General features: G+C 35.1%; 2 protein-coding genes across 2 annotated transcripts; both read right to left on the bottom strand.

The window, feature by feature from the left end:
* Positions 1–18,760: 18,760 nt before the first annotated feature.
* On the bottom strand, positions 18,761–20,211 carry LOC143543870 (germin-like protein 5-1). The gene is made up of 2 exons (XM_077036091.1): positions 20,094–20,211; positions 18,761–19,299 (listed from the first exon to the last, which is right to left on the bottom strand). The coding sequence occupies exons 1-2, from the start codon at positions 20,209–20,211 to the stop codon at positions 18,761–18,763; spliced, it is 657 nt and encodes a 218-aa protein (XP_076892206.1).
* Positions 20,212–35,913: 15,702 nt separating this feature from the next.
* Positions 35,914–36,828, bottom strand: LOC143543871 (germin-like protein 5-1). Its single transcript, XM_077036092.1, has 2 exons — positions 36,585–36,828; positions 35,914–36,460 (listed from the first exon to the last, which is right to left on the bottom strand). The coding sequence occupies exons 1-2, from the start codon at positions 36,700–36,702 to the stop codon at positions 35,922–35,924; spliced, it is 657 nt and encodes a 218-aa protein (XP_076892207.1). The 5' UTR covers positions 36,703–36,828; the 3' UTR covers positions 35,914–35,921.
* Positions 36,829–56,289: the final 19,461 nt, after the last annotated feature.

Here is a 56,289-nt window from a genome sequence, read left to right on the forward strand (position 1 = left end):
AAAATAAGTTTTAAATTCTGGAAAAATTCCAGGAAGTTATGAGGATGATAGATATCATCCCAGAAAAATTTGGGATTTTTCTAAAGTGTTTTGGTATTTTTGACATATTTAGTGTTTTAATAAGATTTAAAAATAGATAAATAAATGTAAATATAGGAAAATAAATCTGGAAAAATTCCAGAAAGTTATGAGGATGATAGAGATCATCCCAGAAAAATTTGGGATTTTTCTAAAGTGTTTTGGTATTTTTGATATATTTAGTATTTTAATGTGATTTAAAAATAGATAAATAAATGTAAATATAAGAAAATAAATCTGGAAAATTTTTACAAAAATTCCTTACTGTCAAATTAAGTTTTGTGCAAAATTTCAAGACCCGAGGCTAATCGGGTAATTATTTGTGCTAAAAAGAACATAAAAACAAGTTTTTAAAGCTTAAAACGTGTAAACCGGCAAAGTTCGCATAAGCGAGCTGACTGGTACATGAAAACTCTAAAAATGGACTATTTCATAAATCTAAGTAAATTAAGTAAAAATAAATCATCCGAAAATAATTCGGATGATTTGGGTAATTTTACCCGATTTTACCGTTTCCGGCACCGAAATACCGGAAACGGGCCCCACGGCCAAACGGGGTGTCAAACCGAGCTATAATTTCATCACCTTAACTAAATTGACTGTCAAACTCTAAGCAATGTCACAATCTGAGTCCTTAGAAGTGTCACGGGGTTAACATTGTCCCCGAATCGAGTACAGTACTGGGTTAACAATGTTCCCAGATGTACCGATTGATACGTATTTAAGTTATGGGAATTATATAGTAACGACTAGATATTATATTACAGATCCAGGCACGTAGCTGTTCCTTATATTACTCACCGTCTCACAAAAATGTGAGTTTTCACGAGCCCCTTTTTAATGAATTGTTTTAATTATATTTTCCCGGGGCGGAAAACATGTCTTATTTAAAGTATTTAAGTACATACCGATCGTATGGAAATACTTGTACATTTATATATATATGGACTGATGCACAGAATATATAAAATGTTTATCATGTGTTATTGTTCTGGGGTAACATAGTTCCCAGGGGTTATTATTGTTCTGGGGTAACATAGTTCCCAGGGGTTATTATTGTTCCGGGGTAACATAGTTCCCAGGGGTTATTATTATTCTGGGGTAACATAGTTCCCAGGGGTTATTATTGTTCTGGGGTAACATAGTTCCCAGGGGTTATTATTGTTCTGGGGTAACATAGTTCCCAGGGGTTATTATTATTCTGGGGTAACATAGTTCCCAGGGGTTATTATTGTTCTGGGGTAACATAGTTCCCAGGGGTTATTATTGTTCTGGGGTAACGTAGTTCCCAGGGGTTATCATTGTTCTGGGGTAACATAGTTCCCAGAAAGTTAAATGGAAATGTCCTGGGGTAACATAGTTCCCAGCATGATTATATTGTTAATAAATGATTATTAAAACGATTTGTCAGTGTTTATTTAAATTAGTGAAACTCACCAACTATTCGTAGTTGACCCGTTTTCTTTACATGTTTTCTAGGTATGCCCAAGTTGGAATGATTGATATGTGCTTAACTATCTGTGCTACCTGTTGGAAGCTTGCTGCTCTATGTTTGTAATGAATATATATTAATGTCTTATTGGTAATATATGTGTGTGACACCTAGACAGTAACGCAACTCGCAACAATGTAATATGTTATAAATTAATGTAGTGGTATTTTCTTTATAAGCAATGCTGTTGATATCAGATGTGTCTGTTGCATCCCGTGTACGTTTCCGCTGCGGTTACGGGGTGTTACAGTCAATCCGTTGTTGTTCACCGTTTAAGATTTATTATATGTATTAGAATCGTGATTTCGTGTTCTGCAATAACCCCAACATTAATCGAATCCATAGTTGACGGATTGATCGCTTGAATTGTTTAGGTTTTTATGTTCTTATTGATTGTTAAACCTGCAGTTAATAAATTATCAGTTTGGTGTTTAAACAAAGTGACACACTAGCTCAGTTGGCTAGGGTGTATGCGTTAAGTGTTTGCTTCGACTGGGGGCGCAGGTTCGAGCCACCCCCAGCCCGTATTTTTGGTCTTTATTTTTTTAGCTTGTATATCATTATATGATTAATAATTTAAATTATATTATAAATATCATAAAATCGCAAATAATCAATAGTTTCTACTAAACCGACTTGTTAACTAGTTCTTTTTCCGAATCTTGGATAAAACCCTATATATATATATAGTTATTAAAAATTGTTAAAGGGTTTCAATATAAATTATATATTTAAATTTCATCTCGTTAATTAACATATTAAAATAAGTCAAGTATTTTATAAAAGACTTTGGGTTTGTAAAAATTGTCAGTTATAATTTTTATTTACAAGAAATCTCTATTAATATATATATATATATATATATATATAGAAAAGGGTTAAAATAAAAAATACATAGTTTTGTAGAAGAGTAGGAATAACACAAAATTTACAGTTAAGAAACTATGTAGCATAAATCCTTAATCCTAGGAAACTATTTGATAGTTTAAAAACTACCAATCTCAACCATTATATCATAAATCCAATTGCCTAGATTGATTCTTACTCTTCCTAGGAAACTATTTCTTTTTATTATAACCCACCCCTATATATATATATATATATATATATATATTAAGCGCATTGTTAGATTTAAATAAACAAACCTCTTTATATAAACTAAAAAGTTTTATAAATAATTATTTTAAGTATTTTTGTGTAATTGAGTCATGACATTTACGATAAAGCTTTTATAATAAATAAATAGCCTTTGTAAGTTTTCACTCAATCATCAAATTTCAAACATTTATTTAGTTTTAGACTCTTTATCCAATTCGTATTTATTCCACGACTATTGTTACTTAAAATTTCTTGTTGATAACTTCCGAAGAGCATAAATCATGTTTACTACCGTTCTTACCGCGTTCGTTTTATCTCTTGCTTATTTCTCAGGTGAGTAATCACTCCCCTATTTTACTTGTTTTCAAATGTTTTGGGGACACTTGCGTACCATTTATCAAATTATTTATCTTATTATTTCTCAAACGTAAACTGTGATCTTTGTGTTGTGTATCAATTAAATGACTGTTTGTTACTTGCTATTTGCTTACTTGCTTACTTGAATCGCATTCAGAGAGGTCCAACATAATCTCATTATAGTATGATCATACGACCGTCGTAGTGGCCGGAGCCCGATCGCATTGGCAATGGTTTCACCGACACTCATTACTTGCTTCATATTTTCATTGTTTATACTCACAGATAACAGTTTTGCTTATTTTTACTCTATTATTTATATCATTATATTATCATTTTGTTTTTGTCAAAACTGGTAAATCTACTCACTCAACATGTGTTGTTGACAAATATATATATTTTGTACGCATTTGCAGGTTATAGACTGGATTGCTTATCGAACTGAAGCTCACGTAGAGATGATCTTAGGATGTTAAACATAAACAAGAATAGTTGGTTTTGTATTTTAGTTTTCTCTATTTTTGTTGTACTTAAATGTTCGTTGACAATTAATAAATTAATTAGATATTGTCGCTTTACAATTGCATGATAGTACCTTGCGAGCTATGGCAAATCAGTTCACGCCCCGGCATTTCCGCCATAGGTTGGGGTGTGACAATAACTATAGGCAAGCCTCGGATATTGAGAAAGATCTAATGTAAAGATTGAGGGATTGTCAAATAGTAATCACGATCTGAAAGCTGAACTTTCAGGAAAGTTAATCATTATTGATCAACAGTGTCAAGAAACTCCTAAATCGAGAACAAAAATTACTGAACTTGAAAATGAAGTACTTGAGTTGAAAAACAAGCTAGGAAAGTTTAGAAATTCCTCATTTATGTTGAATGAAATAATTATAATAGAAGTACCTGGTAAACAGAAAGGTTCTAAAACTGGTTTAGTAGAGATCATTATGCATATCTCTTCATTTATTTGTCATGGAATAACATGGCTTAGGAATAAGGTGTTATTCCCACAAATAATTACCAAAGTAAGCTTGTATCACATGTTTACTAATTAATTGTTAAACCAAGTTAATAGGAGTTTTAACCAAGATTATACACCTTTATCCTTGATCATCTCTATAAAAAAATATAAAAACCCAAAAATATTGTTTTTAATTTATGCTTTTAAATTTCTTTTAAAACTTACTTATCAAACCAAAACTACAATGATTTTTTTACTTTCAGTTAAAATAAATAAAACGATTAAGTAGTAAAAATCAAACAAGTGTGTCTGTGAATCAATACTTGGTTCTTACCTATACTATACTGCATATACGATAGCTACAATTACCTATTTATGTGTGGTTTAGTTAAGATAAAAATCATTTTTTATAAATTTAAAACTCGACATTGTGTGAAACAAATCATATGAAAAACTAACAACTTTTCATACTATCACGCAACACATCATCCGCTATATGTGAAGCACCCCTTAATTCATCTTTTCTGGCAAGAAGTTCTTCCAGGCAATTGTGTGGGAGGTGGGGGCACTATACCCTTTATGTCAAAGTGTAAAAATCGCCCCTTTGTCGTCGTGAACACTCCCCCCCCCCCCCCGGATTTTGGGGCGATGTGGGGGTGGGCAACATGCATTTCTCGCCCAAAATAGATTTGAGAATAATAATATTTTATTATTATGTGTGAGATATATACATATATATATATATAATGTGATGAAGCAATATTGGGCTACAAACCACCACACTTAAAATGAAAATTACCCCCTTGGTGACGTGGCAATTTTACACATCAGTCTACGTCATTCCTTTATTTATTGTAATATTTTTGTTAATTATTATTCTATTTTCCATTATTCATTACTAGTATCACTATTTTTATTTATCTAGTTATTAGTATAAGTACTATTGTTATTTATATAGGTATTGGATTATTTCAGAAGTTTTTTTTACAGCGAGAAGTGCGAGAAGTGAATGTGTAACTCCATTAATCCCTAATTTCATTCTCTTTCTTATGTGTAGGTGTGTTGTGTATGTGCATATGTATGTGTGTAGGTACGTATGTTTGTATACATGTACGTAAGTTTGTATATGTATATCTATGTTTGTATGTGTGTATGTACATAGGTTTGAATGTGTCTCGGTACATTTATATGTTTGCAGGTAGGTTTGAATGTGTAATTAAGACATAAATACAACCAACCTACATATATTTATGTAACATCATATGAAATGGAGTGAAATTATGGATTAATGGAGTTATACATTCACTTCTCGCACTTCTCGCTATAATATCACTTCTCGCAAGATCCATCCCCATTACTACTATTACCTATTTATTTATTTATTTATTGTATTTATGTCTTTTTCTTCGCTATCTATAGGTCTAGTGTTTAAACTTGGTGTTTTTTATTCGGTTTTATGCACGCAGTTTTCGAGCCGGGGGTCTTTCTAGAAGCAGTCACTTTATTATTTAGGATGGATGTACGATTTGCCTAGATCCCACCCTCCCATATCCTACTAATAGCTTTGCTATTTGTAAGATTTTAACTAGGCATGTTGTTGTCGTTGTATTTAATGCCAAAAATGACTGACGATTGTGTGGAGCAATATATTTATTTGATGAAGAAGTTTTGGTTTAGTATTATGTACAAAAGGTTTGCAATCATCATTGACTTTACTTTACTTTTTTGGACTACTAACCTTGATCTTATCAAAATTAAGTTTTGAATCTTTGAAAGAATTTTTCTTATAATCAACACAACCACTCTTAAGAAAATTATCACTAACCCTTGTGCCAGTCTTAATAAAGGAAGACTATTCGGATTTATGACTTGAAATAGAAACATTCTCATATTGAGGTGAATCGTAATCATTTATAGTATAGGAATCGGGAAAAGTGTTAAAGTTATTACATACCCAGAGTTTGATGTTTCTTAACATTATTACATTCAAAGTTTATAGCATAACAAGAGGAAACATTATATCTATTGTAGGGGTATGGTACTAAAACCCGGTTCTACGACCCTAAATCTATTATGTTTGGCCTATTTTATCGCATGGACTAATACAATGTTATTGGGCCGAGGGGGTTTTGTGGAGGTAACCCTAACTGGGCTAGGCCCATTAGGGTACCATGATGGTGGCCATGAGACTCTATATAAGGAGGTCTCCACCTCCTTATCATGAGTGATGCTCAGTAAGAGCCACCACCACTTTTTGTGTCTGTGAACAAGAAATCCTCAGGATATCTTAGCAGTCGCCTCCACACCCCCGAAACCATTCGCAGGTCTCGACATTGCAGGTCGCCGGCGCAGCCGAAGAAGAAGAAGAAGATCAAGACGTGGTTCGTTTCATCTCGAAAATCCGTGGAAACATCGTCATGGATCAGGTAAGATTCATTTCGTGTTTCGACATTGGCGCCATCCGTGGGACCGTAACGAACTGCCCTTCGATCTTCATCTCGGCTGTCAGATCTCTCCCAAGAAAAACACAGATTTGGAAGTTTACAGAAAAAGGCTTCAAAGCTTGTTCTATTAAAGCTCAAAAAGATCCATAGATCTAAAAAGAGACTTCCAGATCTGGGCAAGAAGGAAAATCCGTGATTCGAATGATCAGATCTCCGAATCTGTGAATCTGTGATTCAGGATCTCCGAATCTGTGATGGTTTTAAATCTGCTCCGGGCTTCAGATCTGTCCAGATCTGATTTACAGATATAGGTCTAGATTACAGACCTGGATTTTAGGTCTAAAGTTGCAGATCTGACTCTTAAATTGCAGATCCAGAAGTTACTAGACTTCCGCCGCCATGTACGCACACCCGGGGGTTCTCACTCCGCAGCCGTGCATGTGCCGCCGCGGAAACCACCATCTGGGTTTTGCGCAAGAGACCTCCGCCATGCACACGCACTTGCGAGTCACCACTCTATCGTCGTGCATGCGCGCATCAGGCTACGCGCCAAAACTTCAAGGTTGGGAATCCTCCTAATATCCCATATGGCTACGCGCCAAACTTCAAGGTTGGGAATCCTCCTAATATCCCATATGGCTACGCGCCAAACTTCAAGGTTGGGAATCCTCCTAATATCCCATATGGCTACGCGCCAAACTGCAAGGTTGGGAATCCTCCTAATATCCCATATGGCTACGCGCCAAGGTTGGGAATCCTCCTAATATCCCATATGGCTACGCGCCAAACTTCAAGGTTGGGAATCCTCCTAATATCCCATATGGCTACGCGCCAAGGTTGGGAATCCTCCTAATATCCCATATGGCTACGCGCCAAACTTCAAGGTTGGGAATCTTCCTAATATCCCATTTGGCTACGCGCCAAACTGCAAGGTTGGGAATCCTCCTAATATCCCATATGGCTACGCGCCAAGGTTGGGAATCCTCCTAATATCCCATATGGCTACGCGCCAAGGTTGGGAATCCTCCTAATATCCCATATGGCTACGCGCCAAACTTAGGGGTTGGGAATCCTCATACCATATGTTCACGCATCACATATGCTCACGCATATTACACATGCTTACGCATCACATGCTCGCACATGTCACAGTCTACACGCACGCGCACGCAACATCTGCGCGTGGCGCATAACACAAAACCAAAGTCTACGCGCACGTGCATGCAACATCTGCACGTGGCGCGTGACATAAAGTAGCTCGTAAGTCGCCTCACGCGCAGGCTTTATTATTCACACAGCTCATAAGACGCCTCGCGCGCAAGCTGTTATTATTCTTACAGCCCGTAAGTCGCCTCACGCGCAGGCTTTATTATTCACAGCTCATAAGACGCCTCGCGCGCAAGCTGTTATTATTCTTACAGCCCGTAAGTCGCCTCACGCGCAGGCTTTATTATTCACAGCTCATAAGACGCCTCGCGCGCAAGCTGTTATTATTCTTACAGCCCGTAAGTCGCCTCACGCGCAGGCTTTATTATTCACAGCTCATAAGACGCCTCGCGCGCAAGCTGTTATTATTCTTACAGCCCGTAAGTCGCCTCACGCGCAGGCTTTATTATTCACAGCTCATAAGACGCCTCTCGCGCAAGCTGTTATTATTCTTACAGCCCGTAAGTCGCCTCACGCGCAGGCTTTATTTTTCACACAGCTCATAAGACGCCTCGCGCGCAAGCTGTTATTATTCTTACAGCCCGTAAGTCGCCTCACGCGCAGGCTTTATTATTCACAGCTCATAAGACGCCTCGCGCGTAAGCTGTTATTATTCTTACAGCCCGTAAGTCGCCTCACGCGCCAGCTCAATTATTATTCTTATAGCTCATAAGACGCCCCTCGCGCGCAAGCTTTATTACTTTCACAGCTCGTAAGTCGCCTCACGCGCCAGCTCAATTATTGTTCTTAACTCGTAAGTCGCCTTTCGCGCGCAGGCATTATTATTCTCAAAGCTCGTAAGACGCCTCTCGCGCGCAGGCTTTTATTATTCTTAGCTCGTAAGACGCCTCATGCGCAAGCTTTTTTATGCTACAGCTCGTAAGACGCCCCTCGCGCGCAGGCTTTATTATTCTCAGCTCGTAAGTGGCTTCTCGCGCCAGCTTCATTATTATTTTAGCTCGTAAGTCGCCTCTCGCGCCAGCTTCATTATTATTTTAGCTCGTAAGTCGCCTCTCGCGCTAGCTTCATTATTATTTTAGCTCGTAGGTCGCCTCTCGCGCCAGCTTCATTATTATTTTAGCTCGTAAGTCGCTTCTCGCGCTAGCTTCATTATTATTTTAGCTCGTAAGTCGTTTCTCGCGCTAGCTTCATTATTATTTTAGCTCGTAAGTCGCTTCCGGCGCTAGCTTCATTATTATTACAGCTCATAAGTCGCCATGCGCGCAAGCTTCATTATTATTATAGCTCGTAAGTCGCCTCGCGCGCAGGCTTTTATTACAACATGTCGCCATCATGAAGAAAACCTCTCAAAACTCAAAAGACAATAAAGACAAGGCCAAAGAAAAGGGGAAAAAAAATCGCCTCACACCTTATAAAGTCCAGCGCTCCACCTAGACGCTTGCGCGCCCAGGAGCAACACTGGACTTGGGGGGCTTGTAGGGGTATGGTACTAAAACCCGGTTCTACGACCCTAAATCTATTATGTTTGGCCTATTTTATCGCATGGACTAATACAATGTTATTGGGCCGAGGGGGTTTTGTGGAGGTAACCCTAACTGGGCTAGGCCCATTAGGGTACCATGATGGTGGCCATGAGACTCTATATAAGGAGGTCTCCACCTCCTTATCATGAGTGATGCTCAGTAAGAGCCACCACCACTTTTTGTGTCTGTGAACAAGAAATCCTCAGGATATCTTAGCAGTCGCCTCCACACCCCCGAAACCATTCGCAGGTCTCGACATTGCAGGTCGCCGGCGCAGCCGAAGAAGAAGAAGAAGATCAAGACGTGGTTCGTTTCATCTCGAAAATCCGTGGAAACATCGTCATGGATCAGGTAAGATTCATTTCGTGTTTCGACATCTATCATTAGTCTTCTTAATGTACTTAGAGGTTGTATAACCTGTTTTGGCAAAATGAATCAATATTAGCATTCATAAACTACCAATAAGCTCCAAGGAACTATCTACCATATATGCAATGGGTCAGCCCGTGGTTTGTAGCATATACCATACTCCATGTCGTCATCATTAATTTTGTGTATAACTGTGATTGAATGGTGGAGTTAAACAGATTAAGATCCAATCCCTGATTTGTATTTAACGAGTATCAAAGATTTAACAACACCATCAAATGCGTTAAAGGAATGCTGAAGTGTTTCCATTTCTGCATTGGGTTCATCAACTCTTTGTTTAAAATTACCATGTGACATCTTAATGCCAATAAAATCCATTTTCATTCAACAAAACTTTCATTTCCAGCTTCTAATTTTCTGTTAAAAATATCGTCAAGTTTTATAATTTCAATTTTGAAGTAATACAAGTTATCCGTCTCTCTACACAATTGGGCATTTTCTTTTCTATAACCATTAACCTTTTTGAAACATATAGGAGAGAAAATATAATGATTTTACTCAGACATAGCCTTGAGAGTAGCTTAAAAGTAGTTTTTCCATTGTTATCAACATCTTCACTTGCATCATCCTTTAACATCGGGCTTGAACTAGAACCACTAGCAGCTTTCTTGACTTGATCTTCAACAATAGCCATGTTTCCCGAATTGAGTGGCTTGGTGAGTCTCGAGGTTGTTCTTCCTAGCTATAACCACATCCACCTTGAGTTGTCATAGTCTTGCTTCCAGAACCTCCAACTCCATTATCTTTCCTCAAAGCATTATCCTCTTCTTCAGTTACATCAACAATCCATATATCATTAGGCTTCTTTGGCTTGTTGCAATCATGTGCATAGTGACCAGGCTCATCACAGTTATGGCATCTTAATTCTAACTTGTTGAATCCAATGTGATCATTCTTCCCATGCTTTTTCTCGAACGCATTTTTTTCATACTTGTGAACGTAGTTCTTGGTACGTTGGACAACCATTGCCATCTTATATTTGATATCTATAGCTTCCAAGTCTTCTTGGTTTATGTTGGGAAGATCGTCATTATGAAATGAAAGAGGCATGAGTTTACCTCTAAGAGGTTCTTCATGACAGGAGAGGGAAACTGAATACAAGGCAAGGTGATTTTCGTTGACAGTTTCATATTGACCTTGGCATTTTAAAGCTTGATTTACTATTTCATTAACTTGTGCTTGAGTCACACCTTGAGTGAGCTTGATTGAGAAACCATAGCAGCTGATGCTGTAGGAGAAGTAGAAACTTGATTAGCTTGAACGTGTGTGGGACCAAGTGAATACCCATAAGGAATGTAGACCTTTTTCTTTGCCTTAGAAATCATTGTAGAACCACCTAAAGTACTGGTTGCAAGCCCAACTTGATTAACTAATGAGATATGATTAGTCATCTTTTGTCTATCATCCATTTCATATGGGTAGGTTGTTACAATCAAGATAGACAGCGGTACAATACTTAAATATTTGGTTCTCATGATTGTGGTAAAATTCGTGATCCATGACTAAGGAAGTGCATTGCTAAGTTTGCTGTTGATCTTGCCATCAACTTTAACAATCTTCGCATTCTTGATCTTGATAAGTAATCTCTCATATCTGGTAATGATTGATTGGATTGTTGCACCTTGGGTGTGATTAAAGGTGTAAAGCTAAGTGTTTAATAGATCTTTCTTGGATCTCTCATTTCCTCGTTTCATCAAAACTCTCGATCAATTTGTCATACAATTCCTTTGTTGTCTTACATCCCATGAAGCTCTGGGACATATTTGTATTCAAACATATTGTCTAAAAACCAAAAGCTATTTCATCTTCCAGTAGCATCTTATAATCCAAGTTTGTCAAGACACAGAGAGACTTTGGAACCGTTATCCCTTCAAGAGTTGTGATTGTGGATTTATGGACCCTCTTCACATGATCTTAGCAAACCAGCATAATTAGTTATACAAAATTGAGACCATTTGCACTTCTAGTTGTTAAAATCTTCAAGGAGCTTAGGTGGTCTAAGTCCTGAACCAATTTCTTGATCTTGATAAGCAAAAGACTGATATTGCTCTGAAGCAAAGGAATTGCTGGTTGTGTAAGCCAATGCATTATGGTTACTTATTTGATTGTAAGGACTAATGATGAATGTGACTGAAAGTTTCTAAGTGTGGCGAAAATTGGCTTGGAATCACAAAAACATCTTGGAATTGAAAAGCACAAGGGAATTGCAAACAATAGGGCTCACAAACTATGAGCGAATCACAAAATCATCAGGAATCGCAAACAACGTTGGGATATTTTAAATTTGACATGGCTACAATACTGCGATATAAATATATTTGCGATTGTTCTACTTGCAATTCTAATTAACGCTGCGAATGTTAAAATATGCGATTCTCAGATTTTGCAATAGCTAAAGTATGCGATTTTTGCTAAGAGTGTGATTGCTACGGTAATTTGAATCTAAAAAAAACTAAAATCTTATTCATATCCGATGAACATCATTTTTTGTGATTTGTACCTTTTGTTTGAAACCAGTTCTTTAAAACAACCACAAAACAAAATCTAAAAAAAATATGGAAAGGAGTGTAATGTTGTGTCTAAGAGAGATTCATTCTCAAGGCATCCAAAATCACATGTACCAAGTGTGGACCATCGAAATGGATCTAACATTGTGTAGTTCGGATCAATCCATGCACGGGGAGGGCGAAATCAACTCGTACACTCGGATATCGAATCATGGCCTTGGAACTTGGAACAAATGCCAAAGTGTGTGTAGGAGAAAAATATATATACATGACAATAGTTAAGGCTATAGGGTTTAGGCATTGTTTTTTTATACCCTAGGCCCATGATCATTCATATAAGGCCCGCAAAGGGTGCCCTCTCGAAAGAACCGAATATCATATTTGCTTGCTTTGCAATTGGTGGCCTTGCAATCATGACTGAATCGCAAACTGAATTTTACAAATAAAAAAAAGTTTACTTATCCTTGTGAGTTCAAGAGTGTTATAGGTTGCTAAAGGTGCGATTTAGACCCTTTCCACGAGTTCACAACAGGTTTTGAGCTCAAGTTCTATGTTTCTAGTTTTTACATATTCGATATACCACTAGGTCATAACTGGTTCGTTCTAGGCTCGATGAACACTCTAAATATTAAGAGTCTAAGCCGTCAATGCGAGATCTAGCTTTATGGTACCTTTAAGAGAAAAATCTACATTTCAAGGGTTTTCCAGAAATTCTTACCTTTATCGACCCCAAAATGACGTTTTTGATGATATGGCCTTCACGTTTCCCTTTATTCTTATATAGATCTATGTTTTGGTGAACCAGATCCTGAATCCAACACGAAAATGATAATTCAAGATTGGAGGGGCTTAAGTGTGTGTTTTTTTGGTGTAATTTGGTTTAGGAAATTAAGGTTTTTGGTTTAAGAAGTATTTATACTCCATATTTATGAACCCTAAACCCACTTTTAATTACTTATTTACTTAATTAAATAAATTAAAGATAAAAATATTCATTTATTATTTCCCTTAAGAATACGGATGTTACACTACTCTTGTTATGAAAATGAGTAATCACTATAAAAACACAACCTCCCACAACTGAATATACAAAACAAGGTGATTTCATTGAAGTTTGGTCCTTGTGAATTTTGTAGGTATTTTAGCATAAAGAAATGGAGTTTTTTTTTTACCAAAAAAGGGGAGGAGAGAACATTATTTACAAAAATGTGATTTGAAAAGTATTTACTAAAATAGGTTTTTCTACAAACTTATTTTTCTCACTCCTAATTTAATGAATAAATAATATCTATAAAAAGTTTATATATAAATAGATAGGTAAAAAATGAAAATATAAAAATAAAAATTTTATTTTTTTTTATATAGTTTAAATCAAGATTATTAAAAAAAATGTTTTTCGAAATTGTGTTTAATATTCATGCTATTTATTTATTTATAAATCCAATTTAAAATAAAACTCTTATATTTATACAAAACGATTTACTGGGTGGTTTCATCAAAGTTTGGTCATTGTGAATTTTATAGGTATTTTAGCATAAAGAAATGATGCATAACAAAATATTAAGAGTTAAAACACTTAACATGGATATGGATGTAGGATAAGAGGGACTAGGGTAGAGCAAAATCGGTACCGGTACCGGTATTGAAATCGGTACTGATTTGGTACCGTCGGTACCGAATCGGTACCAAAGTTTTAAGATTTGGGATCGGTACGGTACGGGTACTGGTATAATCCCGATACCGTCCCGGTACCGAACCGAATATTTCGATACCGGTAACGGTACCAAGAATTTGAGATTTTTGGGATCGAGATTTTCAGTACCGGTAGGGTACCATGCTCATCCCTAAGAGGGGCCAGTGTCTCAGTCACCGCTGTTTGTTCATTTCGTTGTGTAAATTTTAGCGATTCTATCCGAGAGTGTTTATAGGTATTGAGGCCCCTCACCCTTCAAGTACTTCAGTTGCCCTATGACTTAGCCCAAGCATCACCACTGACTCTTAAGATAGCCACGGGGATCGGGCTCGTTTAGATCTTTATTATTTATCAATGCACACCGGGCTTGGGCTCGGGCTCGTTTAGACCTTTATTATTTATCTACGCACATCAGGCTTGGGCTAGGGCCCGATTTTTTAAGCGAGCTAACACACAAATCACCATCAAATCAAGCAAATCCACACAAATCACTTCAAACTGTCCAAATCCAGACAAATAAGTTCATATTAACCAATAATTTAACCAAATTAGCAAATCCAAGTGAATATACACATAGTAATTGACTTCCGGTGAAAACAAAAGTGTGGTGTTGTGGAGGCGTCATTATGGGGTTTGTGCTCTGGCGACGATGTTAGTTCTATGCAATGACCCACCGATAGTGCGACGCTTCGATGAAGCTAGCATGCGGTGGTGACTGCGTGGATTAAAATTTGGTGAAGCAATGATCGTTGCGTGCAAAAATCGCCCGCGATTTGGAGAAAAATTGAAGTTTTGGGGGTAGTTGAAAGTGAGGCTGGAAGGAGTGCGATTTAAATTTTTGGATTTTAGCGGTGACATATCGCCAATAAAGAGTGTTGCTAAGAAAAAAAGGGATAAAGACCATGAAAACTTTGTTTATATTTTATATATATGTTAGTTATCAAAGTAGTTACAGGTAAGAGTGTCAAAAAATTAAAAATTCGAATATCCGAATTTCAGATATCCTAATTTTCACTTTCAGATATTGATAGTGTTCTGAAAACTTTTGGATATTTTGGATATCTGGTATCCGAAAACTCTAAGTTTAGTTTTTTAATAATTTATTATATATAAACGTCAGACCAAAATCCATTCTTCAGATCATTGTAATTCGTGACCGCGTCTCGTCGGTAGAGGTTGAATTTCGGTACTGGGCTCTAAACATGATACCGTGTTTTTCCGGTGGTAGTTGAATTCTAGTCGCTATCAAACCACATGCCCGCCATTCTTCAAACACAGGGTACCTACTTCGTACACCGATCTTCAAAACAGGGTACCGCCTTCTGATTCGTTAATAAACCTTAGACTTACCATGATGTGACTTGTTGGAGCCGGTGGATTATGTTTTATTCGTTATCAAAATTCGAATATCAGATTAATTATCAAAATGTGTTTTATTTGTTTTCTAGTAATTTAATTGGAAACATGGATTCTTGAAATGTTGATTTAATTTCAATTTTTTTTTTATATATTCGGATATCTGAACTTATCCGAAATTCGAATATTCCAAATTTCGGATATCGAACTTTGAACACCCCTGGTTATGAATATGATTTTAGATAATCTTAATTTTTCCATAAGGAATTGGAATATAGTAAGTCCCGAGCTCGTTCTTATATATCGAGGATCATCGAAATAAGAAAAAATACTGTTTCTACGGAGAATATCATTTTTGAATATTTCAATTGCTATACCAAAGAAGGTATTAGTTGGTTCCCGCCTTCTAAAATCGAGTCGAGTGGGATGATGACTCAATTTCTTCTCCTCTTTGCCAATAAATCAGAATTCCCTTTCAGAATGCCCGGATATCTGAGATTACAACGACTAGCACGTGTCGTATGATTCAGTTATGAATAATAAGGAATCATATCTCTTTTTTCACTAGAGTAAAAAAGCCAAAATCGACCATGTGGTTTGGTAGTTTTTGGGACTTCCGTCCAACAAATTTTTTTTTATATATTTTTTTGCAACTGAACCACTGAATTTCCCAGTTGTTGCCAATATCGTCAAAATCGCTAACTATGCTAGTTTTTTAACTTTAAGTCAAGGGGTATTTTAATCTTTCTATTTTTCTTTTTTATTTAATTCATCTTTTAATTCTTTTATCCTTAAATTGTTTTAGTAATAAAAATATAATAATAATAATAATAACACAGGTCCAATCAACACCCTTTTCCACCTCTTCTCCATTTCTTTCATCTCCCTCACCTTCTTCTACCAATGTTTTCACACCACATCTCTTCAACAAATCCTAACCCTTAATTTCATAACCAAACCATTTGAAAGCATCAAACATACATTCCCCTACTCGTATTAAATATCAGAAGCCTACCCGATAAACACCACAAGAACATCGTTCCTTCCGATCCTCAAGGGAAGTTATTCTAGCAACATGGTTCATGTGTTTTAAAGCTGGCTCCATGGTGGCATGTAAGCCACTCGCCTTGGAAGCTTCGTCTGTATCATTTAGATTCAAACTCTAATTATTGATCAACTGATCGATTACAGATAAGATCTAAGGGTAGGTTACTCTAAACAACCACAACACATGTGTTTTAGTGTTGGTTTTGTAACAGAGAAGAACGATTTCAACCCTTAGCCAGAGAAGATCGGTGGGGGTGAGTGAAAATAGTATGTGGAAGGAATTGGCCAAGGATCGGGTTTTGTGTTGCGGCCGGCAGAAAACGGGCGTGGTTGGGTAGTGGGTTTTGACGGTCCCACTCACAATATAACATTTATAATATATATAAAATTTAAAGAAGTTTAAAGTGACAAATATAAACTTAAGTTAACGAGAAATATAAATAGTGTTAGTGATTTGGATTATACTGGCAATATATGGGAAACCTCAATAACTCAGTTATGAAAAATAAATTTTTTGACCGAAAATCGTAAAACGATTAAACCTTATGAACGATTTCGGCACTTTACAGTTTTTATTAAGATTGATAAAAATTGTTTTTATCTTTCTTTATCTAATTATAACAAGTGTTACACCCGAAGTTTTGTGCCAGGACAGGTCAATAAAACACAGGTTCTCGTAAAACCCAAGTGTCGAGGTGGTCAGTCGGTGCGAATTCGGTCTGTTTTGGTTACGTGCGTTATGGTAAAAAAAATAAAAGAATATACATACATACATACATATATACATATATATTGAGGTGAACCAATGGGGTTGCGTCAGTCAGTTAAACTCGGGCGTTGGTAAAACCCGAGTGTTATTGATCCCGACCGTTCAGGCAGTGTGTCAACGCAAATTTGGTCGGTCTCCATAGAGTTTGTTACGGTACCGAAACTAAAATAAAAATAAATTTGCATTCGATCGGTTGTCGTGACGTCGTTACAAACTAAAACAAAATATAGTGAATATATACAAATTCGGTCGGTTTCCATCACATTCATTATATTACTGAAACTAAAAAAACAAAACTGACATTTGGTCGATATACATTATGTTAGTTATTGTAAGATAACTAGGAAAAAGACAAAAAAAAAGTGCCACCAACCACTAAGGTGTCGCCAAGTGATCAAATAGGAACCATTACGACACCAAAGTTGTCTTTTATACAATATAATAATAATTCCCCATAAAGAATTTTAAGATTATCTAAAATCATGTCCACAATTAAATAGACAATTAACACTAGTAATTAATATAAACTAACAGATAAACTATATGCAGTTGTCACAAACTTGTAGCAAAGTTACTACCATTGCAACAATTTTGCGACAAAACTTGGTTTTAGAATTTTATTTTGTATATTATTGTTGTCACAAAAATGTAGCAAAGTGCAACCATTGCAACAATTTTGCCACAAAATTCAGTTTTTAATTTTTATTTTGTATATTCTTCAGAAGGTTTATTTAATAAGAAAAATCAGTATTTGTCGGGAAACTATCTGAAAAGTAGCTACACATGCTACGATTTGTGACAAGAATTATTTTCAGGATTGTTTTTGATTTTATTTGTGGTCGAATATTTGTCGCAAATTAAGATTTGTGGATAAATTGTTGGAAATGATTGTCTCAAAAGTAGCCATGTTCTAATGTTGAGCACCGTGAAAACTTTGTTACTCTTTTATATTTGTTAGTTATCCTATTAGCCTATTATCTATGTAGTCATGGACATGATTTTACATCAATTAATTTTTTTTTGTAGGGAATTGTAATCAAATAAAAGATATCTGTTTGTTGTTCTACAGTTAACCATTTGATTTACAAATTTTAATTTGCATTGTCTACTAGATTAATTCGGATGTTTTTTATTTTTAATAGTGTAAGTGCACTCGTGCTGAATTTAACAAATTCAATTAGCCGGAAGAGTAAGTTTTGACAAACTTACTTAAGTTCACACTTTGATTATCTTAGACACGTGTTATAACTCCGAGATATGCTAAATGTGGTTTGAAGATCCTAAGCTAAATTGTGGTTCGAAGCAAACATGCGGTTAATATGAAAACCATAAAGGAGTCATGATTTCAAAGAAAGATATGAAGAAGAGTTAATATTAGTATTCTAGCGCATAATGACGTACTTATTAAATGAAATGTCCGTAATGAAAGTGATACAAATTACAAAAGTTCAAGAGTAGTAAACTTGAAACAACGTGGGAGCCCTACAACGCAAGAACCAATAATATCTTTGTCCCACAAACCTTTATTGAGTAAAAAAAACAAATGAAAGTTTTTTTTTTAATCAAAGAACTATAATTTATTAACATCTAACATAATCTAAGTTAAATCTGGATAATGGGTAAGCGAGTAACAAGCTGCGCCGCTATCCCCTTTTGGATCGAAAGTTTAAAAACACATAGATTGTAATCAGTACTAATAAGCTGTGCCGCTATCTAGATTGAAAACACATAGTTTGAAAATACATAGATCGAAAGTTTGAAAACACAAGCTGCGCCGCTATCTTGATAATGAAAGTTTGAAAACACATAGATTGTAATCGGTACTAATACGATTTTAGTTCTTTGGAGCAAGTCTAGATTTAATTTTTTCCACCTCTTTGGTTCCAACTTGGAATGTTTTAGTCAACACAACATTTTCTATCGTTGGAGACGAAGCAAACACCGCGTTTGCCACCCTTTGGGTTCCTGGCAATTGGCTGTTGAAGCCAGCAATAACGGCGGCAAGAACTTTACCGTTGTTTATTTGGAAGTGAATCAAGCCTCTAGGGAATGTGAAGATTTCACCTTTCGTGATGGTCTTAGAAAAGAGCTTATTATCGGTGGTGATAAATCCAACATCCAATTCGCCTTCAAGCACAAACACAATCTCAGTTGCTCTTGGGTGGGTGTGTGGTGGGTTTAGACCGCCTGGTGCATAATCAATGCGAGCCATGGACACGCCTAGGGTGTTTAGCCCCGTGATTTGTTGGACGGAGGCCGGTGTAACGGTTGCACCAAAGGTGTTGTTTGTGAGCCCTGGCTTCGCTAATCCGGCATAGAAGAAATCATCCGCGGATATGTTGCTTTTGCAAGCAAATCCATTTAACTTTACACCTGTCTTATGCAAATTAGTATGTCAAAGTTTAAATTTATTTTCGAATCGCGTGACATATAAAATGAAAATTTTCTTTCTTGAGCAAACCAATGATTATATAAATCATATTGAGAGAGAATATACTTCAATCGATCTAAATAATACAACTATTATCTTATTTGGGTCACAGATTCATATAAAATTAAGAAAACGTACATGCCATCACTTATTATTTACTATTATTTTTATTGATTCACCATCTTGCCACCGGAGAAAATACGTTACTAATGGCGGAGATTAATCCCAACCTCAGTAAATGTTAACTTACAGTCTTAACTATAAATGGTTTTTCTTTAGCAAACGCATACGTATTTCCGCGTCATCAAAAAGCTAACGGGCAAGGTTATTTTTCAAGTAGTATGGGATTGCTGGAGAAAAATATGTTCAAAGTTTGACTCCCTGTAATTATTTTCTAAGTTAGAATCAGTCCAGGTCAATAAATAAAAATTAAGATTATTAACGAAAAATAAGCAAGATTGGATTTTAAAATTCGAACTTTGACAGATTGCTATTTATGGTAATGAAAGATAAGTACATTGACGTTGCATTCCAAATCTCATCACTGTTCTACCCAATGCTCATGCATCGATTGTCTGACGAATAATTTAGTCAAATATTGTATCGACAAAGGAACACGGATATGTTGATTTTCTATGATAGCTAGCAATCTTAAGAAATATCAGTTGATGTAAAGAACCATAATATCGTAAGTTTGTATCGGTCGAATGATTCATAATATTAACTTCTTAAGTACCTGAAGCAAGATCTGCAACACAGACATCTTGAACCAATTCTGGATCCGCATAAACCAAGGAAACCAGGGATATGACCATCATCATGCCAATCATTAATCCATAATCACTAGTAGCCATAGTATATCTTGATCACTCAATAATTTGTATAAACACTTATACAATAAGCCCTTTGCAGTTGTAATGGAAAGGTATATGATGGGTGAGCAATATACAGATTGGTAGTTTGTTCCTTTCATTTTTACTTAAAAGTTTTGTCTTGCTTTCATGGGCTTCATATATTTTATGTTACAACTTACAAGACAAGCGAGTGCCTAGTGCTAACTTCCTTGTTCAGCTGAAGGTTTTCAAATTATTATTTTTTTATTTCATTTTTTTCTTTTTAGTTTGGAAAGGGAAATTTTAGTTTACATATTGAAAAAAATCTATAGAACTTTTATTAAAAATATGATATACATTATCAACTATGAAATTATAAAACCACTTCTCCCAATTATACAAATTAAATTACAAAACCATTAAAATAAAATCAACTCAATGTACGCATAAACTTCTATTTAATTGTGGTTTGCTGCCTCATATACTTAGATTAAAGATTGGATATTTAATGACATTGATACGGAATATCGATCCATCACGTGGTTTATGTAATGGCACAAGTGTTTGATTTTACATGTTTTTTCTTCATGTTTTTTCATCATACTAAGTTAATTATTTTTGTATATAAAATTAGGAAATTGTATGGACGAAACGTAGAAAAAAGTTTGAATCTTTGGTATGCATACTAACTACATATAACATTATTACTTTGTTAAAATATATATAAGAGACTAAAATTATTTTTATTTTTTCAGTATCTACACCTACTATAGAAGATGTAGCAATGCAGGTAGCCAACAAAAAAAGAATATCAGCCAACACCAAATATATCAACGAAACATGGGCATCAACCTCTTTGTGAATCTTTAGATAACATGTTCGCCAATGATAAATGACGATTGAAAAATCAAGATGAGATAATTATAATATGGGGCGTATGAATAAAATTTATTATTTTTATTTTAATTTATTATTGCACTGTCATTATAGTTTACTGAATTAAACAATAATATTTATGTCAATTTATTTTTTTATTTCGCATGTGTAATAGTTATGAATAAGATATATAATAATGATGCTACTGACTTGAAACAGTAAAAACAGTTATATAATATAGTTTTGTAAAATATTAAACGAATAACAAAACTAACTAAAGTACAATTATACAATATCTCACGAGTTGACTTATGAACCAACATAAACGACTACAACTTTGCAAATTGCCGTCGCCGTTGCATCGCGCAGACACTCTAATAGTATGTGTGTGTATATATATATATATATATATACCTTTTAATTTATTAGTATTTTTGTCATCATATTTATCAAACTATTGGTTTTTCTTTTGTCTCGTTTTCAGTAACCTGAAGTTATGGTAAAAATGTTAATTAATATACCCAATTTACAATATGTCGTTTTTGGAATTGTTTAAAAAATCTCATTTAAAATGCTAACTAATATTATTACTTACGCTTCTACTTACGCTTCGCGGCGGGGCATAAGTTGTGAAAATTAACGCAAGTTACAAACTATTAACATAGCAAATTAGTGCCTTTCAACATTAGTTGGTAACTGATATAAACATGTTATCGAAAGTGGCTTCATAAACTCTCTTTCAAATCAAATTGTTCCAGTGCTGAGATATGATTCAAACTGCCCATTTCTTTTGTTGTTATTGCACCAACTTTTGCAAAATATAAACTTCTCTAGTTCCTACAATCATATATTACATAACATTAAAACAATAGCTATAAGAAGAGTCATCACTCCCCAAGTAAATGCCAAAATATTTGTCTTATAAGTTATAGCTTTTGTAATTTCAAAAACATCTTTTATTTGACCTGTTTTGTAAACGGGAATCAGTTTGATAGCTACGGTAACCTCATAAAAAGCAGAGGTGCACATACCTGCGGAACCGCTTTCACTCGGTCAAACAAAAATTCAACCGTTTTGTGATTGATTTCTGTTCGGGTTGAAACCGGTTGATGATAAGATTTTTACCGCTTTTCGACCGGGTTTGACTTGTTTTTAATTCGGCTAACCAGTTCCGGTTCTGAGAATTAGAAACCGAACCCGAACCTTCGGTTGTGAGAATTAGAAACCGAACCCGAACTTGTGCCTTTATCACTTCCAAACCAGCTCAGGTCTTAGGTTTGGTACGGTAACCAACCGGATTCAGTGTGCACTTCTAATACAACAACCATACGTAGATATTAACATATTGCTTTTGAAACCTAAACATCTATTACTTAAGATATACTGCAGTTAAATAAGATATTCCATCCTTCAAAAACAATAGAATAACAACTTTTTCAACTTTTTGCCATTTATCAAGGCTGCATGCATAATGTTAAGTAACTAAGTTTATAATACCAATTTTGTGTTAATAATACAAATTTTGTATTATAGTATTTATTTTCTTCCAAACTTCAAACATTAAAGCAGGCCCCTTTAAATATTTGTTAGTTAATACTATTAATAAATTACTGAAGATATAAAGAATAAAATTGACTAACAAAGTGTTGGATTTAATGGTCGGTTCGGGTCAAATCAATGCGGACCAACCCGAATGTGACCCGGTAAGAGTTACACCGAGATTAATGAACACCGAACCCGCTTAAGTTATTAACCGGGCTGGACACGATTGAACTGGGTTTTTAGTTGGTGATTAGGCCTTGAAGCCCATTGGGTTTTGCTATGGGTTAAACCCTAACCCACATAATATATAATAACATCTTATTGTTATTATTTATCTAATCAAGAGTTAAACCAAAACCCTAATCACCTTTACAACCACCAGCCGCCACTCCCTGCTGCCGGAACAGCGCCGCCGTCAAAATCCCATCTCCGCCGGAATCGCGTCGCCATCGGAACCAGGCCATCACCGGAACACCACCGCAGCCGCCGCTGTTTTGTCTCGTTGTTCTGCCGCTACTGTTCGCCAAACACTGCCGCCTGCCGCCGCCACCTGCTGTCACCGGTTGCCGGAAATTGGTGTCGGGTCTCGTACAACTTCTAGCTTGGTTCTTTAGATCTTGGTGTCTCACCCGGTTTCGATAACCGAGGTATAAAGCTTTTATCTTAATCTATGGTTTGGTTTATTTTTATTATCGTGCTCGTATATGTTGTAACCGGATCCGAGTTCGGGTTTTCGGTTCGTATAATCATTAATTGTCCGCTGCGTTTTTACTCATTAAATTATTAATATGATTAATAATTACTAACGAAAATAATACACTAAAACGGGTTAAAATAATTTGACCGTTTTCGTTCCGAACCACCGTTGAAACCTAACACAAAGTCCACTAATATTTTCTATAGGAATGAAAAGGCCAATATCTCAAAAAGGTTGACGATATTGAGTGTGGCGTACCTTCAACTGGCTTCAACAACTTGACAATATCGTGAGAAATGCACTTTGTAATGGTTTTTATGTGGTATATGATATGCATGCAAGGAAATACATGATGAATAATAGACTTCTTAATGCAACAATATCCTCTGTGTAATTTTCCAACTAAAAGCTTGCTTAAAACAGTTTAACTTGGATGGTTTCGGAAACTCCTTGTCACATAAACGACCTGGAATCAGATAATATCAACATACAAAAAAAACTGGACCAATTGGCTGTAATCATGTTATTTTTTTTTCAAATGAAAGTTTACTTGAAGTGATTTGAGGCTCAGAACTGTTTACCGTCATAGAAATACAACTACACCAACATGGCTACAAAAAGAGGTTGCAATTAATTGGAGAACCCAATTGCCATCCTACAGATATGCCACGCCATGTTGGGTAGAAAGTCATATACAATTTTCAGTTAGATTAAATGCAGTTCAGTCATCACATCCTCTGTTCCAAAACGCCCGTTACGGCAGGCACCATCAAATGACCACACGTAAAAACCTAAAATATAGTCAGCAAACACATCCGTCGATACCAAATGACAACCTCAAGTAGCATATCAGGTGTAGGCCAGCCACAGTGATGTCCATCTACGATGGATAAAACACCAACAATGATCGATGTTGACCAATTTGTAAATCATTTTTAAAACCCTAAAAGCTAAAACTTAATAATCACGTCAAATTATGAGGAGACTACCATCGTAATGGGCCAATACAGAAATAAGAGAGCCAGGCCCAAAGGGTTTATAAATGGATCTCCGGGACAAGAAAAAGGGCAGGCCCAACAATAGCCCAGTCAAAGTAGCCCACAAGCAAACATATGATGAACAAGATTAGAAAAGGCCCAAGGAAGGAGAACAACTTGCAGAAGCAGAACAACCACCTGCTGAAACAGAACAAAATGCTGATCCACCAAATAACGCAGTCCAATTTAAATCTTAGCATTACAAGGACTTTACAAAATATGCACGAGGGTTCTAAAATCTCTTTGACAATGGATGAGGGTACAAAATCTTTTGTTGGGACCTCAGCAACACCTTTTGCAACTGAGTGTGGAATTGTTGTTCGCAATTTCTGTCCAATGAATTATCATGCATGGGACTCAATACAAGAAGAAGCGATAAATCTGATGTATGAGAAATTAGAAGTAAATTGTATATATTTTTACATTTAATTATTGAGAAGCTGTTATGATGTTATATAGTATCATTAATATCATTAACAATATATTCTTTGAAGGGGAAATTCTAGTTGTTGAGATCAAATAAGGTTTTCATGGAGTATGTGAATGCTCGCCTCCAAACCCATTGGAAACGCACCCGATGTAATTGGAGTTGGCACTGCAAGAAAAATGGAGGAAGAACCAATCCCGAGTTGGCAAGATCGAAAAGGAAATCTGATTGTCGTGAAGAAGCTTGGAAGCATATGTGTTGTCACACCCCGACTTAGGGCCTAGGTGTGTGACCACAAGTTGGTACATGTTTTGTAAATATATCAGAGTTTATGGATTAATTTTAGCGGAAGACTTTAGGTTGAATATGATACTAATTTACATTGAAAATTACTCGAGAATTAAATACCCGAGTATCAGTTTACAAAACATATGTGTCATATTACAAGGATTTTAGTTATAAAAAATGAAGCCATGTTGTACGCGCTTCTATCTTCATATAGACTCCAATCCTTGCTAATGCTACTTATGCTTAATTACCTGCATTGGGTTGGAAAAATACGTCTGTTATATGCTGGTGAACACGTATGACTCAATAAAACATTTTGAATGATGATTATAATACAAATGTAATTTTCTTGACAAGCTCAGCGGAAGTATTTCTACTTCCGATATATGTACCACTTCCCTACACACACAACGGTATTCCCCGAGCCAAACGGCCCTGAACTGAGAACTGGTCATGATCGTTTAAGCTCGCGGCTTCATTGCCTTTGATTGATTGATTGAGCTTTAACAGTTATGTTTGGATCCAGACACATGCGTATTCGGTCTGAGTTGATATTATTCTCTACTTTATATTATAACGTTTTAGAGATTTCATTATCTCATGTAGACATTGATTGACTCGTTAAGACAAACACCCGTTCGTCTTATTGAGTATAAACATGTTTTGACTGATTAGAAAGGTTAACGTATTCATCTGTACCGTTGGTGTTGTAAACCATGACTGATTGATTGATTGTGAATGATACTTAACCTATACATAAATAGGTTCTTATGAATGTTTTGAATGATGTTAAGCTATGATTGTAAGCTTAACCTTGAAATAGTTTATCTTTGATTGTAAATGAAAACACTTGGTTTTATGTGACGTTTGATATAGCATGCTTTGGCCTAGGTTTTAACACGTTGGTAGGTTTCTCTAGGTAAGTAAACGGGTCCCTTGGTTGATTGGGATTTATACGAATTACTTTTCCTTAGGCAAGTAACTTACTACTAGTGATATCCCCCTTCCAGTTACTACATGCCCGTCAAAATATATCTTTCGTTTAACATTACTTTATCATGAAGTAACGTTTATGAAAACATGATTGGGAATGATTTGTAAAATACGATCAAGGTTAAAGACCATAGCCTCGATTGATAGTCTAAGCTATAATTCAAACAACTTAAACATAACTCCTACCTTAGATCGGATACTTAGATTGGTAATAAGAAAAAGGCGGGATCTTGATCTACTTGCTTAAGTGATTGCTACTTGATTATAACTTTGTTTCTTGCACGAATTACGAGAAAACAGCACATCGGTTTGTTACGGCAATGAGGCACGCTTTCCAATGCTATGTGTGTGTAAAGAGAGGTGTGTTTTGGGAAGAATGGAGTTCATGCCCTCACCCCCCTTTTATAGCCAAATTTGGACCCCATCGCGGTACGCGATGGGTTCCTTGGGACCCATCGCGTACCGCGGCGCCGGAAATTACGCCGCCTTATGCGGCGGTGACACGTGGCCTGTCACAATGTGCCACGTGTTGACACGTCGTTGGACACGTGTCCACTGACTCAGCAAGCCCATCGCGCTACGCGATGGGTTGTTTGTTACCCCGTAGCTTACCGCGGTGGGACGAAGTTTTCAGAATTTACATTTTTAGTCCCTATACTTTCTAAGTTAGTACATTTTAGGCTTAAATTAAAGAGGGTAAAAGACACGGTGTTACATCCTCCCCACCTTTTGAATAATCTCGTCCTCGAGATTTATTGGAATAAATTTGGATACTTTTTCTTCATTTCTGACTCGAGTTCCCACGTATACTCGGGTCCTCGTCTTGAATCCCATTTGACTTTTACAAGATTGAGTCGTTTGTGCTTGAGAAACTTAATCGTGCTATCCTCTATTTGAATCGGTTGTTCTACAAATTTAAGCTTCTCGTTGATTGTGACATCTTTTAATGGCATTGCAAGGGTTTCGTCGGCTAAACACTTGCGCAGATTGGATACGTGAACACGTCATGAATACCTTTCATTTCATCAGGTAATTCCAGTCGGTATGCAATTGGTCCAATTCTTTCGAGTATCTTGAATGGTCCAACAAATCGTGGACTCAATTTTCCTTTCTTTCCAAATCTGACTATACCTTTCCAAGGCGATACTTTCAATAATACTTTGCCGCCTTCTTTGAATTCTAATGGCTTGCGGCGAATGTCCGCATAACTCTTTTGCCTATCCCTTGCCGTTTTCAATCATTCACGGATTTGTATTATTTGATCGGTGGTTCTTTGGACTATCTCGGGTCCTGACAACTGACTTTCACCTGTTTCTGACCAACATACAGGTGTTCTACACTTACGTCCATACAATGCTTCAAATGGTGCTGCTTGGATACTCGTATGATAATTGTTATTGTACGATAATTCCATCAGCGCGAGATGAGTGTCCCAACTTCCTCCTAAGTCGATAACACAGGCACGAAGCATATCTTCTAATGTTTGAATCGTACGTTCACTTTGGCCATCAGTTTGGGGATGGTAAGCAGTACTTAGGTTTATTCGAGTCCCCATAGCCTTTTGAAAGCTTGACCAAAAATTTGAAGTAAAACGACTATCTCTATCGGATATGATGGATAGCGGCACACCATGTAAGGATACAATGTTTTAGACATATAGATGTGCTAACTTATCTATACTAAACGTTTCTTGGATTGGAATGAAATGAGCAGACTTAGTAAGTCTATCTACAATAACCCAGATTGCATCATTTTGGCATGAAGTTTTTGTAACTTCATGATAAAATCCATGGTTATCATATCCCACTTCCATATCGAGATTTCCGGTTGTTGTAGTAATCCTAACGGCTTTTGATGTTCAGCTTTCACTTTTGAACACGTCATGCACTTAGCTACATATAAGGCAATGTCTTTCTTCATCCCGATCCACCAGTAATCGTCTTTTAGATTGTGATACATCTTGTCACTTCCCAGATGCATTATATACTTTGACTTGTGTGCTTCTTCTGGAATCTTATCTCTTAAACTTCCAACCATCGGTACCCAAATCCTTGTACCGAGTCTGAGTATTTCATCATTTCCTTTAATCAATTGATCGATTGTACCATTCTCTTTTTCGGCTTTAATGTTTCCTTCTTCCAGTGCTAACTTCTGAGCTTCTTTGATTTGGCTAGCTAGATCAATTTTAAGTTCTAATCTAAGAGCTCGGACTCTCTTGGGCTTTTCATGTTCTTTACTACTTAAGGCATCAGCCAGCATGTTGGCTTTCCCTTCATGATATACGATCTCACAGTCATAATCATTAAGCATTTCCATCCAACGCCTTTGTCTCATATTTAATTCTTTTTGATCAAATATATGTTTCAAACTTTTGTGATCAGTATATACCGTGAACTTTACACCATACAAGTAATGTCGCCATAACTTCAACACAAAAATTATAGCCCCTAATTCAAGGTCATGAGTGGTATAATTCTTTTCATGAACTTTCAATTGTCTCGAAGCGTAAGAAATCACTTTCTTTTCTTGCATTAAAACACATCCCATTCCTGTGTGCGAAGCATCACAATAAATGATAAAGTTTTCTAGCCCTTCTGGCAAAGCTAGGATAGGTGCATTAGTTAACTTTTGTTTGAGTGTCTCAAATGCTTCCTCTTGCTTTTGTCCCCATTCAAACTTAATTGCCTTTTTTGCGAGTGAAGTTAATGGGACAGCTATTCGGGAGAAATCTTGAATAAATCTTCGATAATATCCGGCTAAGCCTAGAAAACTTCAAACTTGAGTCGGTGTTTTAGGTTTCTCCCATTTGGTTATAGCCTCAAAATCTCGGAGACGCCCCTGCCTAAGGGGTTGGTCGCTTCTACGTTGATCAATGTAGCAACTCGTATTTTCCAAACTAATATCTATAACCCAACCCATTTATATATTCGAGAAATTTACCTAATAAAATACCGCGTGATTCGAGTTAATATTATTTTATTAATATTTGGTATTATGATTATTTAATATACTAAAAACAACTTTTAAATATATTCGTTTTTAACCCTTAACTAAAGTTTTAGCCCTTAATGCTTCCATATCCAAACTAGAAGGGCCTCTTTGAAAATCTGGTCAATTGAAGTGATATAACCCGTTTACCCGCAAACCCAAGCCCATAATCAGCACCAAAACCGTATATGATTGGGTTTTCTTGGACCCGAATCCAAATCAGTTAACTTGGACCACAATAATCGCATTAAACTTAAGAATTTATCTCGTAGTTAGTTTGTTTATGTTATTTTCGTCTTGACCGACAATCTTAATATGTTAATTGATTCAATTGTGATTCTTCTTTCCTTTTAACCTAGCCGACCCTATAACAAACTGATTATACATGAAATCGTTGATATAAATTCAATTAAACTTTCATATAGAACCTCTAAGCCGTCGCAAACATAAACCCCATAACTAATTTCATCATCGGAGCCTGCTGATATGGGTTTTGAATCGCGTTTTGGCCGTCGGGTTCTGCTGCCTCGTTCACCATCATCTGATCATCGTTTACGGTAATATTTAGATACTTAATGTTCGTTTTTGATCTGTAAACAAAAGCCCAAATCAATTTATTCAATCATTTAATGGTTTAAATCGATTAGTCAATCTAGGGTTTATAAGCTAATTGGGTACAACTGGTCTTCTGTATATATTTGTTTGTCTGCGTCTGCTTACCAAAAAAACACTGCAGCCCAGCTGGTGGTGTGTGTGTTGTTGAGATCAGAGAACCGGCCAGGAGTGTGGGTTCGAGCCCCCCTGGACGCGGTTTGTTTTCTTTTTGTTTTCTTTATGGTTTTAAATGGTTAAACATATATTAAATGATTATAACTAATTTTAAATACCAAAATAAATATTATTTTACCAAACCGACATAATTAAGTCCTCGTTTCTTGTCGTTCAACGTTTTCATGAATTTCTTATTTTTGTTATACATGTAAATATTATATATAATCGTTGTTAAAAATTGTTAAATGATTTATGACCGTAGTAAGGTTTTAATTTAAAATGCATAATATAATCTCGTAAATTAACATAATAAAAATATATATTATCAAGTAATTTGTAAGGGGTGTTATTTTATAAATTATCTAGTATCTATTAATCATTTATTTACAATATTTACTTAACAAGAAATCTTTATTAATAACAATACAAATGTATTTTTAAATATTATACAACTTTAAATAAAACTTATATTCTCAAAGAAAAGGATTTATTTTATCTAATAATCTTTATAAAATAAAACGGTTAAATAAATTAGTTAAACTCTCGTTTCCTCATCTTAAATATTCTTTATTAGACCATTTGTTAACTCGTAGCGTCTCTCGACTATTATTACTTAGGACATTCTGTTGATTCATCTCGACGAGCGTGACGTCTATTATACCATCATTCTTATCGCCTACTTTTACTCTTGCTTATTTGCTAAGGTGAGTACCACATTCCCCTATTTTACTTGTTTTCCACGTTTTGGAGACATATGCGTAAATATATTTCTTATTATATACTTATACTTAAAACTGCAGCTTTGTCTTATGTGTTAACAACTTATACCTTACTTGTTTATGTACTTATTTGCTTTGTATGCTTTCGCATTCGGAGAGGTCCAACATAATCTCAGTCTAGTATGATCATACGCCAGTCGTTATAGCTTTGTGATTCTCTACATCTCAGTTATACTTGCTCATTTGGTTAATTTGTTATACTCATATGACTTATTGCAAATACTTATTTTTCTATATGAACCTTCAACTGGTGTGTTGTTCACTCAACCTTATGTTGACAAAACTATATTATTTTCAACGCATATGCAGGTATTCTTTTGATGTGAAGTACAAGATCACTTAAGGATTTATGCTAGAAGAAAACTTAATGATACATATTGTTATTGATTGATATATGTACTTGTGTATTTGGATTTTGTATGGATGTTTGTTATTTGGAAATTTATTTAATAGATATCGAAAGTTTTAATATTGCATGATAGTACCTTGAGAGCTGTGACAATCAGTTCACGCCCGGCATTTCCGCCATAGGTTGGGGTGTGACAATTAATATCAACATAATTTGTTTGACTGTATGACGATTAATTACATCATAATTAGGACCCTTTCTGTTACTGTAGTCATTATGACCAACCGCAATCGAGGCATGTAGATCTTTAAGTTTTCTAAGTTGTTGAGCACCCCTGGCAACTGCTATTAAGATCTTAAAGAGATGTAACACCAACTGTCATACCCCGACCAAAGGCGGCGGAACATGCCGGGGTGCAACGTGATTGGACAAATACATAAGACACTATTAAAGTGACAATATTTAATCAACTCATTTATTTCATAAATCAATACACAGCACATCTTGTTATTACAAACAAATTGAATACAAATAAACAAATATATCGTTCGTTTTACTAATATACTAATAGTCTTTGTAACGTTTTTCGTCAAGTCCTTGAGTCAACAAAAGTCAAACCTGTAACATTGCATAAAATAAAGTTTGTCAACACAAAGGTTGGTGAGCAATTTCATAGTTTTGAACAAATATGTATATAATAAGAAATGCCACAACTTGTATACGAAACAATAAATAAAAGCAATAATTTGGATAAAATTAGGTCGCTAATAAGAATACATTAACGGCACTGTCTATAAGAGAATAGCAAATAGATTCGGATTTCACGAGGTCGTTAATAAGAATACATTAACGGCACTGTGCTATAAAAGAATACCAGATAGTTCACGGATTTATGAATTAACTAACCAAAAGCAGTAAACACATAAGCATATAAGCATGTAAGCATATAACACCAAATCGAGCACTTATTTAAGTAAAGTATACAATAAAGTTTGTGGTTTAAGAATCAAGTATAATACATTAAGTTTGAATAAGTATGCAATATCACCCCCAAAACGAAAGATGGAAAACGGGGTATAAAAAGTACTCACATTCAAGTAAGAAAACTTGATCGGAAAAGACGGGAAAACGGTAGGTCGGAGTTTAACGAGCAAGGCCTAAATAAAAGTAAAAACCTTAAATTAGAATGGTTGTTTTAGGAAATCTTTAAAATAAAAAGACAGGAAATGTAAACAATTAAAGTTTAAGGTTTAAAATGTAACTATTTAATAATTTATAATAATAACCCTCTAAAAATGTAAGTTTGCTCGAAACCGGGTTAAAATATCTAACATTAATATTTACTCAACCTATGCTAAGTAATAAGGTGGGTAAAAATGCAAGAATGCAAGTCCCTTTATAACATAGATACTAAAACGGGTTTTAACGAGTGTTTAAGTCAACTTTCCAAAATAACATATGTTATGAGATAACTCAATAAAATCTAATAATACTTAACCAAGTATGTAGTTCTATTGTTTTAGAACTAACAACGTCCGTTAAGCGAGTGTTCGGCTTTGTCGGTCCAACTTTGTTGTAAGATCAAGTTGGATTCAACATTCCAAGTACTTTAAATAAATATTTAAAATCAGTTTGTAAAGTATTTTTAAAGAAATATACAAGTCTTGATAGCTAAAAACACACTTGTGTGTCTTAAGCGAGTGAAAATCGGTTTAGTTCGGTTTGGTTCGGTTTCCAACTCACAATAAGTTCATAGATGGTTTCCACATTCCCAAATATCAAAGAACTTGTATAATAATTTATAAATGATGAAACTTAAGTTTTATAACAAAAAAGGTTAACAATAAAGTCTTTAAACGAAAGTTCGGTTTAGTTCGGTTTCCATCTCACAATAAGTTCATAGATGGTTTCCACATGCCCAAATATCAAAGAAACTTGTAAAAATGATTTTAGAAACTTAAATCTATCAATAAGCATGTTTAAACAATTATTTAACAAAAACTAGTAAACAAAGTTCGGTTTACGGTCTAGAGTTATTTACGGTCAAACCGAGGCTAGACTCTTGGAACCCATAACCATGAAACTTGAAAATAAGCCAAAATGAGCAGAACTTAAGCATGGTTAGTATGTATAAACAAGATATAAGTATATATATATATATATATTAAGGACACGAAGTCCTCCATGAAGCCTTGCCTTACAAGGTCCGAAACTTAACCAACTGGAGCCGGATAAGTAACTACCAAAGGTAAAAAGACGTGTATATTATATATATGTTGTACACCATATTCAAGTGTTAGCAAGACTATATAAGTTAATTAGAATGAAGGATTAAACTCAGTTTGACTTTTAGAAGTCAAACCTTCAAGAACACATAAGTGACAACCTTGAATCTTTGATGTTTGAGAGAGATTTTGGAGATGTAGCAGGGAAGAATGAATGGAGATGGTGGTGTATATATACGCTAAGGATATGAGTCAAATATGGGTATAAATATCAAGTAATTGTATGTAAAATGGATCAAGACAAGACACAAAACAACAAAATTTGGATTGCTGCAGGTCTGAGGCCACCACGTGCGGCCGCTCTAGCCTTCATGGCCGCTGGGCGCGGCGCCCATGAGGGTGGGGTTTGTTAAGTTCGTCTTGCGTGGTTTGTTTTGCGTCCCGAAAGTTCGTTTTTGATGTAATTTGATCGTTTTAAAGGCGTTTTCGAATCCGTAAAAGGGTTTTTCAAATTGAACATGTGGGAATGATTTAGTAACATAAAATCCAATATTTTATATATTTGAAATGTTCGGGATATAAATCAGGTCAGTTTACGGGATAAACGAATACACAAACGAATACAACTAAAACCCAAAATTGACGAATGTCACACCAACTGGCACACGAGGGAAGTGCAATATGTCGCCAATCACACGAGCCATAAGCGAAATAAAAAGATGAGCTACGAAAATAACCCCTTGATAGAAAATTTTGTATATTATTGAATGCAATAATCATTGCATTGAACTCCCATCTACTGGGAAATTCTAGCAAATTTTTTATCAATATGACAACTAAGAAATATTTTTTATAGTTTTAAAAGTAATTATTTATCAAAATTAACCGTGTCATTGAGTCATTTAAGATATTAAATACGATAACTAAAAAAATACTTAAAGACAAATAAATTGTATGAGTTGGCGACAATTATAAAATACCTTATTATGTAAACTTTAAGGAAAATCTCCATATTTGAATGTGACTAGCTTTATATTTACTCCTTTTCAAATTCCTAACAATCAATATAAGTGAGTCGGTCATGAGAGTTACCAACCGTTGGTCGCCCATTACTTAAACCTTTCCTCTGCTTTTGTTTCAGAAAAGACGTGATTTACGATTAATTTTACTAATATTTTTAGGGTGAAAAAGTATTAAAACATATTTTAACTTAGAACACTCACATCAGTGGAAAAAGTCGCACCGTGCCACGTCACCACCATCACCACCCTCTCTCCTCCTATTTCTTCCCTTCTCTTTTAGCCCTGTAACTTTCCCACTCACACGCTCCTGATAACATCAACTTTGTCATGAATTTATCTTCAAAATCAGGATCTTTTGAAATTCTTTCCCACTCTCTCCTCTCTCTCACTATTAACTATGCTCTAGTTAGGCTACGGACGAGCAAGTTTCCCACCATTGTGGGTGCTCTTATTGTCGTACGGAAATCCATGAAATAGAATAGTACACCTCATACAGTTGATGATCTTAAGCCTTATATTTGGACTTCTCAATCTCAAAAATAAGATGATAATGAAGAATGGTTCGAATTCAGAGAAAAACATAGTTTGTTTTTGGGAATTTTCCTTAAATAACCCTTTTGTGGAGAGAGAACGTGGGAAATAGTCCAAAATCCCTACATATTCCCAAAATAGCCCACTAAATTTGGACTGAGGCGACGAGATCTGTTGAAATATTTAAAGCAATAGAAATCTGACATGTGTATTTCTTTTGAAAATCCGACAAGTTATTTGAAAATGCTTGGGGTCCATCCATATTTACATTATATGTAGAATATCATCTTTCTCAATAATTCACCTCTCTTCCACAATCAACTCTAACACTTGTTCTTGAATCAAAACCATAAAGTTTAAGAGGGGAGATCATGTGGAGGTTATGGATATGGGTCCTGGGTTCATTGGTTCTACATATAATGGAAGTTGAAGGTTTAGGGTGGTATGGGCCGGTTTATTCAAAGGATGAATGAGGAAGATGAAGATGAAACACATGTATATGAAAAATAATGTAAATAATATTCATTGGATGATCATGTCGGAGTATACGGAATCACATAAAATCTTGTCGTGTAGACGGATTAAATATTAATATCGTAGGTGTGGACTAGATTTCAACACATATAAAATAAACTAATAGCTCGTCTTCTTGGTACAAATTCACCCCCAAATGCATCTTGAAAGACTGAGTTTTAATGCACAATTTCATAAGTTTTTGGAATTTGAAAGGATCTGGTAGGAAAATTTATTAAATTGTCGGATAAGACAGTTTTTTAGAAGAGCATTTAGCGGAAAATATTGACTGGTCCCCAAACATTTTCAATTATAACTCGTCAGATTTTCAAAAAAAATTACACTTGTCAGATTTTTATTGTTTTAAAGATTTCTTCAGATCTCGTCGGCTCAATTCAAATTTAGTGGGCTATTTTGGGAACATGCAGAGATTTTTTTTTTGCTATTTCCCACTCTCTCTGCTCAAAAGGGTTATTTAGGAAATTTTAGAACAAATCGATTCCTAACACATGAATGATATACAATATAGTGAAACAATAACAGTGGCAAAAAAATCACATTTATTAATAGATCAGAGAACTGGCAGCATATAAACATATGAACCCATAACATCTTTGTCTTACAAACCATTATTAAAATTAAAAAAAAAAAAAAAAACAACAACGAAACAATCCATGAATGGACACTTGGATTTTACTTGTTAGGAGCAAGTCTAGACTTAATTTTCTCCACCATTTTGTTTCCAACTTGGAATGCTTTAGTCAACACAACATCGTCTACGGTCAGAGACGAGGCAAACAAAGCGTTTGCGACTCTTTGGGTGCCAGGCAACTGGCTGTTGAAGCCAGCAATAACGGCTGCAGGAACTTTACCGTTGTTTTTCTGGAAGTGAATTAAGCCTCTGAGAAATGTAAAGATTTCACCTTTGGTTATGGTCTTAGAAAAGAGTTTGTTATCCGTGGTGATGAATCCAACATTCAATTCACCTTCAAGCACAAACACGATCTCAGTAGCTCTTGGGTGAGTGTGTGGTGGGTTCAGACCACCTGGTGCGTAGTCAATGCGGGCCATGGACACACCCAGGGTGTTTAAACTGTTGATTTGTTGGACCGAGGCTGACGTAACAGTTGCGCCAAAGGTGTTGTTGGTGAGCCCTGGCCTCGCTAATCCGGCGATGAAGAAATCATCTGCTGATATGTTGGATTTGCAAGCAAACCCATTCATCTTCACATCTGATTCATTTAAAAATTAATCTTTTATCTTTAAATCCTGAATGATCATATATATTATTATGCTTATTTCTACCTAGCTATCAAGTTGTTTTTTTTTTCTTTGTAGCTCACATATTTCAAGTACCTGAAGCAAGATCTGCAACACACACATCTTGAAGCAATTCGGGATCCGCAGTGACGAAGGAAGCCAGTAAGATGGCCATCAACAAGCCAATCATTTGCCCATAATAAAAAGTAGCCATAGCAAATCTTGATCACTCAATAACTTGAATATGAAAATTTACGATAAACCCTTTTTACTTTTTATGTGAAACTTGAAATAATAAATTACAGAAAAGAAATGAGAAAAACTGAATTTGAGTGGGAAGAGAGGTATGGGTTATATGATATTTATAGTTGGTGGATATTAAAAGAGTCACATGATCATCAATTCTTTAACATCAATTCTTTTTCAGGGCAATTCAGATCGGTAGCTGGTCCCTTTCATTTTTTTTAAAAGGTATGTATTGCTTCTGCTGTCGGCTTCATTAAATCTTATGTTAGGCCCCTCCCTAGTGTCACGTCAGCGCCACGTAACCATCGAAGGCTTCGAAGCCCAAACCAATAATGTCTCGTTATGGTTTAATGCCTATTAGTGCCCATATATATATATATATATATATATATATATATATATATATATATATAGGGGTGGGATCTATAGAGAACTCCTTTTAAAGAGAGAACTAGAGAACTAGTAAAGAGTTATTTTAACTATTTTTAAAAAATTATTTTGTGATTTTTTTTCTTTCCTCCTAACAAGATGATATTGTTCGTAAAAAAACCGTCGATGTAATGCGTGTGTGCATTAATGTGTATTATACATATAAAATAGTGTTTTATTGCATATAATACAACACAAATACATTATCTAATACACACTATTTAATATATGCAAATATACACTAATAATTTTATGCAAAACACATTATTGCATATATGTAATACAACACTAATGCATATATGCACTATATCAATTTTTTTGAATTTTTGTATATAATATCACACTATTGCAAATATACAATACAAACAGCTATATATATGCTATTCAACACTATTTCAAATATCAAAATGCACACTATTGCACATATGCATTATCAAAAAACACTCGATGTATTGCATATATGCATTACAACGTTAATTTTTTTAATATTTTTTTATGTTTTTTTCATTTTTATATTTTTTTGTGGTAAAGAATAACAACATATAAGAAGGATGGAAGAAAAAAAATTTTAAAAATATTTTTTTTAATTAAATTAAAAATACTTTATTATTAGTTCTCTAGTTCTCTCCATAAATTGGAGTTCTCTCATAATCCTCTCCCTATATATATATATATATATATACTAGACGGGTGCCCGCGCGATGCAGCTGGTGTATAACCCTATTAATCACGTAACAAATATGAGTGTTTATGGTTCGGTTAAAATCTTGAAATCCTTTAAGCCGGTCATTGTTTTTTTTTTTAGTTGGTCGGTTTCAAATATTTCAAAATGTAGTGAACGATTGGTTCGCGGTTATACTGGCAACCGACCATATAACACCATACCAGATTGCAAATGTTAAATGCATTTTAATCTTTTTTATTATTAATTATTAGATATGTTTTGTTATATATATTAGATATAGTTAAAATTTAATTGAACATAAATCTTTTTATTACAAATAACTTTATACAACTTTAAATTAACCTAATTGAAGAATGATTTTTTTGTGATATCTATAGAGATAATTATGGATATGTATACCAGGAGCGCAACAAGTGTGCGTGAGCCCATGGGGGATACTGAGTTCTTTCCCGTAGAGATAGGACTTCACCAGGGGTCAGCGTTGAGTCCGTTTCTTTTTGCAGTAGTATTGGATGAGTTGTCAAAGTCGATTCAGGGGACGCTACCATGGTGCATGATGTTCACAGACGATATTGGTTACTCGCGGAGACAAAACAAGATCTAAACATGAGGTTAGAAGAGTGACGACCAACCTTAGAGACAAAAGGTTTAAGGATTAGTCGCTCTAAGAGGGAGTACCTCCACTGTGATTTTGGGGGAGTAAATGAAAATGATGACACACAGATCACCATTGAAGGGCAGGTGGTACCGCAGGTAACGAAGTTCAAGTATCTAGGATCTTTTGTTCAGAGCGATGGGGAATTAGACAGTGATGTGACCCATCGAGTCCAGGTAGGATGGTGTAGATGGAAAGCAGCCATAGGTATATTATGCAACAAGAGTTTCCCAACTAAACTAAAGGGAAAATTTTATAGGGTTGCAGTTAGACCTGCAATGCTATATGGAACAGATTGCTGGGCCATCAAGAAGGCACAAGTGCGGAAGATGGAGGTAGCAGAAATGAGAATGCTACGATGGATGTGTGGGCACACAAGGTTAGACCGAATAAGAAATGTTGTGTTTCGGGAGAGATTAGGGGTAGCGAACATATCAGACAAGATAAGAGAGTGGAGATTGAGATGGTTTGGACATGTGAAGAGAAGACATTCGACGAATCCTGTTAGATCCGTAGAAAACATGACTATTGAGGGGAGGAGGGGTAGAGGACGACCTAAATTGACTTGGGATGAGAGGATAAGGCGTGATTTGATAGACCTAAACCTCTCCGAGGACATGGTTGGAGATAGGAATTCTTGGGGAAGTATGATTAAAGTTAAAGATTTTTAGGGAGAAATGAGCACCTTAAAGCTTCTATTTACCTTATTATAGTATGTGTATTATTACTATTTTATTATTACTATTATTGTTTATTATTATTATTATTATTATTATTATTATTATTATTATCTCATTTACTTTATATTGCACCATACATATGTATTACAGAGCTGAGGGTCTCTCTGGAAGCCACCTTTTTATCCCGTTGGATAGAGGTACGGTGTGCCTACATCCCACCCTCCCCAGACCCTACTTATAGCTTTGCTGTTGGTGGTACTTAACTGTGTATGATTGATTGATTGATTGATTGATTGATTTTTTTGTGATATCTGTTGTTATTATTTCGCGTCCTAGATCTTCCATTAATATTTACCATTTATGTGGCTAAAGTCATTATTCTTTATTTATGATTCTCTCAAGTATCATATTATGTTGGTGTTTAGTTATAATTGATGATACATTTAAATTAATAATCATTTTAAACTAAATTTATTATTAAAGTTTAAACTGTGAAACCGAACTGGAACCAAGCTGTTGGTAACGATTCGGTTTCAACTTTCAATGGTTGAGTTTGGTTTTGGATGACAAAAAATCAGTATTAATGGTTGGACTCACAAGTTTAACTTAAAAACCATCAAAACCGACATTAAACACCCATACGTAACATATTAATTTATTTAAATTGAAAAAAAATTGTAACAATATCATATTCAAATTAAAGAGAATAAAATGCTCGTTTTTATGATGTAATTTTTTTTTATAAAATATTAACGTGTGAAAAGGCTATCGTCGTTTAAAAATCATGAGTGAGAAGTTAGTTTAAATTTTAAATTAAAAACATAATATGGTTAAAGATAATGGAACAAACTTGTAAGTTGAATGGATTGTGTTTAAAAGACAAGTTTACCCTTACTAACACATGTACCTTATGCATTAGCATTTGTAAAACTCTTAAAATCAAGTGTCTTAATTTACCTTTGTCTCATGTATTATATATACACACACACACACACTAGTAGGTACCCGCGTGATGCGGCGGGGTGACACTTTACAACGCGATACTTGTGTTTTTGTTAGTTATCAGTTCTCTCGTTATATATTTTAAATATCTTTTAGTATTTCTACCTATGCGTTGGGCAAGACACGTTATCTGACAATTTTGGATAGAAGCATAATAAGATCAATTCAAGAGTGCATGTTTATATAACTTTATGGTATGTTGGCTTGATTTGTAACATTTTCCCTCTACATGTTTTGAAATCTATAAATAACTCCGGTTTAAAAAAACACACAAAAAACATGTATATTTCAACAATAATTTAACTTTTTTAACAGGTATGTGTGTTTGCATCCAATTGATATACGAAATGTTTTCTCAATTAAATATATGCAGTAGCTCACTTTACACTACTATTTTATATATACAAAAGGTGTATCCAAGTAGTAATGGTGCTTATTTGATCAGCCATGTACCAAACATAAAAATGATTTTTTGTTTGGTATTAGATGCAGAACACCAAATAGACACAATGATGTTTTATCGTGAAAGAATATGCACGCAAATATAATTTTATATCTGACTTCATTTATGTGCCATAAATGTTGTAATACAACTTCCATTATTGTTGGATTTGCCTACAACTATAAGCTGACATTCTATCTAAAAAATCAGCCTACAAAATCCTTCATCAATTTGTAGATGCTTAAAAACAATCTAACATCAGCCCTATTGATCTTGTAAGGACTGTGCACTGCCAATGGAAATGAGCAGTTTTTTACTTTGTGCTTATATAACTTCTCCAATTTGGGCAAACTGCTTACAAAACTTTGGTGTAACCTGTAAACATTCTTGATTGGACAACAAATTTCTGATAACAGCAAAACTACATTATTAACCCTATTTAAGTTAACTAATCAAGTAAATATAGAAAGGGTAAAATGGAAAAGCATAACTAATGCGTTTTAAAACCTGTCACGAAAGTAACTCAAAATGCGTTTTAAAAAAAATCTCCTAGCTCATCCAAAAATTTTAAAAAAATATTCATATAATATAAATTCAAAAAAGTTTGCCAAAAAGTATAAGCTAAAATAGTTAAAATTAAGGGTGTGCAGGAAACTGAAATAACCGAACCATAACTGAATTAACCAAACCCAAAAATAACTACGATTTGGTTTACTATTTTTTCTAAAACTAATTTTTTTTTTGTTTTCGCTATCTACCAAAAACCAAGCCGAACCAAAAAAAAACCTATACTAACTAATTGTGAAAAACTTAGGCTAAAATGTCCAAGCCCATATTAGTTTGGACCAACTGAACTTGCTGGCAATTAACAACGAGCCGAGAATCAAGACCAATCTATTTAAATGATCCGGTTTTAAGCTAAGAACCCAAAACAACTTTTTAGCAAAATAAAAGGATTTTACACCAGATGGGCCAAAATCAATAACCAGTTTCTAATACCAAGCCCGGGTCGGAACTTTACGCATTGAGTGGTGTATGTTTAGTAGTTGTGTCCATAAACCGTTGGAACCGTTCATTAACCGTAGTTGACTTTATTTGCTACTATAATTAAAAACTTTTGTAGAAAAAAGTGTAGCTCATTTGTTTCATTCGATAGGGCTCTCCTTTCAGAATAACCTAAAATGTCCCATGGAATGCCGAAAGTGGCGAGCATCATAGGCACTACATATATAAAAAATTTCAATATTTTATTTATCAAGTGAGAGTATAAACGAACCCAATGTTCAGTAAACAGTAGCATGAATTCATTTATGTTCGTTTATTAAGAACAAACATGAACACATGTCTCCTTTGTTCATTTATTCATTTTTAACATAACCTTAGGGAAAATTTGTTTCTGCTCTGGAAGAAATCCAATTATCTCTTCCACTGAATGTTAAAACTCTGGGACAACAATCTACGAGCCTGCACTAAGCAAAAAATAAAATATTAACATATTACTTAAGTTCAAACTTATCAACATAGACAATTCACATAAATATTAGCTCATCCAAAACTAAAATTGCACAAACAATTTGTATATCTTTTAAACGTGTTCCTCCAGTAGTGACCAAGTATGTACTTCTCCTAAACAATGTCATACTTAATTAATAAATATCCAGTTTATTGGTCAATAAATAAAAGTACAAAAACTAACATGAACCATTTCAATACCATATCTTAGTGTTGCAGCATTTTGACCAAACAGCCCCTGGAATCAACTTTCTGTTTTGACCTGTATTCGGCAGTTTGACGAAAATACCCTTACGTTTAAAAAGCTTAATCAATTAATAGTTATTTTGACATGTATTGTACTGATCTTATTCTACTCACAGTGTGATTTATAAAGCTTAATCAAGTAAAAGTTATTATTCTCATACTGATCAAATGTATGTTATAAATTATTTTTTTCAAAATGATAGTAAGTATGTTAACAATTATTTTCTCAAATATACTCAAAACAAACCATTTACGGAACTTACGATTTCCCTCCGGAAGAACCAAGTAACCGCTTAAACCGAGAGCTACAGTAAGGTTCCTCTCGTAATCGTTTCATCCCTACAAATATAAACCGCATAACGCAAATTATGTAAGACGAAGCATGCCCTCGGTGGCTTTTGATGCTTTCTTTTATGAAAGAAATTAGTATTATCGTTTATGTAAATAAGTTGTGTATCTGGTTATACTTTAGGGCATATTTACCTGGAGTGTCGGGAATGGGATGCAATGTTTGTAGCATAAGAAATACTAATAAATTGAATTATGTAACCAAAACCAGAATTTGGTCGGGTCTATCTTCTGCTCGGTAACAACTGCACGCTTCTTAACCGTAAGCATTTGAGATTTGAGAACAACATCCACAGTCCACCCTTGTTGCAATACATCTGCAATATTTCATTATTTTTATTTTTTGTAACATTATATAAATAGAGTACAAAACAAAGAATTTACAACTTGTGGTATCATTCTCCTTCATTTCTATAAACATAGTGATGTATTCAATGTTTGTGGTTGAATAATAAGTGTCATGTTATAATTTAAAATAAATAACTCGAAATTAGGAAATTCTAATGTTAAAAATTTATGAACTTTTAACGTCATATATTGTCAAATATTGAAGTTTGGGCTATACTTTGTATGAGCCAGTGAGCAGAGCTTGCATTGGATCAAGTTGAAATGTTGAGCTCTAGCTCGGCTTGTAAAAAGCTCTAGTTGGCTCTCATCAAGTTAGCATATTTATTTTCTTCAAAAAAATATTCTTTATTCTGACACTATTAAAATTATACTTTAGGGTTATGACATATATTAAAATCCGGGCTTTAATTTAAACAAGCCAACTACTCTAATCTATGTCATAAATACTACAAATGCAAAAAGGTTTTATTATAATTTATGAGAAAAGTCGAAAACCCATATCAATTTTAGACCAAAGAATCCGTAAGTTTGACCTCAAAAGTCAAAATGTACCTCGTTTCTTTAGATTAGATAAGGATTAAGGAGTTTAGGGACTTTGATAGCATTGAGAACATTCTTCCCGGCATGCTCCATAACTGCAATTCCCGCTTCAACGATATGTTTTGCTGCCGAAGTTCTTGACGGTGCACCATCTTCCAACAGATTGCATCCGTTCCACTTTCTTCTAGTACTCTAACAGCTGTATCCATGGCCTGCATGTAAGAAAAACTGCAATAATAATCATTATTCTTACATAATACAAACAAAGAACTCAAATATTTATAACAATGCTAATGAAACACAATCCATAGGTTTACCTACATGAAATAATTGCAACTAATATATACATATATATATATGTATATATATTAAGAACAATAACTCTAAATTAAAATACACTTTTAAAGTATGCAATTTTTTTTATCAGGTGTTAAAAGCCCCAAATAATTTAAGTTTTTTGGGTCAAAGGAGTCATCTCAGAACCCGTCAGGTTGACACGAAACAGACCCAACCTGTTATCTGGTTAAAATTAAAGTGTGCGCACACACACACCCACTCAAAGTTGTATAACATCTTCTAATGAAAATAAATTGAAAGCTCTCTTAATATAGATGAGTTAAATCTCAACACTTCTGCTCATTAAAATTAACGAGCCTAGCCAGATCGGTTCAGTTTATAAACAGGCCGAGCTCTAGCCCCATCCACATACATTTTGTTATTAGAAAACAATGACAAATTAGTTTTAAATACATGTTAAAAAACATTTAAATCCTTGGTAACAAACGCTTGCTTAAACAATCTGAAACATGGAAGAATTAGTTACTTCAACAAACTGTCTAGCTTAAACTGAATAGTGCAAAACAATGGACATTTTGGAGCATAATCTACCATGTTTTTTTTACCATTTTTTTCACCATTAGATGTCTGGCATGCATGACACTGCCCCTTGGTTGCATCCTTCTCAGACAAGTCCATTATGTGATGCGAACAACCAAACACAAACCTGCAAAATTAATATCATCATCATAACTACCAATAAAATTATTATATTCCATCTTGTCTACCAATGTTAATAGATTAAAATTAGATTACATATGAACATCAGGTGCAAACTTTAACATATATACCATCATATAACATAAATTAAGTACAAAATTAATAAAAAAAATCAACTTAAGAAGCAAATAAACTGTGAATAACTGAGTATTCAAACCTCCCACACCCAAAACCATATCAGAATTAAGGTTTAAGATCGATGAAATACCTTGCCGTTTGGTGAACCTTCAAATCCCTGGAGTCAACACCTCGTTGTCCGGTAAAGCATATTTTAAAAATTAGCCGAAAATTTAGCACCAATTATCGTACTAATTGATGTCAATAAACCAACATAAATTATATATGCTTATAAATCCCCAAACTTAAAAGACTAATTAGGTCTAATAATATAATAAAAATGGTGAAATAGTTATAGAATAGTTAAAACTTAATTGAACCTGTGGTGGAAGAAAGTTTGGTATTGGGGCCTGAGTATCATCAGCAGGGGTATTTTTCATGAACAAACACTGGTTGCTATCATGCCATTAGGGAGAGAGAGAACAACAATTTGATCTGGATTTTGGAAAAGCATATGTGAATAGTGAAAAAGCATTAAGAGAATTCAAATTTTGAAATTGTGGCGGGTTGTCCCTGTTGAACAGTATACAAGAAATCAGTTGGATGCTTCGAGAGTTAGTACCTTATGCATTCAAATATGTAAAACTCTTAAATTTAAGAGTTTTTTGTGAAAAGACTTTATTGTCCCTCCTATATACATTTTAATATAGTATAGATATATATATATAGGATCAGGATCATAAGAGAACTTTTTTAAAATTGAGAACTATGAGAATCATTTTAGACCTCAAAAACCCAAAAATAAAAAAATCATAAAATTAAAAAAAAACACAAAATCAAAATCAAAAAAGTAAAAAAACCAAAATTCTTATTTTATCATCCCGGTTTCATAAAAAAAACTCGATTTAGCTAAATTATATACACATATGTATAATTTATACATATATGTACATTTACATGTTTTTTTGTACACATGTTTATAATTTAAGATAAATGATATTGTACATATGTGTATATTACGTAACTAAAGATTATATAAAATTATACATATGTGTATAATACGACGTTTTTTTTTATTATTTTTAAATTTTTTTAATGAAACCGGAATGATATATAAGAATTTTGGTTTTTTTTACTTTTTTAAAATTTTTATTATTTTTTGTTTTATGATTTTTTTAAATATTTTTATAGGTGTTTTTAGTTGTCCAAAATGGTTCTCAAAGTTCTCAATTTGCAAAGGGTTCTCTAAGGATTCTTACCCTATATATATATATATATATATATATATATATATATATATATATATATAGGGGAAAGATCATGAGAGAACTCCTTGTTAGGAAGAGAACTCTTGCTCAAAAATGGAGAAAAACTCACGTTTTCTCTGTTTGTCCCACATTCCCTTGTTCAACAATCTTAATAGAAACCCTAGTTCAAGCAAAAATTAGCACATGCAAATTTGAAATCATGACAACTCGGTTATTCTAGACCCTAATCAACGATTATTTCAATCGTTTAACATGTTAATTGCATGTTTTTGTAAGCTGATTGTTGTCTTCTTTACTCGTTCGTGATGTTTAATTGATTTACAGTTGTGTTGGATCCCGGATTAACAGTCGATAACAATAAACAGATCTCAGATCTGTGAATATCCGATTACCACTATTAAAGATCTAGCTCATAATTAACCTTGATTTAATGTTATGTATGTGTATATATTATCAATAGATTAAACGAATAATGTTAAGGTGAATCTTGAGAAAGAGCAATTACTCAAAATTCCTTTTGAAAAACTTTTCTCCAAAAACTTACATTAAAGTGAACAGTAGTTCACTATATATATAGAAGGGGACCTGGTTCGCTAACATCCCCTAGCGAACCAGCTTCCCCTTCGTTACATAATTTAACATAGCGAACCACCCCCTGATTCGTTAACATCCCCTAACGAATCAGGAGGGAATACATTATAATGTCTTAGTTCGCTAACATCCCTAGTGAACTAGACTTAACTTTAACGAACTAGTCTTAGTTTGCTAATATCCCTAGCGAACTAGACTTAACCTTAACGACCTAGTTAATAATAAACATTAAATATTACATTAATTAATAAATAAAACATTAACGATAAATACAAAGACTCTAGACGCAAAACCGTGCACTAACAGACACCCCCTCGTCTTGAGCTCTTTGTGTTTAATTTATTTGAAGCGCTTGGACTGCCAGTCTCTGCAACTATGAATTCCATGTTCGTGACACACACGAACGACTCGTTGGAATTGCATAGCCAGGTCGTAATCTTCTTGGCGTTCAAACAAAATCTGCTTCCTGTGTAGCACGTCGTTGTCTGTCTCTGATAAATTAACCAACCACATCGGGTCGATTATCTTGATGAGCTCGGTCTACAGTCCTCGACCACGAACAATAACGGCCTCGCCGGTACGATTGTCATAGTACCAACGGTTGAAAGACAGATAAATATCTTGAGGCATTGTCTTCACAGGAACCTTTTTCATTGTCTTTGGCGGCTTCACTTTCAAGACAAGTTTTTTCCAGCCGGTCCTTGGATCAATCTCATCAATACGCTTACGTCTTGGGACCTGGGGCTTGAAGAATTTGAAGCCATGATTGACCTCGAACAGTAAGTGTTGATGAAACCACTCAGCCGTTCGGTGACCCCCACGATTGATAAATGGACGTCTCGCGAGGGTACGTACATCCCAACGCGGTAGAGTTAAAACATCCATTATCCTCTCGTAATACTAGACACCCTTTTCCCACTTGACTATACATACTTTAAGGTCAGAGTCATAAGCCCATGAAACAATATCACCGTGTACCTTTGAAACAGTATTGGAGGTAGTCACCTGATTAGTCTCAATCCAAGCAGCAGCAGTATCTTTTCTTTCTTGATCTACATAACGATAAGCACTGATAATTTTACCCACTTTATGACGTTTGAACCATCTTTCTACGTCATCATCAGTCACTTCTTTGAGTGAAGGAACTGTTCGCTGCACAACCTTTTCCAGTTCATCCTCAGTCTCTTTAATTACATCTTCATGAAATACCGGAGCACCTTGATCAACGTTTGCGTGTTGATACAAGTCCGGGTACTCTTCAGCTGTCACATCCTCTATCTCAATCTCTTCATCCTCATAAATAAAATCCGTATCCATACACAACGGATCAACTTCCAATTCTTCCTCAGTGATCACTTCGACATCGGGCTCAGTCTCTAAAGCAGTCAACTGATCGTCATTCAGCCCAAGCAGAATCGAAATCTGCTCCCGTGTCAAAGATCTAACCACAAACTCACCAACCTCTATCTCATCTCTGTTTACCACACTACGAACCACCCCTGATCCATCAACAAAAATCACTGTGTTAGCTGCAATCATTTCAATTGGCTTGGCAGCTGTTGGATCTTGATAGGTAATTATCTGCTTGCTCGAATCCTCACCGCCACTAACACCAGCACCAGAGGATGAACCATGCGATTTTTTAGGCTCACCTCCTGCATCAGATTCGTCAGGATCATCATCGTCATTCTTAAGTTTCTTGAGGGCATCTTCTTTACAAGTTAATTGTAAAATAAACTCTTCTTGTTCCTTTAATTTCACCCCCTGAGACTCAACAATCGTACGCAACGATTTAGTCTCCTTCTGACAGAATGAAATATAACTCATCATTCGTCATTGATTCTCCATGAGTCGTTCTTGAGTTTGACGGTCAGCTGCCATTTGATTTTCATATAGATGTAGCAGATTTAGCAGCATTTCAGTTTGACGACCTGGTGGCAAGTTGTATACGGATGGATGAACAGGTTGAACAGGTCCTTGAGGCCGAGTAATTCTCATGAAAGAGATATCACTAGGCGAAGGTGGAGGAAAAGTAGTTGTTGGCGAAGGAGGAGGTCTCATTGATGTGATAGGAGATACTGTAGACAATGCAGCAGAAGACCTCGGTATCTCGGTCAACGCCATTTGAGGAATTAGACCGAGCCTCTCATGTGACACCAACGTTGTTGTCAAGGTAAGCATCAGAGTGCTAGTAGTTAGCGGCACCGCCGAGCTTTGAGTAGTTGATTGACGTGGTGGTGGGGTTCCAATGATTACCCCAGCCCCAGCAGACACACGGGGCTTCTTTGATGGTTCACCAGTAGCCACATCTTTACCCTTTCTTTTTCTTTCCAGCAATGCTTTCATGGTGGCAGCTAGAGCAGCATCGACTGCATCATGTTGTTCTTTAAGAGCTCGTTCATCAGCTCCACCATCACCATCACCATCATCATTGTCACCATCATCATCTCCACCATCATTGTTCCCACCTTCTCCCCCTTCACGCTCGGAATCCGAATCATCGTGGATCCAGTGCTCATTAGGAGGACATACGTAATCCGGATTGATTATATGACCAATCATCCGTTTATCCTGTGGCTTTTCTTTTCTATAGATTAACATACGATGCACCGTTTCAGCTTTCATATATTCCATATCAAGAACATCGTTCACCAACGATCGATCAATCACTAAATTCGGAATCAAATCCTGAATGATTAGCTGTAAAAAGCGAGGGTACATCAAGAACTTCTTTGACGATAGAGTTTGCTGAACTTGCTCTTTCAGATGATCAAAGATGAGTTCTGAGTAGTTGAAGGGCTTGTTCAGGATTAGAGCAACAAATGCCGATTGCAAACTTAGTCTACACTCATCAAAACCACCGCGACGTCCACTCATACAATGAAGTAAAACATGCAGCAGATACTTGTATGGTGGACACAACCCATTCTTGTTCAACATAGATTTACGAATATCACCTCCATAATTCAAGCGTGTGAATAAACCCCTAACCAATGTCCTGTCAAATTTACTCGGGTTATCATCATTATCGTCAAATTGAAGTACCGACGAATGACCTCAACATCAATCGTAATTGGAATATGATTAATTGTAGCTCGAACCCAATTATCTTCCTCAACATATTCCGCCGTGTTCCAAAACTTCCTGATTATACTAAGATACATTTTAGGTTTAGCAGTGATTGCATAGTGTATCTTTGAACGTCATAAAAAAGTCAACATAGCTCCAAACGTTCTCAAATCAGTCACATCTTGATCAACATAAGCACAAATGTTGTGCTTCTTATCGAACGGCAATAAGATCACTTCAGCTTGTTGATCTTGTTGTTGTGGTTGTCCTTGTGGAGGTTGTTCCTGTGTCGGTTGATTTTGTTGTTCTTGATCAGCCATGTTTTACTGTATAAATAAAACCGAATATGAGAATAGATATCAGAATATATAATCAAAAGATATGTGTAATTAATCTATTTACGTATTAGACGATTTAAATCCTATAATTAAAATAAATGAATATTGAAATTAATTTAGATTAATTAATTTTAATTTTTTTTTAAATTGTCATTCGTTGGGAATCACACTGATTCGTTATAATAAGATAACGAATCAGGCGATTCGCTATCAAGTAAATGTTTTAACGAACTGAACATAGCGAATTACTATTTAATTTTAACGAACTACACGCTAGTTCGTTATATTTTAAGCGAATTCAAATCTGATTCGTGTAACATCTTATTCGCTTAGCTAGTTCGTGTAAAATCATAACGAATTGGACCCGAAACAGTTCCAATTCGCTAAGACTAACGAATGGTCATAATTAAGACTTGTTCTTTGACTTCACAAAGTCAAGGTCAAAATTAGGATGAACACAGATAGTCAACAATATGAACCCGGGGACGATTAGGCCATAACTATCGTTGAATCATCACAATAATGAGCTCGTTGTACTCGGAATTACATACATAATCGAAGATGTATGAGATTAAGACTCAAAATCTCTAAGTACATAGGTTAGACGAACCCACAGTAAACACCAATAACACGAAACAATAATTAACCCGGCAAACAACAATCAAAACATGATTGAAGTCCACCAAGGGTATCGGAATATGATTCCGATCACAATGACATCAAAAACATACAGTTATTAACATAAATTACATACAAATAGGTTTCAAAACTTCAGAAACCCTTAAACTCTTAAAAGTTTATAATTTAACTATCATAAACTTTTCTCTGAAACTCTTAGCTATTTTTGACGAAAATTATATCACCAGGATCGGCTATACCTTAGATACCCAAATATATCTTTGAAATATCCAAACAAGAAAGTTGAGATTTCAGAGAAAATTTGAACAGGGTTTCTTAAAGATGAAGGAAGAAGACGAACAGTGAACGCCTGTTCATTTTCTTGTCTTATATAACATAGCACGCAACTCAAGGTACAGCTTGGACGAATCAGACGATTCGTTTAAATTAAAGTTAACGTATTGGTCCATTCGCTAACTCAATTCGTTACCTTATGTTGGCGAATCGCTACTTGATTCGTTAAATTAAAGTAGCGAATCAAGTCTTGATTCGTGACGCGATTCGTTAAATATACATAACGAAGGGATGATTCGTTACAGAGTGCGGAAGCGAATTAGGTTAGCGAACCAGAAGCTAGTTCGCTAAAGAATCACCTAGTTCGTTATCCATAAATAACGAATTGGATTTTAACGAAATAAACTCTTTTATTTAATTTTAAATTAAATAATTAAATGAATTAATTAAAGAATTAAATAAAGAATGAAATAAATAAATAAATTAGGTTATCGAGAAACCCTTTTATCCCGACAACCATAACTTAAAATTATTTAAGTATTTTGTACAAAGAAGACGAAAATATTTTTGGTATTGTGCAAAAATTTAAAGAATGTATTTTTTTAAAAAATATCCGGTCCGCTAAAAAATAGACAATCTTTTTGTGTTTTTCAATGATTTTATCAAAAACAGTACATATTTTTGTATTTTTTATTGAGTTTGAGCAGAGAATCATATTGACCAAATTGCCCTTCCATCACAGTTTTATATTTCAGCGATATTATGACTGGCGATAAGTCGGTCATTGGTATTGTTATCCACATAAATCTAATAACACACATTCAAGTATTTTTATGATATGATTAAATAGTTCAATTAAAGCACAGAATATCAGAAACTATCAGCCTCTAATCTCGGTTCAAGCTTAATTTGATTTTTGCCAAATCACCCCAACTTGACTTAAACCATTATATTGTTGATCAAAATATTGATACCTATTTTGAAATTTTGAGCAATGCATCAAGTTTCCTTTACTGTGAGTGAGTATGCACGAGTCCATCTGTCGGCTTACATACATTGTATCCCCTGGGGTCCGTTTCTTAATGGTATTAAGACGCACGCAAGGGAGGAACAATTGTATGACTAACAGCGGATTTTGATCAAGTCAGTAATTTAAATTGTACGAAGTACAGCGGTGATCAAGTTTAATGACTTTGGGTTTGCTCTAGAAGGCGAGTGAAATATTCATGCTTATGAATACCCAGATGGTTAAGCCGCATAAAGACTCACAGTGTCCAGAATCTTAACGCTTGTTATTTGCTTTATTTTATTTTTGGGTGATCAATAAATATAAGGCTTGAGTATGACTGGTTATTACATTTCTACCATCCTCACCGAGACTTTTGCTAGAGACTAACACTCCTTTCAATTTGGCGTTTCTTTATGTTTATATCACATACTTTACTCTACTGGGTTGTTTTAAGACCTACCAATGCACCAATGCAATTAACCACACAGTCTTTTAAGCTTACTTTTTGCTGAATTTGGGGTCAAGGTAATCAATGTACTATCATGTTCTCTTTTTGCTTCAAAAACTCAAAATTTTGAGGAGCATAAAATAAAGAAAAGATAAATTTAATCGCCCCAGTTAACTTAAGTTTATAAATAAATGGCTAACCATCAATTCACAAGTGAATCATAGGACCAAGACATGCAAGCATGCTTCACAAACTTAAATAACCGACGTAATTTTCAGCGAGAAAATAATCTAAAAACGTCTGCAAAAATCTTTTTGGTTTTTCTCTGTACAAACTTTAAAAACATAATATTTTTTTTCTTTTTAAAAAAAAAATTTATAAACAAAATCACTTTCACAATCTTTTTGGATTTTCGGATTTTTCTGTACAAAACATTAGTCACATTTTATTTTTTTTTTGTTTTCAAAAATTTAAAAAGTTTTTGGTTTTTCTAAATATTTGAAGAGAAAAACATTAAAGAACAAAAATCACAATATTTTTTAAATTTTGGAATTTTTTAATGTTTTTGGATTTTATCTAAACAAACGAAAACACACTCTTTTTGTATTTTCTAGATTTTCACCCCCTAAAACCAAAATAAATTTTAAAAGAAAGATATGACAGAAAATAAAGATAGTCATCCTTGTTTAAGGATATCAGCAAGGGTCTTCAAACCGTTTAAATCAAGCAAAAATTTAAAACGCGTTTTGTCAAAATCTTTAGTAAACAGATCGGCTTTCTGAAAATCAATATGTACTTTCTCAAGATCGATTAATTTCTTTTCATAGCAATCCCGTATAAAATGATATCGAATTTCGATATGTTTCGTTTTAGAATGTTGTACGGGATTCTTGGTGATACTAATAGCAGCAGAATTATCAATCAAAATAGGAGTAGTAAGAAACTTCAAACCGTAGTCGCGAAGATGTTGTTGTATCCACAAAACCTGGGAACAGCAACTCGAGGCTGCAACATACTCAGCTTTGGCGGTTGAAGTGGAGACCGTTGTCTGCTTCTTACACTGCCAGGAAACAAGCCGGTTTCCTAAAAATTGACATCCTACAGTCGTTGATTTGAAGTTGATCTTGCATCCTCCATAATCTGAGTCTGAGTAGGCAGTAAGAACGAAAGTATCATCCTTGGGGTACCACAACCCGATGTCTGGATTTCCACTCAAATACTGAAGAATTCTCTTGACTGCAGCTAGGTGAGTCACTCGTGGACTTGCTTGATACCTTACACAAAGACAAACAGCAAACATAATATCAGGGCGAGAAGCCGTTAAATACAAGAACCAATCATGGCACGATAGAGGGTAGGATCAACGGAATCCTCCAATTCATCCGGTGATAAATTGTGCCCCAATGGAAGAGGAGTTGAAGGGATTTTTCCGGCAGAAATCTTGAATCGGCTCAAGACGTCGTTCACATATTTAGTCTGGTGAATAAAAATTCCATGAGCAGACTGGTGAACCTGCAACCCTAAAAATTAATTCATCTCTCCCATCGAGCTCATCTCGAACTTTGTTTGCATGGACTTCTCGAACTCCTACACAATGTGTCTTTTGTAGACCCAAAAATAATATCGTCAACATAAATCTGGACTAGAAGAAGATCGTCACCAACAGTTTTATGAAATAAAGTGCAGTCAACAGTTCCTCGTTTGAAGCCATTATCAGTTAGATGGTCGGCGAGCGTGCCATACCAAGCTCTCGGGGCTTGATGTAGACCATACAGGGCCTTGTTTAATCGGTAAACACGGTCTGGATAATCAGGATCTTCAAAACCAGGTGGTTGTTGGACAAACACTTCCTCGTGTAATTCACCATTGAGAAAAGCACTTTTAATATCCATTTGATAGACCTTGATATTCTTATAAGCTGCATAAGCCAGGAAGATTCGAATCGACTCTAATCTTGTAACTGGAGCATATACCTCTGTGTAATCAATACTCTCTTGCTGATAAAAACCTTGCACCACTAGACGTGCTTTGTTTCTGACAATCACCCCTCGATCATCCTTCTTACACTTAAATACCCACTTAGTCGGAATGGCTTTCTTGACTCTAGCAGGTTTGTCTATTAAATCCCAAACACCCAAACGTGCAAACTGCTGTAATTCTTCTTGCATAGCTTCTACCCAAGAAGGATCTTCAAGTGCCTTACGAGCTGTCATTGGCTCAACTTGAGATAGAAAGCAATTGAATTTAGCAATATTCATAATTCCCGAAGAATGTAAGTTAGTGTAAGCACACAATATGTTATTATCACTTGACGAAGCAACTTGATGACGTGTACGAACGCCCACATCAAGTTCTCCAATGATATTTTCCTGTGGGTGATATCCATGAATCCGAAGAGTGGGATTCTCAGGAACAACAACATTATCAAATAAGTTAGTGTAATGTTCACCCAACTCGGGAGATGAAACATTATCACTGTCAAGATCAATAACTTGAATTTCAGCTTGATCATCATCAGAAGAAGTAGAAACATTATCAATAGCAACTGGAGAAACAACTTGAGATTCTTTAGTTGGAGCATCTGGTTGAGCTTCAACTTCATTAGAACTTGAATATCTTGGAATGGTCAAATGATCTTCAAAGTATGCTTGAACCGGATCTTCATCGATGTGTTCAGTCGAAGGAGTAAAAGAATTAAATAAACTATCGTAGTCAAACATCCAGTTTGGACCTTTCCCTTGAGGAGGAGTTGTGTACTTTTGACAGTCCACATGGTACCATTCTTCAACACAACCAGATGTGAAATTAAAAACCCTTTTCTTTGGAGATGCATATCCCAAGAAATACCCTTCGATAGCTTTTTCTTCAAATTTACCCGAATACTTCTTCAACATTGTACACGGACACCCAAATGGTTCCAGGTACTTTAAATTAGGTTTTCTATTATTTAAGATCTCGTAGCTTGTCTTCTTGAGTTGTTTCACTGTTAGAACTCGATTAAGCGTATAACAAGCTGTATTCACTGCCTCATTCCAAAATTGGACAGGAAGCTTTGAATCAGCGAGCATTGTGCGTGCAGCTTCAATCAGAGTTCTATTTTTCCTTTCAGCAATACCATTTTGTTGAGGTACATAAGGTGCACTATATTCTCGGTGAATTCCATTTTGAATACAAAAGAAATCCAATATAGTGTTTTTAAATTCAGTACCATTATCACTACGGATTCTCCTCACCTTTTGTTTATACATTGATTCAATCTTAGTAATAAGATTTTGTACCAAAACCGGTGTTTGATCTTTTGAACTCATAAATAACACCCATGAATATCTTGAATAATCATCTGTCACTACAAGATAATACCAGTCTCCAGAAATACTCGCACGATTCACTGGACCAAACAAATCCATATGAAGTCGTTCAAGAGGAGTATCAATGGAATTCAATAACTTAGAGGGATGTGTCTTCTTCTTCTGCTTGCCCTTTTTGCATGCAACGCAGTGATCAGATAACTTAAAATTCCTTAACAAGACACCCTCAACTAAGTCATTTGCTATTAAATAATTCATCTTTCTGACATGTATGTGACCCATTCTACGATGCCATAGAATCGAGTCTTTCTCGGTTGCTTTCGAGACAAAACATGTTTCGATTGATGTGGATACCTTAGATCTCATATTTAAGACATAAATATCATTTGATCGTGGTGATCGCATGACAACCATGTCCTCGGGGATAACATAACCCGGTTTCAAGATAAGACATTCTTTGTCAGTAAATATCGTAGTGTATTTTTTATCACAAATCTGCGATACACTCAATAAATTATGATCAACCTTGTCGCAATAATTCACTTTCTCAAACGTAATGTGACCATTTGAAACTTCACCCTCTTGTGTGATCATGCCCCCAGAATTCCCAGC

Source organism: Bidens hawaiensis, unplaced genomic scaffold, assembly GCF_021521415.1.
Source record: "Bidens hawaiensis isolate Kalapana, Puna unplaced genomic scaffold, B.hawaiensis_p1.1 tig00013345_1, whole genome shotgun sequence".
NCBI lineage: Eukaryota > Viridiplantae > Streptophyta > Magnoliopsida > Asterales > Asteraceae > Bidens > Bidens hawaiensis.

Bases quoted from the DNA above. Each gene is read 5' to 3' on its own strand.
- LOC143543870 (XM_077036091.1), bottom strand. From the start codon at position 20,211: ATGGCTACTAGTGATTATGGATTAATGATTGGCATGATGATGGTCATA. The intron at 19,300-20,093 runs GTACTTAAGAAG...TGCATAAGACAG, and splicing joins TGTTGCAGATCTTGCTTCAG to GTGTAAAGTTAAATGGATTT.
- LOC143543871 (XM_077036092.1), bottom strand. From the start codon at position 36,702: ATGGCTACTTTTTATTATGGGCAAATGATTGGCTTGTTGATGGCCATC. The intron at 36,461-36,584 runs GTACTTGAAATA...TAAATGAATCAG, and splicing joins TGTTGCAGATCTTGCTTCAG to ATGTGAAGATGAATGGGTTT.